General features: G+C 36.1%; 7 protein-coding genes and 1 non-coding gene across 11 annotated transcripts; 2 read left to right on the top strand and 6 right to left on the bottom strand.

Moving 5' to 3' along the window:
- Nucleotides 1–8549: 8549 nt before the first annotated feature.
- Nucleotides 8550–9053, bottom strand: LOC130939840 (uncharacterized). Its single transcript, XM_057867907.1, has one exon. It carries the CDS (start codon nt 9051–9053, stop codon nt 8550–8552), a length of 504 nt encoding a protein of 167 aa, XP_057723890.1.
- Nucleotides 9054–18982: 9929 nt separating this feature from the next.
- Nucleotides 18983–21667, top strand: LOC130939969 (F-box/FBD/LRR-repeat protein At1g13570-like). 2 transcript variants are annotated; one of them, XM_057868029.1, is made up of 4 exons: nt 18983–19142; nt 19663–20989; nt 21098–21271; nt 21380–21667. In XM_057868029.1, exons 2-4 carry the CDS (start codon nt 19679–19681, stop codon nt 21665–21667), a joined length of 1773 nt encoding a protein of 590 aa, XP_057724012.1. In that variant the 5' UTR covers nt 18983–19142; nt 19663–19678. The 2 variants fall into 2 exon arrangements, with proteins under 2 accessions (XP_057724012.1, XP_057724013.1); XM_057868030.1 differs by lacking the exon at nt 18983–19142 and adding an exon at nt 19208–19399.
- A 305-nt stretch (nt 21668–21972) lies between these two features.
- LOC130939970 (jacalin-related lectin 19) lies at nt 21973–23242 on the top strand. The gene is made up of 3 exons (XM_057868031.1): nt 21973–22086; nt 22399–22611; nt 22708–23242. Exons 1-3 carry the CDS (start codon nt 22084–22086, stop codon nt 23044–23046), a joined length of 555 nt encoding a protein of 184 aa, XP_057724014.1. The 5' UTR covers nt 21973–22083; the 3' UTR covers nt 23047–23242.
- A 650-nt stretch (nt 23243–23892) lies between these two features.
- LOC130942148 (ESCRT-related protein CHMP1B-like) lies at nt 23893–24909 on the bottom strand. Its single transcript, XM_057870843.1, has one exon. It carries the CDS (start codon nt 24765–24767, stop codon nt 24156–24158), a length of 612 nt encoding a protein of 203 aa, XP_057726826.1. The 5' UTR covers nt 24768–24909; the 3' UTR covers nt 23893–24155.
- Nucleotides 24910–31655: 6746 nt separating this feature from the next.
- LOC130941433 (60S ribosomal protein L28-1-like) lies at nt 31656–32874 on the bottom strand. Its single transcript, XM_057869937.1, has 3 exons — nt 32824–32874; nt 32411–32746; nt 31656–31971 (listed from the first exon to the last, which is right to left on the bottom strand). Exons 2-3 carry the CDS (start codon nt 32720–32722, stop codon nt 31831–31833), a joined length of 453 nt encoding a protein of 150 aa, XP_057725920.1. The 5' UTR covers nt 32723–32746; nt 32824–32874; the 3' UTR covers nt 31656–31830.
- LOC130942735 (small nucleolar RNA R24) lies at nt 32189–32277 on the bottom strand. The gene has a single exon (XR_009071294.1). It is a non-coding gene; the product is annotated as a small nucleolar RNA R24 (small nucleolar RNA).
- A 1795-nt stretch (nt 32875–34669) lies between the features above and the next one.
- Nucleotides 34670–38249, bottom strand: LOC130941431 (uncharacterized protein At1g51745-like). Of its 2 annotated transcripts, none has more exons than XM_057869932.1 (4): nt 38105–38249; nt 37667–37965; nt 36369–37381; nt 34670–36009 (listed from the first exon to the last, which is right to left on the bottom strand). In XM_057869932.1, the coding sequence occupies exons 2-4, from the start codon at nt 37861–37863 to the stop codon at nt 34985–34987; spliced, it is 2235 nt and encodes a 744-aa protein (XP_057725915.1). In that variant the 5' UTR covers nt 37864–37965; nt 38105–38249; the 3' UTR covers nt 34670–34984. The 2 variants fall into 2 exon arrangements, with proteins under 2 accessions (XP_057725915.1, XP_057725916.1); XM_057869933.1 differs by having other exon boundaries at nt 37667–37962; nt 38105–38244.
- Nucleotides 38250–38854: 605 nt separating this feature from the next.
- Nucleotides 38855–44608, bottom strand: LOC130941432 (uncharacterized). Of its 2 annotated transcripts, none has more exons than XM_057869934.1 (16): nt 44323–44608; nt 43205–43800; nt 42659–42788; nt 42369–42570; nt 41803–41889; nt 41655–41714; nt 41481–41567; nt 41306–41377; nt 40809–40864; nt 40412–40497; nt 40118–40208; nt 39848–40005; nt 39649–39740; nt 39467–39547; nt 39190–39263; nt 38855–39098 (listed from the first exon to the last, which is right to left on the bottom strand). In XM_057869934.1, the coding sequence occupies exons 2-16, from the start codon at nt 43764–43766 to the stop codon at nt 39023–39025; spliced, it is 1914 nt and encodes a 637-aa protein (XP_057725917.1). In that variant the 5' UTR covers nt 43767–43800; nt 44323–44608; the 3' UTR covers nt 38855–39022. The 2 variants fall into 2 exon arrangements, with proteins under 2 accessions (XP_057725917.1, XP_057725918.1); XM_057869935.1 differs by having other exon boundaries at nt 42659–42770; nt 44323–44607.
- Between the last annotated feature and the right edge of the window lie 10388 nt (nt 44609–54996).

Below are 54996 nucleotides of genomic sequence, written 5' to 3'. Positions count from 1 at the left end.
GTCTTCATGTGGAAGACCAGAATACTGACAGTTTTTGCTGTAATGATATGATGGATTCAGCTCATAGCTACTAACTCCAATGGAGGGTATATACTACTATAAAGCAGTGGGGTTAGCATAGACCCCAGAGTCCTCTTGTCTTGTCCATTCATACTTACTTCCATACTGGAATACAAGAGTGATGATATGTATGTTGATATTATTTATTTTATAGTAGTGGAATAACAAAAAATGGAATATATGAAAAATATTTTGAAAATACTTTGTGAAAATTTTTTCGAAAAATTTGAAATTGAAATTTGGATTTTATATTAAAAATTTCGAAAATGTAGTTTTAAAATTGGTTAGAAAATAATTTTTTTTTAAATTTTGAATTTTATGATGAAAGAGAAAAACACACAAAAGACACAAGACTTAAATTTTTAGATCTAATGCTCCTTATTTTCGAAAATTTTTGGAGGGAAAACACCAAGAACACCAAACTTAAAAATTTTAAGATCAAGACACAAGAAGAACTCAAGAACACTTGAAGATTCACAAGAACACCAAGAACACAAGAAAGAACACCAAACTTAAAATTTTAGAAAGCTTTAATGAAAGTTTCAAAAATTATGAAAGATTAACAAGAAACACCAACTTAAAGTTTGGCACAAGATTAAATCAAGAAAAATTATTTTGAAAAAGGTTCCAAAGCGTATACCCAATTATCAAGAATAAACCAATACTCTAGCCAATTGGGAATAAATATAACACTTGTTCTAAATATTTCAATTAATGCTTTAAAAGAACACAAGTGAAACAGAAAAGACACAAAGCAAGAAAAACTCAAGATCAAACAAGAAAAGTAAGCAAGAACAACTTGAAGATCAATGAAGACAAAGAACACAAGTCGAAAATTTTAAAGAAAAATATGAGATATGCAATTGACACCAAACTTAGAATAAGACACTAAACTCACGAAAATTAGCAATTAATTAAAAGAAAAATAATAAATTTTGAAAAGAGACTATCCTATCAAAATTTAATGACTCTGTAACAACAAAAATAAATTCCTAATCTAAGAAATAAAATAACCTTCAATTGTTCAAACTCAACAATCCCCGGCAACGGCGCCAAAAACTTGGTGCACGAATTTGTGATTCGCACAACTAACCAGCAAGTGCACTGGGTCGTCCAAGTATACTTACGTGAGTAAGGGTCGATCCCACGGAGATTATTGGCTTGAAGCAATCAATGTTTATTTTATTAATCTTAGTCAGGAGGCCAATAGGATTAAAGTGAAATTACCAGATTTGATTATAAAAATAAAAGAGAATAACAGTGTTACTTGTTGTGCAGTAATGAGAAACATGTTGGAGTTTTGGAGATGCTTTGTCCTTTGAATTTCTACTTTTCCTTGAAATCCTCTTCCCACACGCAAGGTTCCTTCCATGGCAAGCTCTATGTAGGGTGTCACCATTGTCAATGGCTACCTCCCATCCTCTCAGTGAAAACGTTCCTATGCTCTGTCACAGCACGGCTAATCATCTGTCGGTTCTCAATCAGGTTGGAATAGAATCCATTGATTCTTTTGCGTCTGTCCTACCCCAGCCTTCAGGAGTTTGAAGCTCGTCACAGTCATTCAATCCCGAAATCCTACTCGGAATACCACAGACAAGGTTTAGACTTTCCGGATTCTCATGAATGCCGCCATCAATCCGGCTTATACCACGAAGATTCTGATTAAGGAATCTAAGAGATATTCATTCAATCTGATGTAGAACGGAGGTGGTTGTCAGGCACACGTTCATGGATTGAGGAAGGTGATGAGTGTCACGGATCATCACCTTCTTCACAATTAAGCGCGAATAAACATCTTAGATAAGAACAAGCGTGTTTGAATGGAAAACAAAGGAATTGTATTAAATCATCGAGACGCTGCAGAGATCCTCACCCCCAACAATGGAGTTTAGAGACTCATGCCATCAAAAAGTATGTAATTCAGATCTGAAAATGTCATGAGGTCCAAAATAACTCTCTAAAAGTTGTTTCAATAGTAAACTAGTAACCTAGGTTTACAGAAAATGAGTAAGCTAAGATAATTGGTGCAGAAATCCACTTCTGGGGCCCACTTGGTGTGTGCTGGGGCTGAGACTAAAGCTATTCACGAGTAGAGGCCTTTCTTGGCGTTAAACTCCAGGTTATGACGTGTTTTGGGCGTTCAACTCCGGATCATGACGTTTTTCTGGCGTTTAACTCCAGACAGCAACATGTACTTGGCGTTCAACGCCAAGTTACGTCGTCTATCTTCGCGCAAAGTATGGACTATTATATATTGCTGGAAAGCCCTGGATGTCTACTTTCCAACGCCGTTGAGAGCGCGCCAATTGGACACCTGTAGCTCCAGAAAATCCATTTCGAGTGCAGGGAGGTCAGGATCCAACAGCATCAGCAGTCCTTTTTCAGCCTAAGTCAGATTTTTGCTCAGCTTCCTCAATTTCAGCCAGAAAATACCTGAAATCACAGAAAAATACACACACTCATAGTAAAGTCCAGAAATATGATTTTTGCCTAAAAACTAATAAAATTTAACTAAAAACTAATTAAAACATACTAAAATCTACATGAAATTATCCCCAAAAAGCGTATAAAATATCCGCTCATCAGATGGCAAAATGCATCCAACAGTACTAAAGAGGCAGCTTCTGAAGAAGCTTATGATCCTGAGAACCCTGCAATGACAGAGGTTAATAACATGGGTGAACCTTATGGAAACACCTATAATTCATCATGGAGAAATCATCCAAATTTCTCATGGAAGGATCAACAAAAGCCTCAACAAGGCTTTAACAATGGTGGACGCAATAGGCTGAGCAATAGCAAGCCTTTTCCATCATCTTCTCAGCAACAGACAGAGAATTCTGAACAAAACACTTCTAATTTAGCCAATCTAGTCTCTGATCTGTCAAAGGCCACTTTCAGTTTCATGAGTGAAACAAGATCCTCCATCAGAAATCTGGAGGCACAAGTGGGCCAGTTGAGTAAGAAAGTCATTGAAACTCCTCCCAGTATTCTCCCAAGCATAAGAAAGAATCCAAAAGGAGAGTGCAAGGCCATTGATGTAATCAATATGACCGAATGCACAAGGGAGGAGGAGGACGAAAATCCTAGTGAGGAAGACCTCCTGGGACGTCTCTCAAGCAAGAAGGAATTTCCTATTAAGGATCCAAAGGAATCTGAGGCTCATATAGAGACCATAGAGATTCCATTAAATCTCCTTCTGCCATTCATGAGCTCTGAAGACTATTCTTCCTCTAAAGAGGATGAAGATGTGTCTGGAGAGCAAGTTGCTCAATATTTAGGAGCTATCATGAAGCTGAATGCCAAGTTGTTTGGTAATGAGACTTGGGAAAGTGAACCTCCCTTGCTCATTAGTGAACTAGACACCTGGATTCAGCAAATTTTACCTCAAAAGAGACAAGATCCTGGCAAGTTCTTTATACCTTGTACCATAGGCACCATGACCTTTGAAAAAGCTCTATGTGATCTAGGGTCAGGGATAAATCTTATGCCACTCTCTGTAATAGAGAAGCTGGGGATCATTGAGGTACAACTTGCCTTGTTCTCATTACAATTGGCAGACAAGTCATTAAGACAAGCTTATGGAGTAGTAGAGGACGTGTTAGTAAAGGTTAAAGGCCTTTACATCCCTGCTGATTTCATAATCTTAGACACTAGGAAGGAAGAGGATGAGTGCATCATCCTTGGAAGACCTTTCCTAGCCACAGCAGGAGCTGTGATAGATGTCAACAGAGGTGAATTAGTCCTTCAATTGAATGGGGACTACCTTGTGTTTAAGGCACATGGCCATTCCTCTGTGACAAAAGAGAGTAAGCATGAAGAGCTTCTCTCAGTTCAGAGTCAAGAAGAGTCCCCACAGTCAAACTCTAAGTTTGGTGTTGGGAGGCCACAATCAAACACTAAGTTTGGTGTTAAGACCCCATATCCAAACTCTAAGTTTGGTGTTGGGACTATACAACATTGACCTGATCACCTTGTGGCTCCATGAGAGCCCACTGTCAAGCTATTGACATTAAAGAAGCGCTTGTTGGGAGGCAACCCAATTTTATTTATCTAATTTTTATTTTATTTTATTTTATTGTTATTTTGTGTTTTATGAGGTACATGATCATGTGAAGTCACGAAAAAATATAAAAATTAAAAACAGAATCAAAAACAGCAGAAGAAAAATCACACCCTGGAGGAAGGACAGACTGGCGTTCAACGCCAGTAAAGAGCATCTGGCTGGCGTTCAACGCCAGAACAGAGCATGAATCTGGCGCTGAACGCGAGTAACAAGCATGGAACTGGCATTCAACGCCAGAAACATGCTACATATGGGCGTTGAACGCCCAGAACATGCTACATATAGGCGTTGAACGCCCAGAACATGCTACATATAGGCGTTGAACGCCCAGAACATGCTTTACATGGGCGTTGAACGCCCAGAACGTGCATCACCTCGGCGTTTAAACGCCAGAATGGTATGCAAAGGCATTTTACATGCCTATTTGGTGCAGGGATGGAATTCCTTGACACCTCAGGATCTGTGGACCCCACAGAATCACCTCAGGATCTGTGAACCCCACAGGATCCCCACCTACCTCGCCCTTTCTCTCTCCATTCATGGTCATCCCTTCTGTTTTCCATTCACCACTCACATCCATCCACTCTTTCCCATACACCCCACCTACCTTCAAAATTCAAAATCTCTTTCCCACCCAATCCCACCCATATAGCCGAATACACACATCCCTCCATCTCCTCCATATCTTCTTCTTATTCTTCATCTTTTCTTTCTTCTCTTGCTCGAGGGTGAGCAATTTTCTAAGTTTGGTGTGGTAAAACATAGCTTTTTGTTTTTCCATAACCATTGGTGGCACCTAAGGCCAGAGAAACCTCAAAAAAAAAGAAGAGAGAGAGAGAAAAGGGAAGACAAAAGCTTCCACCTCTGAGTCATGGGAGATGGAAAGACTCATCTAAAAGGGTTTATATCTCAGTGGTAGAACATTTGACTGCAAATCAAGAGATCCCTAAGATACCTCAGGGGATAAATTGTCCTCCACACAATTATTGGGAGCAACTAAGGATAGGAACACCAAAATTACTAGGGATCATCCAACAGAAGCAAGGAAGAGACATAAAGGAGCTTGCAGAGCACCATTGGTTCTTCAAGAAGGCGCCACCCTCACTAAGGTGGACTCATTCCTTGTTCTTATTTCTTTGTTTTTCGATTTTTATGCTTCATGTTTATTTATGTTTTATGTCTCTACTTCATGATCATTAGTGTTTAGTAACTATGTCTTAAAGTTATGAATAATTCCATTAATCCTTCACCTTTCTTAAATGAAAAATGGCTTTAATTCAAAAGAACAAGAAGTACATGAGTTTCGAATTTATCCTTGAATTTAGTTTAATTATATTGATGTGGTGACAAACCTTTTTGTTTTCTGAATGAATGATTGAACAGTGCATATTTTTGATCTTGTTGTTTATGAATGTTAAAATTGTTGGCTCTTGAAAGAATGATGAACAAAGGGAAATGTTATTGATAATCTGAAAAATCATGAAATTGATTCTTGAAGCAAGAAAAAGCAGTGAATAGCAAAAGCTTGCGAAAAAAAATGGCAAAAAAAAATAGAAAGAAAAAGAAAAAGCAAGCAGAAAAAGCCAATAGCCCTTAAAACCAAAAGGCAAGGGTAAAAATGATCCAAGGCTTTGAGCATCAATGGATAGGAGGGCCCAAGGAAATAAAATCCAGGCCTAAGCGGCTCAATCAAGCTGTCCCTAACCATGTGCTTGTGTCATGAAGGTCCAAGTGTAAAGCTTGAGACTGAGTGGTTAAAGTCGTGATCCAAAGCTAAAGAGTGTGCTTAAGAGCTCTGGACACCTCTAACTGGGGACTCTAGCAAAGCTAAGTCACAATCTGAAAAGGTTCACCCAGTTATGTGTCTGTGGCATTTATGTATCCGGTGGTAATACTGGAAAACAAAGTGCTTAGGGCCACGGCTAAGACTCATAAGTAGCTGTGTTCAAGAATCAACATGCTTAACTAGGAAAGTCAATAACACTATCCAAAATTCTAAGTTCCTAGAGAAGCCAATCATTCTAAACTTCAAAGGAAAAAGTGAGATGCCAAAACTGTTCAGAAGCAAAAAGCTACAAGTCCCGCCCATCTAATTATAATTAATATTCATTGATATTCTGGAATTTATAGTATATTCTCTTCTTTTTATCCTAATTGATTTTCAGTTGCTTGGGGACAAGCAACAATTTAAGTTTGGTGTTGTGATGAGCGGATAATTTATACGCTTTTTGGCATTGTTTTTAGGTAGTTTTTAGTAAGTTCAAGCTACTTTTAGGGATGTTTTCATTAGTTTTTATGTTAAATTCACATTTCTGGACTTTACTATGAGTTTGTGTGTTTTTCTGTGATTTCAGGTAATTTCTGGCTGAAATTGAGGGACTTGAGCAAAACTCTGAAAAAGGCTGACAAAAGGACTGCTGATGCTGTTGGAATCTGACCTCCCTGCACTCGAAATGAATTTTCTGGAGCTACAGAACTCCAAATAGCGCGCTCTCAAAGGCGTTAGAAAGTAGACATCCAGAGCTTTCCAGAAATATATAATAGTCCATACTTTATTCGGGAATTGACGACGTAAAGTGGTGCTCAACGCCAAGTACATGCTGTTGTCTGGAGTTAAACGCCAGAAACACGTCATAACCCGGAGTTGAACGCCAGAAACACGTTATAACTCGGCGTTCAACTCCAATAAACGCCTCAGCTCATGGATAGATCAAGCTCAGTCCAAACATACACCAAGTGGGCCCCGGAAGTGGATTTATGCATCAATTACTTACTCATGTAAACCCTAGTAGCTAGTCTAGTATATATAGGACATTTAACTATTGTATTAGACGTCTCTTTTGACCACGTTTCATCTTTGGTCTCAGTTTTGTTTTATTCTTCATCTTAAGAGGCTATTGATCACGTTTGAGGGGACTGGCCATTCGGCCATGCCTGAACCTTTCACTTATGTATTTTCAATGGTGGAGTTTCTGCATACCATAGATTAAGGGTATGGAGCTTTGCTGTACCTCAAGTTTCAATACAATTACCATTACTTTCTATTCAATTCTCTTTTATTCTTATTCCAAGATATACATTGCACTTCAACTTGATGAATGTGATGATCCGTGACACTCATCATCATTCTCACCTATGAACGCGCGTGACTGACAACCACTTCCGTTCTACTCTAGGCCGGGCGCATATCTCTTAGATTCCCCAACAGAATCTTTGTGGTATAAGCTAGATAGATGGCGGCATTCATGGGGATCCGGAAAGTCTAACCTTGTCCGTGGTATTCCGAGTAGGATTCCGGTATTGAATGACTGTGACGAGCTTCAAACTCCTGAAGGCTGGGCGTTAGTGACAGACGCAAAAGAATCAAGGGATTCTATTCCAACCTGATTGAGAACCGACAGATGATTATCCGTGTTGTGACAGAGCATTTGGACCATTTTCACTGAGAGGATGGGATGTAGCCATCAACAAGGGTGATGCCTCCAAACGATTAGCCATGTAGTGACAACGCATAGGACCATTTTCCCGAGAGGATGAAAAGTAGCCATTGAAGACGGTGATGCCCTACATACAGCTTGCCATGGAAAAGAGTAAGAAGAATTGGATGAATGTAATAAGAAAGTAGAAATACAAGAGGAACACAGCATCTCCATACGCCTATCTGAAATTCCCACTTTTGATTTACATAAGTATTTCTATCCCTTTTTATTTTCTGTTTATTATTAATTTTCGAACTCATCATAAACCATTTAATCTGCCTAACTGAGATTTACAAGGTGACCATAGCTTGCTTCATACCAACAATCTCTGTGGGATCGACCCTTACTCACGTAAGGTATTACTTGGATGACCCAGTACACTTGCTGGTTAAGTTGAACGGAGTTATGATCACACCAGGGATTATTAAGATCCCAATTCAACACACCATGATCTCTTTGGGGTATTTTTGATTTTATACAAATACAAAGAGACCAACTTTGAGGATCACAATTTCGTCCACCACTACCATTCGCCAAAATCGAGCCACTATAGCCAAACCTCTTGCTGCAGCCCAACAAGAGCAGCATCTCCTTATCTAGAAACTTGTCTCACTCGATACCGAACGAGGAGAATATGAAAAGCAACTTGAAAAAATTCAAGCTGAAAAGTTCAAGCAGATTGAAATGCTTACACTCCTGGAAAACAAGAGAACAAAGATGCGCTCCGATTTGGCAAAACTATTGGCACCTTGAATCCCTTTTACTTATAACTTTATTTTTAATTTTACTTTGTAATGGTTCTTATTTCTTAAACTTTCCGTATATGTTAACTTTTTATGCTTGCCAACAATAGAAAAGTTTCAAGTATTTCCCATTAATCGAGTTAATCACTTTTCCTGACTCGATATCTTTAATCTGATAGACATTCCCGGAATATGTACCTATCACTTGAAAAGGACCTTCCCAACTATGGACCACTTACCCAGAAATATCGATTTCTTTTCCATAGGTAAAACAACTTTCAAAACTAATTCTCCTATCTTAAAATATTTTTCTTTGATTCGACGATTATAACTTCGAGCAATACTTTCTTTTTGTCGAATTACATTTTCAATTGCCAAAATTTGTTCTGAATCCAATTCATTCAACTCATCAAACATTGCATTCCAATAATCATCAACAGGAAAATCATTCTGTTTCGATACTCTTAAAGTATTTAAATTAATCTCTAATTGCAATACTGCATCATGGCCATATACTAATTTATAAGGTGACGTCCCTGTCGAACCTCTTGGTGAGTTTCGATAAGCCCATAATACTTGACTTAAAATCTCATGCCATGTTCGAGGCCTATTCTCGATATGTTTTTTAATCAAGCCTATCAATATCTTATGCGCTGCTTCTACTTGCCCATTAGCTTGTGCATAATAGAGAGTCGAAGTAACCATATTAATATTTCTTGAGGCCACAAAATTTTTAATTCGTTGGCCAGTAAACATAGTTCCTTGGTCAGTACTTAAAGTTTGAGGAATTCCAAATCGATGGATAATATTTTTCTCGATAAAGTCGATTATCTCATTTTGACTAACTTCTACTAATGGAATAGCCTCAATCCATTTTGTGAAATAATCAATAGCCACCAAAATAAACTTGTGTTATTTCGATGAAGGAGGATGAATCAACCCAATTAGATCCAAAGCCCAACCTCTAAATGGCCAAGGCTTTATTATCGAATGTAATTCGGCTGCTGGAATTTGTTGTATCGACCCATGTTTCTGACATTCTTGACATGCCTTTGCATAATCAATACAATCTTTTATCATAGATGGCCAGTATACATGATTACGATATAACACCCATCTCATTTTCTTTCCTGCCTGATGAGCACTACAAATTCCATTATGAACTTCACCCAAAGCAATATTCTGATCTTCTCGACTCAAACATCTCATCAAACTTCCATCAATCCCTTTTTTATATAATTCATCAGCCAATAAAACGAAATTCATTGCTCGTAATTTATTTTTCTATCGACTGTGGTATTGGGATCTTTCAAATACTGAGCAATAGTCTTTCTCCAATCAGAGTCCTCCCACTCATTCATACACAGCACTTCTCTTTCATTTGCTGGCACTAAAATTTGATGGATACTAGATAACTTCTTAATAGTTTCTGGGCCAATTCGATACCTCGAAGCAATTTGAGCCAACTCATTGGCAATTTTATTATGAATTCTAGGGATATGTACCAAAGATACCTTTCGAAAAGACGTTAACAACTCCCAAGCAGTTACTAAATATTTCTGTAACGTCTCATTATTACATTTAAACTCTTTTGACAACTGCTTTAAAACCAACTGTGAATCACCTAGAATTTGAACCTCTAAAGCTCCTTTGTCGATTAAAATTTCGAGACCTAAAATTAAAGCCTCATACTCAGTGACATTATTAGAGAAAGAATATTTTAATTCAAACAAAAATTCTGATGGAATATCCTCTGGTGAGATAATGAGGATTCCAACCCGTGCACCATCTTTGTGTTTAGATCAGTCGAAATACAATTTCCAATAGTTGACCTCTACATCAACTATATTTGTCCCCTGGTCATTCAGATCTTTCGAATTATCCACAAGAAAATCTGCAATGACCTGTCCTTTAACAGTCTTTACTGGGACATACTGCAAATCGAATTCCGTTAATGCCAACATCCATTTTCCCAAACGCCCCCTTAGCATAGGAAAACTAAGTATATACTTAATGACATCGGTCTGTGCTATCACCTTTACCGATTTAGCCACCATATAACATTTTAATTTCATACAAGCATGATATAATGACAAACATAATTTCTCGATTAGAGAATACCTCATCTCGATATCGGTTAAGACTCGACTAAGGTAGTAAACAGCCCTCTCATGTCCGTCTTCACTGTCCTGGGCTAACATACACCCTATAGTATCTTCAGATGCGGCAATGTACAATTTTAAAGGTTCAAATAGACGAACATTCGCCATAATTGAGGCTTTAGATAAATATGTTTTAATTGAATCGAACGCTAACTGATGCTCTGTGGTCCATTCGAATTTTGAACCATTCTTTAATTTTGTTAAAGGCGCAAACACCCTTGTTTGATCTGAAAGATTCGAAATGAACATTTGAAGATAATTAATCTTCCCAAAAAATGATTGTACTTCTTTTTTCGATTTAGGTGTAGACAAAACTAATATTGCATCTACTTTATTCTTATCGATAGCTATCCCCTTTTTATGAACAACAAAACCTAAAAAGTTTCCAGCCGATACCCCAAAAACACATTTCAAATGATTCATTTTTAATCCTTTCTTTCTCATAGTCAAAAATGCTTTTCTTAAGTGGTCTATATGTTGACTTACAGAAATTGATTTGACCATCACGTCATCGATATACACCTCCATAAATTTTTCAATAAACTCATGGAAAATGGCATTCATTGCCTGTTGATAAGTTGCTCCAGCATTTTTCAAACCAAAAGGCATAACCATCCACTCATACGTACCCAACGCTCCAGGACAACGGAAGGTAGTTTTAGCTACATCATATTCCGCAATAAAAATTTGGTTATATCCAGAATAACCGTCCATGAAACTAAGGATTTCATTTTCTGCTGCAGAATCTATTAACATATCCGCAATTGTCATGAAATATTCATCCTTTGAGGTAGCATTATTTAAATCTTGAAAATCGATACATACCCTCAATTTTCCATTTTTCTTCATCACTGGAACAATATTCGACACCCACTCCACATAACGATCAGTTCGAATAAATTTTGCTTTGATCAAGCATTCTATCTCTTCTTTAATTTTCACATTGATTTCAGGAGCAAAACGTCTTGGGGTTTGTTTCACAGGTCGAGCATTCGGTTTTAATGCTAATCGATGTTCTACTAATGAACGATCGAGACCAGGCATTTCATGATAATCCCATGCGAAGCAATCTTTAAACTCACGTAACAGATCGAAAAGCTCAGTTCGAAAAGGATCAACAAGATTTTTACAAACATATGTAATTCGAACATCATCATGAGTCCCCAAATTAATTTCTTCTAAAGGATATTGAGATTCAAACCCTTTATAATGGCCATATTCGATTGAATACTTTTCAAATCCCAAAGGCTCCAAATCATAAATACAATCGAAAGTAAAATCAATGGAATCAGAGATTAAAGGAACTTGATCATTGATTAATTCATTACTACATTTATTTTCCACACAATGAGCCTCTGCTATTAAATCGGCAGTCCAACTCACATCATTAACTTCATTACAAGTAATAGAAGAATCATAACTACATTCGACTAGAGGTGTCGAAACAAACATACTACAACTAGTAGATTTACTACTCCTATTTGATTCAACTTTATCAGAAGAATCATCTTTATTTTTCTAAAATTTGGAAATTATTTAAATAATTATGCAAAGTTACCAGGTAATCGGAAACTTCCTCAACCTGGTCCATGGTTTAGCCTTTCGAAGTCTTCAAGAAGAACAATCCCAATCCGTCGGCATGAAGGGTATATTCGGATAGCGCAACTTCACTAAAAGTTCTTTTGAAGTCAAGTAGCACCCTTCACAATTATAAGAATTCAGAGATCGATCAACATTTAAAGGCTTCAATTTACGATTATATATCCTAAAATCGACATGCATCTGTTCGACATAAAGACTCAAATCTGCTTTGACAATTTCAGGCTTGCCTTCTTTAGTCCATAGAAGCACACTCTAATGCACTGTAGATGATACAACACCTACTCCATGGATCCAATCTCTCCCAAGTAAGGCGTTATAACTAGCCTTTGATGGCACTACCACAAATATAGAGTGTCTCTCCAAAGACCCCACTTTCACCGTCAATGTGACCAACTCGTTTGCTGGCGTAGAATTTCCACTAAAATCAGTCACAATGATGTTTGTAGGGACCAACTCCTTGAAATGTTTCCCTACTTTCCCTAACATCCTTTCAGGCAAGAGACTTATTACTACCTCACCATCAATCAGTACCTTGTTTATTTTGAACCCATTCACAACAGCAACAATGTGAAGGGGACGCAAATGAGACATTTGTCTCTTAGTAGGGCAAGAGAAAAAACCTGGCTCATCTTCTATGCGAATAAAAGAGAAAGCCTCTTCATCCTCTTGATCATAATCCTCATCCGGATTACCTTCACATTCTCCAAAGTACTCAGTAGGAATTATCGAAATCATCCCTACCATGTCATCATCTCCTTCGTCGAAATATTCCTCATCGACATCGACGTCTTTATGTTTATCTATCCCAGAAGACTGAGCAACTGCCTTCCCTTTTTCCATCTTTGCTAGAAATTGAATCTCTTTGGGATAAGTTTCCCCATCAGAAGGAAAGACAATTCGAAAATGCACAAAGGGACTTACCCCCTTGCTTGCTTCTTTTCCTGCATCAATTTGAAGTTTCTTATTCTGATTGAAACTTCTTCTTCCACCTCTTCCACTTGGGTATCCTCTAGCTCGCCCTCGATAAGCGGCATATTGATTTCGAGACGGTGCTCGATGCCCCCATTGAGGATTACGTCGATACAAGTGATCACGCCTTTGAAAATCTTGACAGTTTCTAATCCACTGAACACCAATAGCATGAGATCAACTTAAAGGGTTGGTCACATCATGTTGAGAGATTTTAGAACTTGAGCCTTCCACACATCGAATTGGCTGTCTTTGACATGCGTGTTCCTCCCTGTGAGCCAACTCCTTTTTCATTCTTTCCTTTTTGAAAATTGCTGCTGCTTCAGCATCAAAAACAGCATTACACCGTGGACACAGAGATACATCCCAGTCTTTGATCTTTTACTGGACCAGAAGTCCAACAAACCGTCCCATATTCTAGGATACACAAATCTTACTTGTGACTCGAAATCATCAAGAGCCACATCAAAATCGTAAGACATTCCTACCATATTCACACAAAAACAGGGTTCCGCATAACTGGCATCAGTTTCGAAAGGATCTACATCAACTTTCATCTCCTTCTTGCCATCATCAAATTTCAAACATCCTTCCATGATTGCCTCTTGAATTAAATTCCTGAAACAGACACAACTGTTAGTCGAATGACTTGTTGCTTGATGAAATTTGCAATAAGGCTTTCCTTTCAAATCTTTTACGGAAAGCAAAGTTCTACCCTCAGGTAAAACCAACTGTTTATCTTTAAGCAACACATCGAAAATTTGATCAGATTTTGAGATATCAAAACTATATTTCTTTCCACTTTTAAGTTTTGAATCATTCGACTTTTCACTACCAGGGAGTTTTTTTAATAAAGAACAAACTTATGGAGGGCCTTTCTTAAGTTTGGCCAAATCGACTTCTGTTTCAAAATCGATTTCTTCCTCTGAGGATTTCATAGTTACATAAGCAACCTTCTCTTTTCGAGTAAACGGTTTACTTTTCGACCTCTGTTCAGTTCTATGTTTTTCTTTCTCCTTTTTCATAAGCTCAGTCTGCCGAACCTTTTCAGCTAGGTGAGCCAAGTCAGGAATATGCACATTAAGCAATTTCCTGTGCATATAAAATTCCAATCCCATGGTTGCTATTTTCACTATCTCATTTTCAGGTAATGTCACATAGCACCTACTTCTAGCATTTTTGAAATGTATTAAATAATCGTCGATGGTTTCACCATCTTCACGTTTCAAAGCTACTAAATCGGTAACTGCTACATTCATTTTCCCTCGATAAAACTGAGCATGAAAAGCAGTTTACAACTGATTCCATGTTGTAATCGAATTTGGTCTAAGATTCGAGAACCATGTAAATGCATTCTTCGTTCAATGACGAAGGAAAAATTTTCATTTTCAAATTTTCATCATTGGCTAGGTTCCCAATCTCGACCAAATAATGAGCAACATGTTCAGTTGTCGATTCTCCAACTTCTACAGCAAATTTTATGGTTATGTTTGGATTTTTCACTCCTCTTGGCACTTCGACTATTTGAACTACTTAGGGAAAAGCAGACATAAAATGTGGCTGATTCATAAAACCAATATTTAATCCAACCCGATTTAAAACCTCCTCTACAATTCGGGTGATCTGATAATGATCACCACGTAATCCATGTAAAACATTATCAGCATTCTCGTATCGATGAACCATGCGAGAATTTTCTCGATTTGGAATATGATTTTCATTTTGAAAAATATTTTCCATCCCCTCATTGGTTCCTCAAGCATTATACCTCTCGCCTTCATCATAATCGACGATTTGAGCAATCCTCTCAACTTGTCTAGCAAGATGCTTGAATCTCGATTCATGATCGGCCATCATGGGGTTCAAGATTGTAGTCATTTGTTGAGTCAATAAATTAACCAAATCATGGTGATTCTCCTCCACTTGTTGTCGATATACTGCCATTGAATTGGTAGCATTTGAAGTGGAGTCCACATGATACTCACGAGAATATTCAGAGTGTTGTTGTAGGTTTTGCATATTATTCACTCCATTGGTATTCCCAAAACGGATAAGTGGCATAAATCCACCCACCGGTGGGGTATAACCAGCAGGAAGACCATAAGGGAGCCAACTAGCGGTTAATGGAGGTTGATACGGTGGCGTAAGGCCGCGTGGACTTTCAATTCCAATTGCACCTTCCGAACGTGAAGACACGTCGGCTTGTTGCATGGATACTGGTATGCTATCATTGGTGGAAGAACTACCATTTACATTTGATAATTCATCAGCCATGTGAATGATCTTCCCACTTCGTAATCGCATATACTAAGAAATGACTAGAAAGCAGTTATTTTGACACACTTTGATTTAAAACTGTCCCACTGGGCGTGCCAATTTGTTCTGTCGATATTTAGCAAATCGATGGTGGTTCGATTCTAATGGTCTGGGAGCGAAACCAACTCCTCTATGCGAGTACCAGTTTTCTAGAAGTGCATCAAAACGTCTTCGATTAGACAAGTTTTGACAATAAAAATAGAATAAATTTGTAAAATTAATAAATGCAGTTTGAAAATTAAAGTTCTTAAATAAAAACTAAATAAATTATGAAAAGAAAGATTTGCTTGAAAATTAAAAGAAAAGCAATAACGATGATTTAAATTAAATTGAAAGACTAATCAAACAGAATGAAGTGCGGAAAGATTAAATAGACAAAGGAAATAAAGAACACTGGAAGAATAAACTTAATTGAAATGTTAAATTTTACAGAAAAGAAAATGAATTGAAGAAGAAAGTGGAAGGAACCCTACAGAAAGTGTAACTCGATTGCAAACTCAGGGAATCGCTGAGATGTAAGAATGCTTAGAGTATTTTTTCTGAGTGAAAGTTTCAACTCATATTCCTTAACACTTCATAGTATTTATAGACTATCTTACATAATGGTTAATTTGATGATAATTAATTACAATTAAATGAAAAATCATAAATTAAAATGCAATCACTCTTGGTAACCGTTCCCATTGTGTGATTGTGGATATTTCCAATATTTTCCTCGTGTGATAAAAGCCACAAATTTTTCTGCTTTCATCAACACTCGAACAGCTCTTCGAAAGCTCTTCCTATTCTTCGAATCGAGATTCTTACTCGATTTGACTTTTCCGATTGACAACACAATCAAACCCTAAGTTAGAGCTGATTACTTTCAACTTCATCCCGATTCTGTATCTTCTTCGAAAAGGTCATACACCTTGTTTCGATTCATCTTACTTGTATCAAAAATATTTTTTGATCAACAGTAACATTACTTTAATTATAAATTTACAAAATATAATTATAAATACGATCATTCGATCATTAACTTTAGTCTTTAGATTAGACCATTATCTAAATCGATTAAGTAATTAATTTGGCTTAATTTGGTCAAATTCGATAAAATTGTGTAAATAAATTCGATCAAATCTGATAAAATTCGATTAAACTAAAAATAAAATTATTTAACTATTATTACTATTATAACTGGCTAGGATTCAAGTTTTTTTTCTATTATTACTATTATAACTAATTAATCAAAATAATGTTACACGTTCAATTTTTTTATTATAATTAAGTCTAATTAAATTGATTTAATATAATAAAAATTATTTATGTTTAACATTATTTTAAATTCATATTATTTAATTTAGTTAAATTTGGTTCATAAAAATAATTTAAATGTATAATATCACTCTAATTATAAATCTACAAAGTATAATTATAATTACGGTCATTCAATCATTTTTGGGTTAGACTATTATTTAAATCGATTAAATAATTAATTTGGTGTAATTTGATCAAATTCGATAAAATTATATAAATAAACTTGATCAAAACTGATAAAATTCGATTAAACTAAAAAATAATTATTTAACTATTATTACCATTATAACTGGTTAGCATTCAAGTTTTTTTCTATTATTACTATTATAACTAATTAACCAAAATAATGTTACACGTTTAATTTTTTTATTAATCAAGTCCAATTAAATTGATTTAACATAATAAAAATTATTTATATTTAATATTATTTTAAATCTTATTATTTAACTCGGTTGAATTTGATTTATAACTCTAAGTATAAATCTACAAAGCATAATTATAAATATAGTCATCCGATCATTAATTATAGTCTTTGGTTAGACCATTATTTAAATCGATTAAGTAATTAATTTAGTCTAATTTAATCAAATTCGATAAAATTGTATAAATAAACTTGATCAGACCTGATAAAATTCGATTAAACTAAAAAATTATTTAATTATTATTACTATTATAACTGATTAGCATTTAAGTTTTTTTCTATTATTATATTTTAATTAATTAACCAGAATAATGCTGCATGTTAAATTTTTTTATTAATCAAATCTAACTAAATTGATTTAATATAATAAAAATTAATTATATTTAATATTATTTCAAATCTTATTATCTAACTTGATTAGATTTGGTTCATATAAAATTTATGATATGTAACATTACTCTAATTATAAATCTATAAAATATAATTATAAATACGGTCCTCCGATCATTAACTTTAGTCTTAAGGTTAGACAATTATTTAAATCGATTAAGTAATTAATTTGGTCTAATTTGATCAAATTCGATAAAATTGTATAAATAAACTTGATCAAACCATATAAAATTAGATTAAAATAAAAAAAATTATTATTTGCTATACATAATATTTTTTTGTTAAATATATTATAAAATAAAATTTAACTATATTTACAAATTTAAAAGGGAAATATTTTTTATTAATTGTAATATATTTTTAATTTCTATGATTATGATCTTTTTTTCTTTCTATAAATACTTAAAGAGTATAATAAATGAAGAATGTTAGAGAATCAATAAAATTTATTATTTTTATATATTAATAATTAGCTAATAATAATGTTTAAAAGTATAAGCTAAAAATATATTATTAAATTGTTAAACTAAAAAAATTAGACTGATAACTAAAAATATTGACAAAAAATAATAAATACTATTGGTCTTTAAACTTTTTTTATAATAAATATATACCAATTGATGAATTATTAAAATTTAAAATAATAAGTATTTAATTTAAAATAAAACTAAAAAAGATATTTATTATAAAAATAAAAAATAAAATAAAAATTTATATAATTATGCCCGAATCAATTGATTCTAGTTATTATTTTAACCAATAATCCAGCAACTTAATAATTAGATCAATTTAAATATCGGTTCAATTCTAATAACTATTCCATAAAATATTTGGCTATAGTTGCCATGCATAATTTTTAAAGCTAAATTGATATTTATCATATTATATATATATTTTGGTAAAAACTAGCGTATAATTATTTTTATATAAAATTGTTAGTTAAAAATAATTAGATAATTTGACATGTTTGACAAAATTATTATCTAATAATTCTCCGCTAACAATTTTATATGAAAATAATTGTATGTGGATTTCTGTTATATATTTTTATAAGACACGCGATTTTGACATCAATATTTTTTTAACAATTAACATACTTTTATTTATTTTGTTAATTATAAAATAATTTAAATATAGAATTAATTAATTAATAACAATAATAATTTTATACGAGTGTCAACTATATGAAATTGCGAATAATGTTATTAAATTGATACTACATGTTTTTAAAGTATTTAGTATGGATTTTGTTAACAAATTAAGAAAATTAAAAGTGGAAAGTTTTTAATTGAAACAAGGAAACATTAAAACTTTTCTATTTTTAGAAATCAAATTAATTTTTGTTTTGACTTTCCAATTTTGTGGCCCAATACAACAGTAGCCCACGGTTTTTTCATCCTTCTATTTCTAATTTCTATATAAAGCAAACCCCTTTTGTCCATGTCACTCTCTCTCTCTCTCTCTCTCTCTCTCTCTGAAACCCTTGCTCTCTCTTCAGCTTGTGCTTGTGGAGAAAGTTACGTCAAGTTCGGGGCTTTCTTTCCTCTCCCGCCAAATCCTTGCGTGCGTTCACGCGAGCACTGATTTCTTGGTGTCCTTCACTTGCATGCTGCATGCTTCGCTTTATTAAGCACGGTATGTTATCATATTCGTCAACAATGTCGTCAATTTCAAGTCATCTACGCTTGATTGATTAGTTTTAGTTTGATTCTTTAACTCCGCAATTCATGAACTTAGCTCGGTCAAAAATCATGCTGAAAAAGTGTTTTTCTTTCTTGCTGCTTCTTTTGTTGGAGAGAGGAGGGGTGGCTGTGCTGCATTGCAGAGAGTTGTTAATGCTAATTATTGAAGTTCTCGACTTTTTTCCGTTGTTGATATTCATAATTTGTAAGGTAGGGAATTGGTAAATAGTTTGTGTTTCAAGTAGCGTAGGACTGTAGCTAAATTGATTATAGCCAGGACTCTGTTTTTTGGATTATCTGTCGTATTGTTATGATAGTTGGATAATATTAATCAATTCTATAGATAGGAGGATAGAATGAGCCTCAACGTGGCCCTTTATGTGCACTTCTTTGAATCTTTGGTGTGTTAAATACAAATCTTTCAGACTATTATTATGGTATTCTTTTACTAATTATGGCTGTTTTTACTCCAGATATCTGCCCATTGAAATGGTTTCCGGAGGAATGCAAATGCAGACGCGCTTGGGGAGGAAAAGGAAGCTAAAGCAAGAGGATAGTTTTAACTTAGTTGAAGAGGGTTCTAGACATAATGAAATTCGAGGTGAAAAAGATTTGAACCAAATGGACCAGAGTGTTCAATCCATAGATCGTATCTCGCAACTGCCCGAACATGTCATCCATCACATCTTTGCCCAGCTTCGTAATGTAGATGATGCAGTTCGAACCAGTGTACTGTCCAAGAGATGGAGAGCACTGTGGTATTCTTATGCTGTTTTGGTTTTTGATGAAAGAAAGTTCATTGCAGGAATTCGACATGGAAATAGTTATAACAAGAAAAAGAGATTTAAAGATTATGTATCTAACAGTCTACAAACCCGCATTGAGGAAAATCCGGACATTCAGAAATTGGTGCTGCATATGACATCCTTTAACTTAAAAGCTGCTCCACAGGTAGACCATTGGTTAAGTATTGCCAGCGGAATGTGTATCAAAGAACTGGATCTCCATTTTGGCATAAAAAACAGCAGGCGCTATTCATTGCCAGAAACATTCTTTTTGTCCAAAACATTGACTGGGATAAGGTTGAGTGGCTGTAAACTGGATGCTTGCGATAACATAATGCTTCCATATCTTCGTAGGCTTTGTCTGCAAAAAATTGACTTAGCTGAGCACAACGTTCAAAATTTTATCTCTGGCTGTCGCTCAATTGAGGATTTAAGGTTCATAGAGTGCGCAGGTTTGAAAAATCTACAGGTTTCAAATCTTCTTCGACTCAATAGGGTTGACGTCCACCACTGCAAGCAACTGAATACAGTTGATCTCAGTGCTCCTAATCTAGACACATTTTGGTATCGTGGCAAGAAATCAACATCTTGTAAAGTTAATTTAGAGGGCTGTAAGTCTCTGAGAAGGTTGTCATTAGATCACCCTCAAGTGACACGTGAGTTTTGTAAAAATGAAATCTCCAAGTTTCCTTTGCTTGAAAATTTGGATTTGAGTTTACCCGATAAGATGAAATATGTTACAATTTCTAACCCGCAGCTCCGGAGAATTGTTTTGAAAGGAAGCAACAAGTTGAGTTTTGTTCTAATAGACACCCCTAATCTTCTGTCCTTTGAGTACAAAGGTGAAACAATGCCTTACGTTCGTATTGATCCTTTCTGCCTCAGAGATGCCAAACTTTCTCTAGAATCTCGAGACCAAGATATTGTACATGGTGACAGATTCTGGTTTTTAGCAAGAGCGTTTATTCGTAAGTTCGATAGTAAAGGATTTAAATTGGTTCTCCAATCCAGTAAGGTACTTTTCTTCAAATTTCATCTCATATTTGCTTTGCTGCTTTGATCCTATGCCATTTCCTTATCTTATTTTTTCATATACTTTTACTCACTTGGTTGCTTAATCCAGAATATTGCTATACATGAGGATTTGACCAACATCAGCCTTCCTCCATTGCCAGACCTCAGCATTAAAATTTTCAAATCTCCTTCAGCACGTCTTGAAGACATAGTATATGGGTCGTTGCGGACACATCCTGTCTTGGTAACTATTATATCACCCCGTGGCAGTGACTTCCTCAAGGTATTTCTTTTTTGGATTTTCAATACGTGTTCAGTGATTATGCAAGGCATTATTTTATTTCTGTCAAAATCTTACTTTGCTATTATTTCCAATGTGACATCATTGCAGTTAGTGTATACAATGATAAGGTTCAGAGGCGAGGATCCAATCTGTTGCAACTATAGCACTCCGAGCAATAAATGCTGGCGGCACTTCTTGAAAGATGTCAAGATTAAAAACCTGAATGGTGAGGAGTTTGAAGTTGGGGACGACAAATGTGCTCCTCATAGCTCCACCTGGTGTAACTGGTGTAAGTCATTGTATGCATCAAGGTCGTGCCAGATGATTAATCTTAGATTGTTCTGGAGTTTTCGATTACAGCATGTGGAGACAGCGGAAACCCTACAAAATTTGTAAATGGCTGACAGAAAATTGTTTAAACACTGCTATTTGGAATTTATTCGATTGGCACTATTCTTTTCTTAGCGTCTCCTTTTTAAAATTTATGTCATGAAGTTGCTGGTAATTTTGTTCCGAGGAAGATTTTCTATATTGAGCATGATTCATACCATCCTTCACACAGGATACTTAGACAAATATTGCCAGATGTTATGTATTCCATTTGGCGTGTCAATGGAGTATCATAGGGAATGGGGACACTGCTTTATCATAATTCAAAAGCGATATTCTCTTAGAATCAGATTCTGCATAAAATGCACCAACTTTGATTGCCTATATTAAACATCAGTTCCCATCACTGTTAATAGTTGTGCTGTCATAACATAACTTCTTTTGATCTCAGTTATACATCATCTCACAATCTAATTTCCCTTATGGTAAGTATGAACAACTCCCTGTTGTTTCTTACAATCTAATTTGTGTATCTTCTTACTCTTCAATGTTTGTTCAGTAGAACTACTCATGCAAAGGGACTAGTCCAGTTTTATATTGCCAAAGTTAAATAGGAACATCTTGTAAGAATATATCTATAGCAATTGGCAAGGCAAAGAAGTTTTGGTCTGAATAACAATGGTCATGCTGTTCATTTATGCTATTGTTAAAAGTTTTAGCACTGCTTGCATTGTTATGCTTCTTTTCAGTCAAGTTTCATCTGTTTTCATCATCATATAGTCTAAAAAATGTTGTAGGAAGGAACAGGTAAGAAGAAGAAAAGCATAACAGTGGGATCATGGGGAGGAAATGGAGGGAAAAGCTGGGATGATGGGCACTTCACAGGAGTGAGAGAAATCACATTAGTTTATGATCGCTGTATAGACTCGATCCGTGTGGTTTATGATAAGAATGGAAAGCCTTTCACTGCTGAAAAACATGGAGGAGTTGGAGGCAAAAGAACAGCTGAGGTAAGTTCAAAACAAATATACAAGGCTAAGTGCCATCTGATTCATGTAGCTAAGTCTTGGATTGACTTATACCATGTTTGGTTTGATGTCTCCCAGATTAAGCTGCAATATCCAGATGAGTACTTGATCAGTGTTAGTGGTCACTACTGTCCGGTTGTGCGTGGTGGCACCCCAGTTATTCGGTCCTTGACGTTCAAGAGCAACCGCAGAACGTTTGGACCATACGGAGTTGAAGAAGGCACCCCATTCACCTTCTCAGTAGATGGAGGGCAAGTTGTGGGGTTTAAGGGGCGAAGCGATTGGTATTTGGATTCGCTTACATTCACGTTGGCAAGTGCACCGTCGTCAAAGTCGCTGATGAACAAGGTTCAGAGAGGCTTGTACAGGCTTACAAGCACTGCTCCAAGATCTACGTCTCTGAAGGAGAACCAGTAAGAACATAGGGAATTTAGTACTCAGAGTGTGGATATCTTATGCAGTTATGTTTGTGAATTGTGATCTTAAACTTTCGTTTTTCTTTACTAGTTTATGTAAGGAATATCGTCTGGTTTGAGAATAAAATATAGTCTATGTGAAACGAGGATATTGTGATGTTAGCTAACAAGCCATAACAAAATAAAATTGTGTTTTGTATACGATTTTTATTCTTCTAAGTAATTTTGTTTTTCTAATGTAATTGATTAGTAAAGAACTTAACACCATCTATATCCACTTAGAAACACGAGTGAATATAAAATGTCTTGAATAAACAGTAGGTTAAAAGTGATGGTATTGTATTCTGGTTTTGTTGGCGGAATATAAACCACATGAGTAGCTTATTGCTTTAGTCTGACAGAATTGGATGCCAAAATATTCGTAAATGTAGAAAGATCTTCGCTTCATTTTCAAAAAGCTGATGCGCACTAACCATATACATAGATAGAAGTGCCTAGTTAAATAATATATATCCGATTCCTAGCAGAAAATGCGATCATTCCATGTGGAAAGTAGCATGTTAAACTGGAATGGAATGAACTGTAGCTTAATAGCTCAGAATAGGAGACGTCTAAAACCATTATTCATCATCATTCTATCTCACTCTGATACTATAAAATTATGGTTTTGTCTCACAGTTTAAGCTACAATGACCAAAATGAGTTATTGGTCAAGTTGAGTGGGTATTGTAGGTAATTGACTTTTGAGAGCAATTACAGAAGCTTTGGACCATATGGAATTGAAGGAGGCACAAATGCAACTATGAACTAAACGATCATGCATGAATCAATTTGATCTCTGAAAAGATTATCAATCAAACAAATAAACAAAGAAATTTAGAACATAAAGCTAAGTCTGCATAATAAAACAGCAACAAGATTTTAGGAACCAAATTCAGTAAAATATACACAAACCACTCCTCTCATTCATTCTCAATAAGGTTCAGTATCAGCAATCATGATCATCAACATCATTTAGTTCTAGTAAAAGTAACGATAATTAACAATGTAGCTTATGTAACACCGCATTCAAAAAACGATTCTCCCAACCGTTCTTGAAAAAATTATAAGTTAACCTCTAGCCTTGAGCTCGGCGAGGCGCCTGGAGAGGTCGTCCTCGTCAACCTTCTCGGTCTCCATGGCCGGCACGGCGTGTGCTGCCGGCTGAGGGAGTCCGACGGAGACCTGAAGGCCGTAATCGTCGGCGACCTGTTGCATGAGACTGTTGACCTCACCCTCCGGCGTGGAAAGCGAAGTGGATCCAGCCATGGAGCTTTCCATGAACTCAGCCTGGACCTCCATGTTGACGAACTGCTTCTCGAATTGATCCATTGTCTCCGACATCTTCTGGAGGTTTCCGGTGTTGAGCGATGACTCGAGGGACTTGACGATGTTCCCCATGGACTTGCTTATGGTGGACATCTTGGCCTGCGTGTCGAGGCGAGCGACGACGGCGTCTAGGCGCGATGCAAGGCGGAGGTAGTTCATCTGTTCGGTGCGCTTGCGAATGGCGTTCTCCGCGTAGATTCGAGCGCCGTCCATGTTCCCTTTCTCGATGGCCTTCTTGACCTTGAGCTTCTCCGATTTCTCTTCCTTCTCGCACTTTCGTGCCTGGCGCTGTAGCGATTTCGAGGTGAATTTGAGTTCCATGATCTGGTTCATCAGCTTCTCCGTGTTCCCCATGATGATCGATTCGATTCAACGGTTCCAAAAAAGGATACCTAGGGCTTTTCCAGAAACAACATTTGAAAATTTTGAAACAACGGAGAGAAAGAAGAAAACAAGATAGAGAATATGAATTTGGATGGGAAGTTGTATTGTGGGAAACAGGGAAAGTGTTTAGCTTTTAGCACACGATTTGGGCTTCCTCTTGGAAACTTGCTTTTTTTTGTAATATTCTTTTTAGACTCACACACGGCCCATTTATTTATTGAAAAATGCAAAAAATGCAGATCACATGGATGTAAGCCCCGTTCTGTTGGTGGTAGCACCCCCACCTTTGTGAATCACTGTAAAATCGGCGACGTGCTTCGGCGGCAGATTGAAGGCTCCACACGTGTCTCAGCCAATTTGCCAGCGCGAAGATTACTCGTTACCGAGCCTGCATCTCTGCAGATCATAGCCCGGGGACTTTCCTGAGCCTAGCGGGTTGCAATGGCCCAATCACAACACCACGTGATCCAGTTTAATCCTACTCGTGGCTTGCAAAAATATAAGTATGATAAAACTCTGATCCTTCAATGATGTAGGACTAATCATAAACCCTTTGATCTCATCAAACACCTTACAGAATTTCAAATTCCCAGTGTCAATACACCAATTCTGAATGCAAATACAAACCAATGTCATACAGCAAAAGGAGTGGAGAAAGTAATCATCATATATATATACTAGCAAGTAGCAACACCGTGAGTTCTTCGCTAAAATGGATTTTTTCCCTATCTTATTTATATATATTGCTAATAATGTTCGATTTATATCATTTGTGATTTCTTTTTGTGAATATAATCTTTGAATATATTCTGGATAATAAGCGGTACTGTACATTTGAATATTTTGTTAGAAGACTTGAACCACTTGACTTAGAATGGGTGGTAAACAAATTCTATTATGGTCTATGTTCATTTATGTGTAATCTGGTATGACTTTTTCAGTTTTTTTTCACTCCTGAACTCTGATAGAGATACAATCACTAGGTGCCAAATATCATTGCGTTAGTACTCTTATCCTCAATGGAATTTTAGTTAATTAGTTAGATTTAATATGGTTGTATTAACATGATGGATTGGAGAGATGGTTGTCTTCTTTTTTTCTTTTGTTTTATTTTTTCATTTTTTGCTGTTAAAAGAGAAGACTATAAAACCCCAAAGAGATGGTTGTCTTAACATAAAAAATACCATGTGATTCTACTTCAGTTAGTACAAAAATTATCAAAGAGAAACTGCTAACATTTATTAATAGACAAAGCATCAATTAGTCCGTGCAACGGCTCGAGTGTCCTCTGCTAGTAAGATATATTAGGAGTGGCATTTTGTTTACTTTAAGTTTAACTTACTTACTCTTTCTGATTTTCTGCACAGTCATCTGAGTCGAGGTATAACTCCTTTTAGTGCTGAAATATAACTCCTTCTTCCGTCTATTTGGAGTTTTTTGTCCTAAGAGCACAGATCGAGCTATACTTCACCATTGGGACCTGTAAAAAGACTTCAACACTCAAATAAGAAAAAATATAAGATGAGGTATATGTTATTCAATGATTCTGATTTATAGATAAATTTTAGGCCAAGTTATAGGATTAATAGGTAAATTTGGGCGGAACTATAGATAACGAATCACTTCCCATTACATTCTCTATTTTTTCTTTCTTTATAATATGACCTTCAGTTCACTAGCTTCTGTCTCACATCACATGGAACCCAACTTGATTACTTTCGGGTTGAAGCACAAGAAAATTGTTAGACACAAGGATGCTAATAATGTGACTGATCTACAACAAATTACAAATGTGTAAATCGTGATAATCTAAAAAGCTTAGCCCATAGCTACATCAAGCCAACGCATAAGTTATCTTGAACTTTGTAATCATTTCTGTAAATGAAGCACAAACTTCGGGAATGACTCAGTAACAAATGAGTCAAGCTGAGTTTATTTTTATCGATCACCGATCCTTACATCCTCCATACAAAATCTTTCTTCTTCCCTCTATTGATCTTTCTTTTATTCTTTTTTATCTCGATCGCTTTTACTCTAATAATCGTTTTTGTTCCTTATTTATTCTAATGGATACAACTCATTTGTCATTTATTAGATTAGAGAAAAGGACAATTTAGTCCCTGACCTTTTAACCCGCGGACATTTTTATTCCTGAGCATTGAAAAATACATTTAAATCCCTGACGTTCCTGAAAATAAGACCGATCAGTCCCTCCGTCCATGAGCCACCCTCAGAGCGGACGGAAAACGCTGAGCTGGCTCCCCCTATGCTTACCTGGCTCAACGGCGTTCCCACGTGGCACGTTAGTGGTATGTAGAATTTGAAAACGGGACACATAAGTCCCTCTCACTCAAAACGACGTCGTTCTGAGTGCTGCCCTAATACTAAAATTCGTTTGGGTCGTTCCTTCGTGGTGGCGGCTGGTGGTGAGGAGAAGACTTGTTCAGATTTCAATAATGGCGACGAAGGGGGCATCATCAACCTCAAGAAGAAGCGTTAGTGGAGTAAGAGAAGAAAATTTTGTTTCAAGCTCAATTCCATGTGGTGTTCATGCTGACAATCCAAACGACACCGTCGCCCCTAGGTGCTTTTGTGGAGTTTATGCAATAATGTATATGTCGAGGACCAGCAGCAACCCTAACAGAATCTTCTTGGGTTGTCCATTCTATAAGGTAAATTTAAAAATTCTGGCTTTGGTTTGATCTGAGATGGATGCGGGCAGTAGATGATTTTGATGATTTTGACAGGGAAAGGAACCTCATTGTAAATTTTTTGTTTGGGTCGAAGAGCATCTTGCCAGAATTAGAAGCAATTGTTGCATATGTGAGAGAAGACATTTCGTTGAGAAACATGTTGAAGTTGTAGAAGAGGTAGAGGAAAAGGAAGATGAATTGGATCATAGAATGGTTGTTTTGGAGGAGAAGATTATTGCTTTGGAGAAGAAGAAAAACCCATTAGCCTTGTGTATTTCTGTAATTATATTTGCTGTTGTTGTTGCCTTTTATGTAGCTATTGCTTGAGAGATGAACTATAACAATCATGATAGAGAATGGTATGTTGTAGGTTCATCTTGTGTATTGAAACATGCCATTTTGGCAAGTTATGGGTCCTGTAATCTAAATGGAACTCGAGTTATAATATCAGTATGTTGAACTTATGTTTTGAATATCTAAATAAACATGGAAACATTGAGGAATTAGAGGCAGTAGTTGCATACATAATTTAGAAAGAGGATGTTATATTGCTAAACAAGTTGTTCATAGCCATTGTTTACTAAATCTTCCCAAAATGAACAAGTCTCATAAACTGAATAGTTTGATGAAGTTTAACATGTCAAAAGTAAGCCTCAAACACAAAATACAAGGCATAAGCCAAACTGTGCAGAAATAGGTATAAACCTAAACTCCAAAATCAACATAACTATAAGCTACACAGTTCTTCACTTCTTTGGCACAATGGTAGGTGGATTAGGGATGAATTTGAATAATCTGGTTGTGGCCGTGCTTGCTGCCGCTAATGTCTCCTGGGTAGCTGCTACATTTGTTCCTGGTAGGACTTGAGGTGGTTGTGGGCCAGCAGAGTTTGGCTGACTTTGAGGGGGGTTGTGGACTGGGGCATAGCGGAGCTGGTGGCCTGAATATCTTCTGCTTGGGCTTCATCTTTGGTGGAGTTGCTTGACTTTTTTGGGCCGCTGTAGATAGAACTTGGAGTGGAGGTCAAAACGGTGTCCTCCTGGTTGCTGGTCCTGGCCTGACTTAAGGTGCTGCTGGTGTTGCTGCCACAGGATTGGAAGGACCTGGGATGACACCACTTGAGACTTGTGTTGAGAGATGGGTTGAAAAGCATTGTAATTAGTCAAACCAATTAGACAAAGTAGTCATTAATTAATTAATGATGCACATTGAACAGTTAGTAAGTTACAGCAGGTGTGGATTGCTGACTAGGTTTGTCATGATCATGACCAGATGGAGCATCCTGACTAGGTAGAGCATCCTGAGTAGGTGGAGCATCCTAAAATAGATAAGAAATCAAACAAATTACTCCTAAACATATAAAACAGATTAGTAAATAAACATTCAAGTAAACACATAAACTCCTAGCATAGTTAAGAAATCAAACAGATTACTCCTAAAGCAAATTACTTACACTATCATTTGGAGCTGACTGTGACAATGGGATGACTGCCAATGACTGAGATGTGGAACCTTTCTTAGGCTTCTTTGCCTTAGATTTCCAATTGGGATCAGATGGAGCGCCCTTGCATGTCTTGTAGTTATGTCCCGTTGAACCACACTTACTACAAGTGACTTTGAATGACCTCTTCAACTTATCTCCTTGTTGCATCATTGGCTCAGCTGGATCCTTCTGTCTATTATGCACTTCTGGCCTGCCAATTGGTTTCTTTATGATAGGAGGATCTGGCCTTGAGTACTCAGTCCTTGTCCAGAACTCCTCACTTGGCACAGGCTAAATACAATGAGCATATGTCTTGTGTATTGACTTCATGCATAACCATGGATGCACATAATCCTCTGGATGATCATGCCTCTTCCTTATTGCTGCTATGGCATAGATACATGGCATGCCTAACACAAAAGACAACATCATGAACCAGAATTGAATGCACCAGTAATAAAACATTAATCAGCCAGCAGCTTAAAATATTGAAAATAATATATTAAAACATCATTCAGCCAGCAACTTAATAAAATCGAAAACAATATACTAAAATATCATTCAGCCAGCAACTTAAAATATTGAAAATCATATACTAAAACATCAATGAGCCAGCAACTTAAACCATATATTCGACATGTATTAAAATAATGCGTTAGAGTAACTTAGAACTTACCAGTCAGCTGCCATTTGTTGCAGGAGCAGATCTGCCTGATGAGATCAACGTCCACCTTGGTAGCTTTACGAGTAACTTTGAAACGCTTGCGTGCGTCATCACCTGTCCAGTCTGCACGCCATTTATTGCTAGGCCTTATTAGACGCTTCATCCTCTTCTGCTGAACTAGTGCGAGTTTTCCAGTATAATCACTTAGTAGCTTTTTATGCTTAACCATTCTTCGCATCAGATAGCACCTTATTTCTTCACACATTGTGAGGATAGGCTTGCTTCTATAGTTGACTATCTTTGAGTTTAACACCTCACACATGTTATTTGTGAGGTTGTCCACTTTTAGCCCATGGGAGAAATACGCCTTCACCCAAGTAGCTGGCTCAAACTTGGAAAGATATTCCCATGTCCCCTGATTAATGCCTTTGAGCTTCTCCATTTGTTCTTTGAATTCGGGTATGGTGGTGCATCTAGCACAATCCCAAACAACCTCCCGAATATACAAATCCTTTAGGGCTCATCCTCCGTACTCTCATACCCATCATCTGAAGATGAACTCTGAATCTCTTCTAACACAGGACTCTTGCCTTTGTTTCCAGCATCCTCCACAATCTCAGGCTCATCAACAGGGTGGTCAAAGTACAAGTAAAACTCATTCGTCTTTGTATTCTTCATTATGTTCTCTTGCATGGCATTGACCCTGCATCCCCTGTCAAACTGTGCAGCCCCGACTCAATGTCATCACTTATTGGATCATACCAATAAACTGCCCTGTATGACTGGTACCCCAAGCCTTTAAAAAATGTGATCAAGTCCCCAAAATTTACAAAATCCAGGTCCATTTCGAAAATTTCTCTACCTTTCCATTTTGATAAACAAGGGAACCATTACTGTTTTTGACAAAACTACCTCCATGGTAGAAAACTAGCACCACAAACACATCTACCATCTGGAGAAAAAAAAAAATAGGAATCAACGATCAACTAACTAGACACTCATACATCAATCCCCTACAAAAAAATAGAAATAGAAATCAACCAAAAACTTTCCTTTGCCCTAACATTGAATCAAATTCACTGTTACAACGCACATACAGTTTTTACCATTACTATCACCATGCACGTACAACAGTTCATACTTTCATAACTACTGAACTACATAATCGACTCACTAAGCAATGCAACTGATTCTTACCTTCAGTGACGAAGACAGCAACTCAGATTAGATTCACACTGAATGCACACCGGAACCTTCTCAGTCTGGACGGTGATTTTTTTGAAGGGAGAAACAGAGTATTTCTGCGTTTGATTTTTGATCTTCCTTAGGGTTTTATGTAATTCTGTAAAAGCTATGTGGGTGTAATAGGGATTGTACACAGAAAAATGGACAACAATGTATATAAGGAGAAACACTCAGAACGGCATCGTTTTTCAAATCCTCCATCCCACTAACGTGCCACGTGGGAACGCCGTTGAGTCATGTAAGCATAGGGAGAGCCAGCTCAGCATTTTCCGTCCGCTCTGAGGGTGGCTCATGAACAGAGGAACTAATCGGTCTTATTTTCAAGAACGTCAGGGATTTAAATGTATTTTCCAATGCTCAGGGACGAAAATGTCCTCGGGTTAAAAGGTCAGAGACTAAATTGTCCTTTTTTCATTAGATTAATATTCAACCCTACTGACTACCGAGGGCCATAAACAAGCAAAACGCAAAATCCTTGGAAAGAAAAGTAATATCACGAATATAGTTTCATTCCGAAATATTGTTCAATTTAAATTCACATTTATTTTCTTAACCAACAAAAGTATAAATTCTAAGCTCTTTTATGCCTTGCGAATGAAACAACGAAACAATGATTATATCATATGTTGTTTTTTCGTAACTCAGTTTCTGCAGATTTACAAAAGTTCTCTTTTAAAAAATAAAAAATATCCTGCATTTAAAGAGGTTCAGCTTCAGAGTTTCCGTTTTAAATGTTTGTGAACACAACTAAAATCCATAAAGAACTTGTATCAAGACACAAAAGAATTATCCCAATTGATAGCTATAACATGGTAGCTCCAGTCTCATATTGAAAACACAATTGCGTTTGAAACAAAACTCCAAACATATCCAGACTCAAAAAATCTAGAACAAAAACTACAAATGGTGGCAAGAAAAAAAACGAAGTGAGATTTTTACACTCTCAATTCACTTCCTGCCATGGACCTTAACAGCCTGTCTGTTTCTCTTCTTGACACCAGACTTTGCAACCCTGAGGCTCCTATTGACAGCACTCAACCTTGCAAGAGCTGCCTTGGTCAGATCAGGCCTGTAGTAGTTAGCTGCAACCTGCACCAGTGATCACAAACATAGATAAAACATCAGCAATATTTATGGAATTACTCCAAAAAGAAAAGATATTCAATGGAGCTAACAAAAACAATAATTTGCAGTAGAAGTGTAGAACAACGAAAGGACACAGAGGATACCAGCAACACATTTTATAAAAGATAAATCAGCAAGACATGAATAGAATTGTGCTCATTTAAGACCTTTAAAATGGAAAAAAGCTCAGAAGCCAAGCGTAACAAGTACATCTCACTGAAGAAACCAATTAGGAATTCTTCTTACATGTTAGAGCCTCATCACTGCCGATGGAAACCGACTCATGTTCACGTAGGCACAAAACATAACCTAATAATTTTTTTTTGATACTATGAATTATGAAATTCTCACGAGTAATACCACACAATCAACAAGAAAGCAGACCCAAAGAAATTTTTCCTACCTGTTTTTTCACTGCTTTTGCCATTCTAGGGAACTCCTTCTTCATGATAGATTTATGAAGCAATGCAGCCGGCTTGTTTTGCTTCTTTGTCTTTGTTGTAGCAAGCAACACAGCCTGATCTTTTCCAGCAGGCTGAATAGTAACAGTTTTCTTGTTTGCCAAACCAGAGTACTTGAAGGAGTTAAGGTTGTAGAGATTGTTGGCTTCTCTGCTGAACTCAACGCTCTGAGTGCCCCTTCCAAACTCCTTAACCAAGAAACAGTTGTTCTTCTTCACGATCTCCCAAACCAGCTGTCCCGGTACGGTGGTCATTTTCTTCTCCTTCTAGTAACTCACCTGAAACGGGAAAATGTGAGATCCGAAGCTGAAATCAGAAACAGCAATGACAAGAATCACAAGGGAAAATGAAAAACCTGCTCGGCCTTTTGCGTTTGAGGGAGAGTGAAGAGAATGTGAGGGTTTTCTTCCATTCAGGTTTTATAGTACTAAAAATATGCCAAACCCTAATCGCATTCGGAAATGGACCGGGTCCTAATTGGGCTTACTAACGGGTTAGAAAAGGATTCATTGGTCCATTATATTCCGTTTCCAAACAAAAAAGGTGGTTGAACTACATTTTTCTTTCCATGACAAAAAAAAGTTCATTTTTTTAAGCAAACATGTAATAATAATTCATGACCCTTTAACACAAAGAAAAAAGAGTCATGACCCGAAAACAATAATGTTGTTGTATCAGAAAAAACATGATTATTTATTAATATCGTCTAAATGACAGTCGTTTACAAAATGTAAGTCGATTTAGGTCGGATTAAAAACTAATGTATAATCTAGAAAACACCACCCAAACCCCAAAAAAAACTAATATATAGGTCCGTGTAACATAGAGTAATAATGTTATTTTCACTGTAAAAAAATAATAATAATATTTTGAGAAATATGTATTTAATAAATATAAAATCCTAAATACTATTATTAAAATAAAATATTATTAATTTAAGTATCAGTAAGAAAATAACATGAATAACATAGCAAGTGAAAAGTATTTATAATATGAAAAAATATAGGTAGATAATGAAAATATGAAATAACGTGAACAATAGATATATCGAATGTTTATTTTATTAGATGTGCGAATCGTTATTCTAATATTAAGATTTAGGTGGATAATTTAAAAATGTAGTATGTTTTAATTTAATTAGTAGTTATTCATGTTATTTAAAAAATTATTGATTATCTAATATAACTCTTATAATATATACGAAATTTTTTTTTCTTCTACCATTTCTTATTTTTAACTGCATGAATAACTCAGCTAATATAGCATTATTTATTATTATTATTATTATTATTATTATTATTATTATTAGAAGAAGAGCAGTGTATGAGTCAGTACTTGTCAAGTAAACATCAGTAGATGAGAGAAACCACACACTTAAAAAAAGGAGAAAACTCACATGGTGAAAACTCAACTTTACGTAAAATTAATAATTAAAAATTATTAAATAATTTAATTAATTTGACTAAATTTTTATTTAACGATTTTTAATTATCAACTGATGGTAAAATTAAATTAATTGTACCTAAATTTCCACCAACATTCATATTGAAAGCATGTAGAGATGTACGAAGAGAGAGAGAAAATGATGGGTCTCGCTTCTTTTTTTTTTTTTTGGAAAAAATATAAAGCGTGCCTTTGTACGCTGTATTCTTCAATTTGTATGCGAGTGTGAATTTTTTTTTTAAACCAAAAAAAGGTAAGGGGGATACATCTGAAATTTTACCTAAACTACTGATTTGAAAGAGTAACTAATGTTAATGAACAAAGGTTATTGTAAACAAACCCTCTACTAAGTATCTATTTTTTTTCATACAATTATGCAATACTAAGGGATGGAAAAAGGTCCAGATAAAAACACATGAACCAACAATGATTTGTTAGGGCTGATTCAAGATTGTACACCCGATTCAATTCAACGTATCTATCAATATCAACTTTGGATTTTAATCATTCATTGTGTCAGAAAGAATGTGTTATGAGCTGAACAATATGTTAAGACTTTTATTCATACTTGAATTTTGGTGGAATATTTGACAGTGCTAAGTAAAGTAGGCAACTGCTCTTGGTGCTACCTCTCATTGTTATTACATTGTTTATTGTTCGGGGATGGCTCCATGCATGATTAATGTATAGTTAAGCAAAGTGTAGAATAGTATGACAAGTATTTTGCTCACTAAGAAATACCTTAATGCAAACAAAAATTGTAAAGAATATAACTACTCCAGCTCTTATAAATTGGTTTTTGTTACCATATAAAACAACACAACAAACCGGATTAAGCATACAGTCCGCGCATAAAGTTTACAGAGCAAAGGGAAGAAGCCTCAACAATCAACATGATTAAGCTCCTATACCCTACCATTTGCACATCCTACAAATTATTCCACCTGCATGGTAGAATATCTGGTATTGCAACCTGCTACATATAGATATAGTCATCATATTATGGTCTGCATAATTCAATAAGAAAAAGAAAAAAATCCACCAGAGAAACGGCTCCTTTCCAATAACCAAACTCAAGGGTCGGATGGTGGTAATGCACCATGGTGCGCAGACCGTGCCTGACTACTCACTGCTTCATTTATCCGACTGAATACTACCTTAAGAGGAATACATGATATGACAGGACCCTTGGCCTTATCTGCCATTGGTTTTCGCTGTCCTTCGGATTGCCGGTGGCCAGTAAGTGACGACAGTCTCCGGATCTTTTTATTTAACAGACTAGGTTTCTTCGTTTTGGAAGGTTTTCTATATCTGGACAAATTCTTGGAAGGTCTTCTTTTGGTCGTGGAGTTTGGCCTGACCATACAATAACCGTCACGATCCTCTGGGTCGTGTCGGATGCCACTCAACAGTGTATCGCAATGACCATTGTCCAAAACCTCAACTGTCAGAGGATGTCCTATGAATGCTTTGCCATTTAGTTTACTTGCAAGAGAAATCAAAGGGACATGCTGTGGCCGGTAGCTGGATTTAACTTCTAGCTTAACATCAAATAATGAAGCATCAGAAGAATGATCCCTTCCGGGAAAATCTGCTGTTTGATATTTGGAGTTTAAAGTAAAACGGCACTGGCGACGAGGAAGTGATCTCTGAGGCGTGAGCGATCCATCAGGCAATACTTTCATCTCTGTTGCCCCCATATTATGCTTTCCCAAGTCCTGAAATTCATCTACTTCGCCTTCTGCAACTTGTTTACATCTTTGAGTGGTCAAATTACATGAAGCACTAGTACCACCTAAGATACTCGCTTCAACTTTCGGACCAGCACCCTGAGAGACTCCATCAGAGTTTGGCATACCTGAGATACTTGCTTCATTATCCATGTTAACATGTTTTCTTGGAACTCCTTTTCTATTTTTACTTTTATTTCTTAAATTCCTCTTTCCTTTTGACTGCCACTTTGAACTACCTTTCTCTATTCTATGACTGCAATTTCTCAGTGATGGAGCTTCAGATTGACATACTTGAAAGGATTGTTGTGCCAACATACCATCTTGAGGCTTTCCAGATGAACAAGAAACAAGTGCGGGTGACAAATCTGGAAGAAGAAACTATATCAGTGCAAGCAGATATTCAGTCCAAGGCATTTGAAACCACAGAACATACCAAACAAAAGTATAAGCAAATACGAAATATGACTGAACTATAACCAAAGCCGTTGTAATAGTTAAAATGGGAAAAGAAAAAAAGATTTAAAGACGGTAAAACACAACAAATCTACAAATTACAACTGAGGCAGTTGAAAAAACATTATTAATATTTCTTTAACACACAATCCAAAGACTCAATTCATCATAAAAAACAAAAACCCTGAACCATTTGAAAAACACAGTATTAAGATGAAATTTGTAAACATTTCACGCTGCAGATAGAGAAATGGCTACCGAAATTAAATACCTGCAGTGTGTTTCTCATTCCCTACATCCCTAATGAATTTATGAGATGTGCCAGGAGCCTCCTTCTTCACCATATCACTGATTTCAGAAGCTTCAAGACCTTGGTCATGAATATTTAATGAAGAACCATTCTCACAAGCAGCCTCATTACTATTGGAATTATTAATAGCCTGTAGAGAGCTTTTCTTTAAGTCATTGGAATCTAATCTTGAATTCTTGCCATCAGTCACCGTACAAATCAGAGAACTGCTTGAAGTAGGAAGCTGATCACAAGTTACCGGAACTGACACCATGGCTGTACTCTCCAAAACTTTTGTCAGCTGCCGGCGTCGATTTTTCCTTTTCAATGACTCTTGAGCATTTGTTACCTGTGATCTCTTTCGCTTCAACGATGAATATTGACCCTTAACACCATTAAAAATAGTCCCATTTACCAGGTAGCTCCCTGTGTTTGAACTATTGTGTGCTGTACTATCTTGCTGAAGCATCTCAGGCATACTTGTACTGGGAACCTTTCTCTTTGACACAACACCAACGCCCAAGTCCTCAAGACCTCTCATTCGCTTGACTCCTTCCATTCCATCATCTTCTGAGTCATTAGGAGTTCTTCGTCTCCGGCCTGGCATAGACTGCATCTTGGTAGAATCATTTTGGTTTGGCTCTTCAAAAGATATGCCAGATTGAGACAACTCTGGAGCCGAATTAGAATTGTCATCATCGTCAGATATATCCTCATTGCCATCAGCAGAATGAGACACGACTAGCGAATCTCCACCTGACACCCCATTTTCATTGACAAACTTACCAGTTCTAGAGCAGAAAACTAACGGCTCCTTGCCAACACGAGCACTTTCTAGCTCAAGAGCATGAATAATAGCATCCTCCCTGCGAGCATACTTCACCGCCTTCTTATTCGAATTAGCAGCAGATGCCTTCGCCTTCTCGATGCACTCATCATACTCTCCACAACGAAATGCCTTCACCCGCTTCGACTTCTCAAGGTTATACCAGTCCCTAAATCAGAGAAAAAAAAAATCACAACTCGAACAATATACAAATTTAAGGAAGACAAGCAACATTTCTTGAAAAGCCAATGAAATTTACATCATTCCTACATCTAGTTCAGGTTTCAGTCACATACTTCCCTGCTAGCAAAATTCCAAATTTCCAATCGAAAAACATCAAACAAGGGCAGAGGAATACAACAGAGTAGTACCAAAAGGAAGCTGATTTAGTGAAGAAAACAAATAGAAAAGAAAAGAGGAATACAGAACTTAGAAGGATGAAGAAGAAACTCACACGCTTGCGTCTTGACGACCCAAGAGCTTAACTGGAGTACCTGATCTGGGAGAAACCAAGCAACTCTGAGATAATTCATGGAGACCCATTATCCGGCCGGGCCACCACGACCCGTTCCGGCGCCGGACCCACACCAACGCACCCTCCGACGCATCGATTCCGTTCGTATTGGCCTCCCCTGCTGAGAAGCTTCCCATTCCCACCTCAAAACAAAGTCATAAACTTTCCAATCCCCAATTATAAAGCTCCAATTTTTTTTTTTTAATAATTGAAATTAGTTGCGCCACCTTCTAAGCCTACTGAGAACAAAGAAACATAAATAAGAATAAAAATCAGAGGGGTCTGCTTGGAATAAAAAGGAGCTGGAAAAAAAAAATACAACCATGGAGGAAGAACAAGAGAAGCAGAACATGCAGAAAGAAAAGTTGGAGGACTCACCGGGAGGAAGATCTAGGAGGAAGAAAGGGGCGACCGAAACCGAAATATGGTGGCAGTGTCTTTTTTTTTTGGACACGGATGGTGGCAGTGTTAGTGATGTGAAGTTGTGAACTTTGCAGAAACAGAGTCACACTCGGTTTTTTTCACTTACATAAACAAAAACGAAAATTAATAATTTCAAAAACAAAAACTTAAAAACAATATTATTTTCCAAAACCAAGTTTTTTGGACACAAAAATTGGACGGGCTCGTCTTGATCTGGGCCAAAATCATGTGGGCCAATCCGATCTAAGCCCAAACAAAATTATATTTTTTGTTTTGATTACATTATATATAATTAATAATTAATTATTTAATATTATTTAAAATATACTAAATTATAATTTAGAATTAAATACTATTTAATTTAAACTAATAAATAAAGTGACAATTAGATCCTCGAAAATTAACCTCAAACTAATTAATTTTGAAGGAAAAAGAAAATATCAATTAAATCTTCCATAATAATAGATAGTGGTCATATATTCTTCAGTCAATACATAGTATGAAACGAAACAGAATTACAAATGTATTTCGTTATCTATAGTGATTTTATACAGTGGTTTTACAATTATTTAAATCAACAAGAATGAAATTAATAAAACGCATTATGAATGTCGTTTTGTAGAGTGGTTTTAATTCATCTTTTTAGTCCTAATTTCAACACCCAAATACTTGTTTACTGTTATGAGTTAAAAACAAACATGTAGCTGGATTGAATTAGCCTACACCAATTAATTAAATAATTTTTATCTTGAAAAACTTGTGAATTGTTACATTAAATATTTTACAAGACAACATGCTCTCTCATCAGCCTGCAAATTGGTTACTTCACTTGCTGTGCTGAAGCTTCATGGCGGTGGCATTCAATTGTTTCTTCTATACACAACCTTGATCAGTCATAGCTTGAGCAATGGTCAGAAAGGATGAGATGACTGCTCCATGTACCAAAGCCCTGACAAACAAAACCATTCATACAGATCTTCATAGAGGTTTCTATGCTAATCAATTCTGAAAAGGAAGGCATTTCTGGAGAAACCACTTACTCTGGATTTTCTTTTTGATAACCAAAATCAGCTGCTGCTTTCATGGACCTCTGATAAGTCTGCTTCATTGCTTCCTATCAAATCCACACAAAAAGAAAGTTATCATAAATCATTATGCAACTAGTGCTTACCAAAGTATGAAATAAAAAGTAAAACTAGTTCACAATTTCCACAATTGTCAAAATTTCATCTAGCATAAATTCTCGACATAACGAAATAAACGATGAGTGATTTGTATAGGTAATATATTTTCAGCAAAGGGAAATATTTAGAATACCTGCAATTTAGATTCGAAATCCTCTGGCGACCAGTGCATCAAACTGCATTCATGATTCAGTTCAAGCTCTCCAGCCACAACCTGTAAGCAAGGAGAGAGGTCATCAACATGTCAACATGCCAATCTAGAATCTACAATAATATGAGCAAAACATAGCACTCTGAATATAGCAAACATCATACCCCTCCAGTGCCAGCAGCCATTGCAGGAGCAATGAGAACACTAGCTTTCTTTAGGAAGTCAGCTGCCTCAGGAGTACAGGGCATGTTGGAACCTAGCATTCAAATAATATATGGAAGTCACCATTAGTATTTATGAGAGACAAAATATATACCCAAAGAGCAAAGACATATTTTGCACCCTTAAAGAAAAAAAAAATACCTTCTACTAGTAGACGACAACCTGCATTAACCAAATTAATGGCATCAGATTGTTCAATTTCATTCTGCGAAGCACAAGCAAACGCAACATCACACCTTTCATTCCAGGGTTTTGCTTCGTCATAATATTTGGACCGAGCATAGGTCTTTGAATAGTCTCTACATAAGCCAATGTTATGACTTATGAGCAAGCACCCAATATTATATATGCCTATGCGGGGGAAATTTTTTTTTTTAACAGAAAATACAACATAAATGACAGGAGACAAACCTCAAACTTCTTTGTTGAGCTTTGATGTCTCTCAATAATGCTATTTTCATGTAGTCAAATCCTTCTTCATCAACCAAATATCCCCTTGAATCTGAAAATGATTTTTTAGAAACATTGCATATGGGATCAAAAGATCAGGCAACATAAGGGAAATCAATCCCAACAATTTTGATGTGAGTACTTCTAATCTTAATCTCATGATGAATATGAAAGATGAAACCTGACATGAAAAATGCACAATAACATCATGCTGTAGGATTCCTATATTTGTAACTCATAGCAAATCAAAATTACCTGAGACTGTGATAGGAAGGGCACCATAAGCAATCAGTTTCTCCAAAACGTGCATTGCAATCTTTCCAGAACCACTCACAACACATCTAACAAAAATAGAAGAAAGAATAGTATCTCCGAATTCAAGAATCATGAACATGTAAAATGAATCTAATTAGCGAAAAATTTACTAGTATATAATTGGTTGAAATAGCAGACAAACAATTAGTAAATGAAATTGATATACATGCAAATGGGAACATTCTAGTTTATAATATAAAAGGGAGTATTAATTCAAAGTCTTCATTCTTTGCACCACTAGAATCTTAATAGCTAGAAATAACTGTTAGAAGGTAGCACAAATAATACATGAGCCAACAACAGCAATCTTTATAAAACATCTAAATTAAGTGGCAACCTTAATCCTTTGAGTTCTTTATTCATATCAGCAAGTATGAGCTGTGCAAAGAAAACCTGCAGTGGGTTGTAAGCTTGTTATATTTAAGAATTTGAAACAATACATCCATATAAGGCTTTTATGATAATATTCAAGGTCAATAATAGGCAATAATTCATGGTACCAAATGGTGAGTTGGCAAATAGAAGTTACAGGAATTGCTGATAATCAGTTCCTAATAAAAAGAAAAATCCATGCACTGGGAGAAAAACTTGGATGCTTGTGATGCATCCCATGGATATACTCGGCCAATAACACACTTTTATATAAAATGCTATTATATTATTGGTTGTGAGCACAATCCACAATGCACTCGAGACACACAAGTATTACTTGTGAACAGGAGCTTGGGACCTTTACAGAAAGGGCATCTAGAAATTTCAATAACTTTTCAAGATAATATGTACGAAAAACAGGTAAGGCTAGTTACATATTATACATAGTCAAGCAAATATTACCAGGCCATAACCAGTAGCTTCAGTTCGAAGACTGGCTCCAGACCAAAATATCCTTGGTCCTGTAAAACTTCCCTGCATAAGTAGCACATATGAAAAATACATATAAAGTTACTTAGCTTTGCTCTAGACCATGAAGGAAAACATCTATCGGCTCAAAGATTAATGTTTACATTACTTGAAAATGACCAGCCAGACGTCTATATTGTCCAAAAAGATATCCCATTTCTCTAGTACCAACGCCAATCTCCTCTGATGGAAGGTCCTAGCAAGCAACCATTACAACAAAAATAAGATGCAGAAGAGGCTTCAAAATTAAATAGTATAAAGGATCCTATATATTTTCAATTACCTTGTCAGGACCCAAGTACCGATACATCTCACTCATGAAACTTTGACAAAATCGCATGATCTGCCAACTTATTTAAGTTACACTAAGAAATTATACAAGTAGTTGAAAAAAAAAAAGGAAGGGGCGGGGGAATAAGTAGGAAAGTCACCTCATTATCACTTTTTCCTTTTGGATCAAAATCACTTCCACCTGCTGCTCCTCCCAATTTGTAAGGCGATAATGCATTCTTTAAAGTCTGCAACGAAGGGAGTAGCTATGTTGTTTACAAAGTGGCTCAACAGATAAGCAGCTCAGAGTCTAGACTTTGATCTCTTTTGATAATTGAACCTCAGCATTTTTCAATAACAAACCAATCAATAGTGCCTTAGATATACATCACCGCACAAACATCCATCATATTGGCTTATTTAGTACTTCATTATATAAATTTTATATATGCACATTTATGTGCCTACACGGGTGTGCTAAAAAAGGTATGTTTATAAAATCTAGGTCAAAACTTCTCTCCTTCTGCCAGTTCAATTTTATCTGATTGGTGAATAGACTATAGGCTTCGAACTTCTCAATTTTTATGTGCACCAGGTATTCAGATAGTATATGCTAAACAAAAATAAATAAATAATAAAAATTGCATTGAATGTAATATAGACTAAGTTCTGGATTTAGATCTATTAGCTGTAGGAGAAATTATCATAAATAACAAAATCAACGTACCTGTGAAAAACCAAGAAACTTGGTAATGCTTAAATTCATTGATGGATGAAAACGAATACCACCCCTACATGGACCCATTGACTGGTTGAATTGTACCCGAAAACCCCGATTAACATGCGTTTCACCCCTATCATCCACCCACGGTACTCGGAAAACAATCATACGTTCAGGTTCCACCAAGCGCTCCATGATCCTGATATAACTGAGATGCATAAATACTAAAGCATTAGATTTGTCATCTGCAGAGTATACCATTAAACATATAGTGACTTCATATGCACAAAACTCACTGAGAATTTTTCGCTATGACTCGCTCTAGAGCATGAACTGCTTCCTGAACTGCCTGAATGAACTCAGCCTCATGGGGATCCCTTTTTAGTGTAGCCTCGAGAATTGATCCAGCTGTTTTCGAAATAAGAGCTTCAATTATAGAATTGTTTGTAGAGGTGTCAGATAATACTGAAAGATAGTAATGCTTTTCGTTTTAATATATATAATGAGAGAATTCCTTAGAATCCTATATGATTAAATAAAAGGTACATAACCAACATAAACGTGTCTTAAAGAAAAGCTTATGTAACTTGAAATACATTATGTACACCAGTAAAATATAAATACTAAATTATCTACAAAAAAAAAGAATAATAAACTAACAAAAAATTAATCTAATTTAGTCTATCACTGACGTCTTAAGACACGACATAAGACATATTACAATGTATTATGCAAAGTGGGAAGTTTGCATCATTCACGAAAGGAAAATGAATTTAAGGAACGTCAAACAAGAAAAAATGGTTGTACAGCCAGTGATTATAATAGCATGTGAGATGGCCAACCTTTTACATAAATAGGCTTGTCAGTGGTAATTTTCTCCTTAGAGGCCATTTGAAGACGAAGAGCCTCCTTGTGAAGCAAACTATTATTGTGTTCCTCTAGAGCACTCATCTGCATATTACGACTGCCCTCATTCCCATAAGGGTTTCTTCTATGCTTCCTGCCATACTCCCTGCAGACAGAGCAAAAAATCCTAGCCGTACCATCTTTCATATCAACATAAGCCCATTTGTAGGTGTCTGCCCATTCCTCTCTCCATCTTTTAACAACTTTCTTCTTCCTCTTTCCAGGTTGGGTCTTCGACATATCTTGAGCATCACCAGGGAGCGGAGAAACCATCTCCATCTGCTTGGTCTCACCCTGCTCTTCAGTGGAAGATTCCCGTGGCGGGCCACCAATTAGAGTAGTGTTACCAAATGAAGGATCATCGTCTCCAGGTCCAATTTCTAGATCAATCTCTTCACCAATCTCCCTTACAACCAAGTGATGCCTCTGAGCTTGCTGAATCAAATTAATATCGTCCATTGCTGAATTCATACCGAATCCACTGCCGGGCAGCAACATTCAGCACGACATCCCTCTTAAAGTTCTTTTTGTTCTGGCAAGATGCATACATTACATATGCAATTAAATATTTAGTTGCAAACAAACAGAAAAAGGGAAAATTCAAAATTGTTCTATTCGATGTTCATTTAGCTGATTCAGCTTTATCAGAGACCATGCATATAAAAACTTAAAAACAGCAACAATCACAAAACAATATCTGTATAACTTCTCTTCTAACTAAAAGGTGCATACTCTACTAGCTCACTAGCTGAAATTCAGCATAAAAAACAATAATTACTTCGCAATGCAGCACTTAAGAACAGGGACCCCACTCAAGTACAGACCTTAAACAAAAAAAATACATGGTAGTAGCATCTAGAAGCTAGTTTCCACTACTCAAAAACCTTAATTCCCGAATTGGAATACCATCTCCAGCGCTCAGTATGTCAAATTAACGAAGCACGGGAACAAACTCTCCCCAAAATATCCATCAAGCTCAGATTTTGCAAATACCCAGAATTGAATTTCATGAGCAAGTTCAAATAGGTATGGAATTGGAACGAAAGCGACGAACCTGAACAGTAGCCGTTACGAGGGAATTTGGTGTGGCTGGTTTTCAGCTGAGAGTGTGGAGAAAATTGATGCGAGATCTTGGCCCTCAGACTCAGAGAGAGGTTGATCAGAGCGGAAATTGTTGCAGTGAATGGGAACAAAAAGGAGCCAACTTTAGTTTGGAGGTGTGAGTGAATGAATGAGTGCAGAGTGGTCAGTGAATGAGTGAAGGACGGAAGCGATTAAGTTTAATTTTCACTTAATAATTAATCAGAGAGTTAATTAAGATTAACGGAATGAAATGATGTTTAATTGTTTATCACTGTGATCAAGGACTGGGATAGAAATCCTGCTTACTCATTGATCTAAGTGACATAAGCACTTTAATAATACGTAAGAATTAATTTTAATCGCATATTTTTGTTTACCCACTTCTTAATTGATGTTTCTGTATTCCCCTCCTTTTGATTATGAAAAGAATAGCTTCCGATCTAATTATAGAAAATGAAAACAAACTTTGTACTTCTAATTTTAATGGAATGATCAAGATACTCTTATGAATTAGACACTCATTTAGCTAGTTTTAAATAAAGATATATAGTCGCTTTAAAACAAACAAATTATTCGTAATAAAAAAAATTATAAAATAAAAAAATAATTATAAATTAAAAAAATAAGAGAAAGAGAATATTTTTGCTTTAAAAATGATTTTGTACGTAAAAAAGGTTAAAAATGAACAAAAGTTTTTGTCTATACCTTAAATTTTAGAGTAAACAATCATCCCGATCTCTGTCCATTTTAAATTAGGACAAGGCAATCCTTCACTAAAAAAGTAACTCACACCGGTCTCTGTCCGTGTATAAAATAACTCATCGCGCCCACTCCCTTGTATCTCCGTCCATAGTTGATGGAAAAGTCTGATGTGGCATTTACCGGCGCTGATCTGGCAGTTAGTCCAGAGTTAAGTTCTAGCGTGGATTAGGGTTAATGGACAGGGATCGATTTCTCCCCCTGTCACATTCAAAAACGACGCCGTTTTTAGGTTAAGAAGGAGGAAACATTTACTTCATCTTCTGGTTCCCCAATCTCTCCACAAACTATTCAAATTCTAAACAATAATGAAACCCTAAGGGACCATGGTTGAAAGTGGAGAACGTTGCTCATCCTCCAACCTGCGAGCTGGAGGCGATAGTTGGAGTTATAGCATGAACTCTAATCAGAGTATTGTAGGTAGAAGGAAGAAGAGATGGGTCTCCCCAAAATGCTATTGCGGGTCTGATGCTATTCTGTTCATATCTGGGACCAAAAATAATCCGAATATGTTATTCTTACATTGCCCTAAGTTCAAGGTATGTTCATGGACAATTTTGTGTTGATTGTGTTCGATTCTATACTTACTTCAAGGTATGTTCATGGTTTTAATCTTTTTGAATTTGTCTAAATGTAGACTGCAGAAGCTTATTGCTCATTTTTTATATGGCTAGATGATTATGTTTCTTCCTTTAATAAACATGTTTCGAAGACAATATCAAAGTGGGTAGTGCCGCAGAACCAGCATCGATTTGAAAGCCTAAGTGATGCGGTGGATGACAAAGTGGAAGAGTTGGAAATTAGGTTGATTGGATTAGAAAATCAATTGGGAAAGAACAGGAAAAAAATGGGTGAAAGTAGATGCTTGAGATTAGGTTGTAGTATTTTGACATTTTTGAGTGGGGTTATGGTTGCCTGTTTATTTAGGACAGCTATGTATGCAACTTAATGAATAATTTTAGGGTATCTAAAAATTGTGTGGCAAGATGAAATTGTATATGTAAACATTGTGAAAATTATATGAAGATGAATTATTATTATGACTATTTAAAATTTTTTTCAAAAATTGTATCATGAGTGGTTCTTGGAGTAGTCTTCCCAGGTACTGAGTCATTTGATTGAAGCTGTGAGGTGTGAGGCATTAGGTTTGGTACTTGGGAAGGTTGAAATTTGAACCATAAGGTCCGCCCCGGTGCTGGTATGGGTGGAGGCACGAAACATGGAGCTGGTGGCCTAATAATCTTGTGCTTCTTCCCAAATGGTGTAGGGTTGTCATTGGAGTTTTCTCCTACAGCCTGCAACAAAATAGGTTTAACAGTTATATGAATGAAAACTTTAAGGGATTGAGATGTAATGATTTCTTGTAATTTTTGTTTTTTTAAAAAATAGAAAAAAATGACCTTCTCAGCTGGTGGTGCAGATTGTGAAACTGAAATTTCTTCTCTCTGATTTTGGGTCGATGCGCCAGTTCTGATTGGCTTTTTGGGTAGTTTTTTCTTAGTTTTTCTCGCTTTGCTCTATGACAAAAAATAATATATTATAGAAAACAAGCAGCAAAATTAGTGTAACATATAAACCTAAACCATAAACTCACCACAGAATCTGAGGGTGGCACTACTGTTGTGGCATTTGCATCGAGGTCAGTGGTTTTTTCATGACATTTTTGAACCTAATGATTGACACGAATAAAAAGCCACAGCTCAGACCTCATCTAAATCTAATAAGTACTTAACACAGCCATTGCACCTCAATTCTCAAAACACAGAGTAAAGAAGTTATTATTTAGGACAACTCAATTCTCAATCATATACTCATTGGCCTGTTTAGGCTTTAACTCAGGCTGAGTTAGTAGCCTCTTCACCAACTTTGATGTCACCTATTCTCTGTTAGCTAGATTACTCCCAAAATCTCTAGTATAGTTATGCTCATTAACTAATGTCTTCACCTAATAACACCCACAGCACTGTTCCAAGAGGTCAGAATCAACCAAGAACAGTTCTCTCCTGCACATGCAGCCATCACCCTCTTCTTTTCATTCTTTAGATACATCACATCCTTCCCTTCATACACAAAGTAGTCCTTTAGTGCATTCTTAAAATTTTTCATTGTGATGAATGTTTGTCCCACCTTAAATTCAACTTTTCCATACTCTGTCTCCTCATTGAAAGCATCAAATGCAGTCCTATTTTCATTATCATTAGACACTGGGCTGTTAAATACTTCACTCTCATATTCATAAGGCTTGTCATAATTTAAGTCTAACTCATTCCCAACAATATCAAAATTTGATGCCATTGTATTTTCAGCCAGTCCATGTCTAGCCTCCACACCAACCCCTGCTTCAGGCCCATTGATGCGTGAGCATCTTTCTTATCTTTTCCTAGTGAATTTGCATTCAATTTGTCGAGTTTAATCAAGAATTAATTATCTTTTAGCCACTATGGATGCTACTTTGAATCGTGTGCAATTCTATTTATTTTAGGTAGCATTCGACTGGATTTGATGGAGTTTCCGCAGAAAAAGAGAAGAAGGCGAATGATGTTGTCAACCCTAACCTCTCTGCACTCAAACCTAAATAACTCGAGCTACAAAAGTTTAGCTTTCCAACGATGTATAATAGTCCATACTTCTCTTCTACCAGTTCTGCCAAGGCTGCACCTAACTTGAGATTTCTCAAATTAGGCGCAAGACATCAATAAGCACGCACAAGGAGTAGGCTGCATCTCAAGTTAGGCACAACCTATTTTCAAGTAAGGCGTAGCACTCAACATTCCACACCAAGACACGCTTCCCACTTCAAGTAAGGCACAACCCATTCTCAAGTTAGGCGTGGATTATTAAGGAGTCAAGTGGTCCCCAACTCTCCAAGAAGTCAGCACGCAATCTCCTATTAATTCTGATTTAAACTTTATTTTATTTAAAAATAGGAAGATATATTATTTAGTTTTAGAAATTATAATTTAGATATAAAAGGGAAAAGAATCATCCTTCGCTCTTCTCTTCTCTTTTACCTCATTCTGCAATTTACAATTTTTACAAATCCTAGTTTTCTCTCTGAACCATGAGTAACTAAACTTCCACTGTTAAGGTTAGGAGCTCTATCTATTGTATCGATTGATACTATTATTTTTCTATTTTAATTCATGTACTAATTTATATTTCAAGAATTATTTTCGTTCTTTATTTTATGAATTTGGGTGGAACGGAAGTATGACCCTTGTTCTAATTGAGTTCTCGTATAACTTGGAAAAGCTCTTTACTTGAACAACAACTTGAAAATAATTTCTCCTAAACTTCTAATTATCTGGACTTAACGGGATACGTGACATATAATCCTCTTATATTTGGGTAATTAGGACTTTTGTGGCATATAAACTAGAATTGAACTTCACCCTCTAATTGGAATTAAGTGACCAAAGAATTGGCAGTTGATGAATTTTAGAGGAGACTAAAAAGGTCTAAGGAATTAGGGTTTAGTCACATATAGTTTGCCATGAATTAAATCTTGCATGATTAAAATAGTTAGTAAGAAAAGTCAATCCGGAAAATAGATATCTCTGAAGCCTTAACTGTTTCTCCATATATATTTGACAACTTGTTTACTGCTTGCTTTTCTGATTCCCTGAATTTACTGTTTATGCTTTTGAACTCTCAAAACACCATTTTCTGTTTGTCTAACTAAGTAAATCATTTAACCATTATTGCTTAATCCATCAATCCTCGTGAGATCGACCCTCATTCACTTGAGGTACTACTTGGTACGACCCGGTGCACTTGCCAGTTAGTTTGCGGTTATAAATTCCGTACCAAATATTTGGCACCGTTGCCGGGGATTGACTATGATTGACAACTACTGGTTGTTTGATTTCTTAGATTAGACATTTTTGTTTTAATTTCATTTAATTTATTTCTTTAAATTAAAAAAAAAATTGATTTATTTTATTAAATTTTTTTCTCTTAATTTCTGAAATTAAGTTTTGTGTCCCCTTAGTTGTTTTATTCTTCCTAATTATTTTACTTACTGAGTTTAAATTTTATACTCCTTTTTTCTTATTAGTTATTTTATTTTCTTTATTTTATTTTCTTTATTTTTGTTTTATTTTATATTATATTTTATTTTCCTTTATGTTCTTTCTTCTTTGCTTGTCTATTTACCACATAGTGCATTTAATTTTGTTTGGTACTTTGTGCTAAGAAAAAATAATGGAGAGAGATCACATGGGTTACTAATCACATCCAAGGAGTGATTCTTATTATTGTGGATGGAGGAACTACCCGAATTTTGATTGGCAAAGTTAAAACCAAAGAAACGTCAGTGCTTCATGTTCCAACTATCAAGAACCACCATCTCCCTATTCATACCAAGAACCATCCTCTTTTTACTCTTATCAAGAACCATCATCTACTTCTTATTCATATAAAAAACCATCAGCTCTTGAACTTCTCATGAAAGAATTCATACATGATATAAGGATGAGTGTCAAAAATGTAGAGAAATATGTGGAGTTGATTATCAAACCCCAGAAAGAGGAACAAGAAAATTCCTTCCCAAGAGATATAATGCAAGATCCCATGGAAGAAAGTGAGAAAATCAATCAAAGGAGTTCATAATGCAATGAATTAGAGAACTCTCCACCCTCACACATGGAAGAAGAGGAAGATGCAAAAGCAAAGGAGGAAGATGCACAAACAAAGGAGGTTGTAAGGGATGAAAACAATTATGGGAATCTACACTCCAATGAAGCAAAGAGTGGCACAGATGGTGAGTTTATTAAACCACCAATTCAAGAAATTGTTGATGAAGGGTACACTCCAACCATCACACAACACCCAAATTCTGAAATCAAAGAAGTGAAGACAACCAAGGAAAGCACTGAAAATGAGATTGTGACCAAGAAATAGAAGAAAATATCCATGAAAAATAGAAGGTCAGCAAAAAACAATCCAACCTCTACCCCAACAAGTAAGATGAATCAAGCTAACCACAATAAAAGAAAGCTTGTTAGGAGGAATTTATATCAGTGGCACTAATTTTCACCTCTCCCCCTTGGAGACATTTCTTTTAACCAACTGGAAGAAGAGGAAGAAAATTTAACAATCAAGTGTCAAGCTAGTGACGATAAAGAAGCGCTTGTCGGGAAGTAATCCGATGTTTTCGTATCCTTTAGTTTGATTTTTGTTGGTTTGATTTTGTTATTTATTTAGTTTTGGTTGAGTTTTTACTGTTTTTCCTTTATTTTATGTGTGTTTGGATCATGCAGAGTCATTAAATAAGAAACAGGTTCTTGAATACAGAATTTCAGACATCTAGGAGAATTTTGATTCAAATTTGGGTGACGCCTAACTTGAAAATCTCAAGTCAAACGCCACATGTTGCATACAAGGAGGTATTACTCTCGAGTGGGTTGGCACCTAACTTAAAATCTCTCAAGTTAGGTGCCTAACTTGAAATCTCTCAATTTAGGCGCCACAAGACGTGTGCAAGGAAGATTTTCTCTGCCTAGTCTACGCCTAACTTGAGTAGTTAGGCGCAAGGTGTAAGAACTTAAGGCAAGTTGGGCGCCACAAAAGATCAAGTAAGACGCCAGGGTCATTGATACACTCGGGAGACTTTAAGTTAGGCATTAGTACACTCAAGTTGGACGCAGGCCTTGCTTCCACGCATCAAGTTGGGCGCACCAAATCATTGATTTCTAAACCAAATCAATAGCATTGATCCCAACCTAAATAGATCCACTTCCCACTATTTCATTCACTATATATTCCCCTTCGTGATTCCACGTTCCCTTTTAACCTTTCTATATATTCCGTCCATAACACCCTTATATATATAATCCCCCCTCCCACTCCATATATATACGCCCCCCTTCCCCCCTTTTTTTCTATATTTATACATATATATACGTCCCCCCAGCCCCCGGGCCCCTTTATATATATATATATATATATATATATATATATATATATATATATATATATATTTTTGTGATAATATTTATTTTTATTCTTCCGTATGTCTTTTTATGTCTCTCTCTATTTTTAGTTTTTCTTTACTTGAGGACAAGCAAACTTTTAATTTTGGTGTTATCGTTTCGCTTGTGATTTTTCTGTTTAGTTTAATGATACCAAAGGGAGACGAATCATCTTCACAGAGGAGCACAGCCTGAAGAATGAGACGGCCACTAGGATAACTGAGGTGGTTGAGTTCCTTTCATTATATATTTCCTTCCGTTCTTATTATGTTATATTTCTATTTTTGCTATTTTACTTGAATGTCTGCATGATCTTTAGTAATTCTGAGTCCTATTATAGTTTAATTATGTTATTTTGAAATTTCATTTATTTGTCTTTTAATTGAAGAGTGTCTCATGTACCGCTCACTGAGTTTGAATTTAAAAAGAAAAAGAAAAAAGTGATATATTGCATGAGAAATTGAGTCATAACTAAGAGTAGTCTTATTTACTTAAATGTGGTGGTATTTTCTGTGATTCTGAATGCATTACATGAACAGTGCATATCTGAATTTAAATAAAAGGATGTTGATGTATAAGGAACAGGAAATTGGAGAACTATTATGAATTCTCTGAAGTTAGTAAAAGCTTAATCCTTGAAGCAAAAGAAACAGCAAAAGAAAAAATAAAAACAAGGTCCAAGACTCTGAGCATCAATGACTAAGGAGGTCAGACATGATTAAAACCTCAGAGTTATTTTCCTAGTCATATACTTGTGGTGTAAATGTGTCAAGTAATCCTTGAGACAGAACACTAAGAGTCGAGATCAAATGCAATCAACAGAGTATACCAAAGGCTTTGAGCACCATTGTCTGTGAGTAACTGAAAGAAAAATCAGAACTTAAAGAGGGTTCCCTAGTTAAGTGCTTGTGGTGTTTTTGTGTCAAGTGAAGTTTGAGACAAAACATTTAAAGTCACGGTTAGACTCGAGGTGCAAAGCACCAAAGAAAAGAGAATTAAAAGGAATTTGCTGTGTTCAAGGATTAAACTGAAGTACAAAAGATTAGAGAATTCATAATATTATCGGGATTCTAATTCCGAATAACAGTGACATCTTTCTAATTCAAAGGAGAATGGGATGCCAGAACTACTCAGGATTGCAGTTGTAAACCCCACTTCAAGAAGAGACATGAGCTTAATTGAACTCTCACTCATGCAAATTCACATCCTAAGCCTATGTTAGTTTTGGTTGCTTGAGGACAAGCAGCAATTCAAGTTTGGTGTTGTTATGCGTGAGCATCTTTCCTATCTTTTCCTAATGAATTTGTATTTAATTTGTCGAGTTTAATCAAGAATCAATTATCTTTTACCCACTATGGATGCTACTTTGAATCATGTGCAATTCTATTTATTTTAGGTAGCATTCGACTGGATTTGATGGAGTTTCCGCAGAAAAAGAGAAGAAGGCGAATGATGATGTCAACCCTGACCTCTCTGCACTCAAACCTAAATAACTCGAGTTACAGAAGTCCAATAGATGTGATTTCAGTGGCATTGAAAAACTAACTTTCAAAACTTTCTAACGATGTATAATAGTCCATACTTCTCTTTCACCAGTTCTGCCAAGGCTGCGCCTAACTTGAGATTTCTCAAGTTAGGCACAAGACATCAACAAGCACGCACAAGGAGTAGGCTGCATCTCAAGTTAGGCATAACCTATTTTTAAGTAAGGCGTAGCACTCAACATTCCACGCCAAGACACGCTGCCCACTTCAAGTAAGGCGCAGCCCGTTCTCAAGTTAGGCGTTGATTATTAAGGAGTCAAGTGGTCCCCAACTCTCCAAGAAGCCAGCATGCAATCTCCTATTAATTCTGATTTAAACTTTATTTTATTAAAAATAGAAAGAGATATTATTTAGTTTTAGAAATTATAATTTAGATATAAAAGGGAAAAGAATCAGCCCTTCGCTCTTCTCTTCTCTTTTACCTCATTTCGCAATTTACAGTTTTTACGAATCCTAGTTTTCTCTCTAAACCATGAGTAACTAAACTTCCACTATTAAGGTTAGGAGCTCTGTCTATTGTATGGATTGAAACTATTATTTTTATATTTTAATTCATGTACTGATTTATATTTCAAGAATTATTTTCGTTCTTTATTTTATGAATTTGGGTGGAACGGAAGTATGACCCTTGTTCTAATTGAGTTCTCGTATAACTTGGAAAAGCTCTTTACTTGAACAACAACTTGAAAATAATTTCTCCTAAACTTCTAATTATCTGGACTTAACGGGATACGTGACATATAATCCTCTTATATTTGGGTAATTAGGACTTTTGTGGCATATAAACTAGAATTGAACTTCACCCTCTAATTGGAATTAAGTGACCAAAGAATTGGCAGTTGATGAATTTTAGAGGAGACTAAAAAGGTCTAAGGAATTAGGGTTTAGTCACATATAGTTTGCCATGAATTAAATCTTGCATGATTAAAATAGTTAGTAAGAAAAGTCAATCCGAAAAATAGATATCTCTGAAGCCTTAACTGTTTCTCCATATATATTTGACAACTTGTTTACTGCTTGCTTTTCTGATTCCCTGAATTTACTGTTTATGCTTTTGAACTCTCAAAACACCATTTTCTGTTTGTCTAACTAAGTAAATCATTTAACCATTGTTGCTTAATCCATCAATTCTCGTGGGATCGACCCTCATTCACTTGAGGTACTACTTGGTATGACCCGGTGCACTTGCCGGTTAGTTTGTGGTTATAAATTCCGCACCACCCATCAACTACAGCACCTTCTGCCCCAGTTTTTCCATCCCTCAGAACGTGTGTCCTTCTCCTACCTGAATACCTCTTGGAAGCCCGTTTCTTGGCTGTCTTTGGAGAACAACATGGACCATCTTTACTTGGTCCAACCTTATCCCTATTATTTGGGCCACCCTTGCTTGATTCCCTATTTGGGCCAGACTTCACCTCACCATCTGGTCCATCCTTCACCTCACCAGCCGGACCAACTTCACCTTTCCAACTGGATCCTGACTAGCTCTCTTCCTTGGTGACACCATTTTTTTCTTCTTTTTCTTCAATATCTCCTTCCTTTTTTGTTCCTCACTATCGTCACTGCTATGAGTATCTTCATATTTCGGAGGAGGTGACTTATATGACTCATCCTCAGTTGTTTCATACCCATCACTTGAGGAAGACGAGTCACTCGGAATAACCTCCTCAACTTGCATCTCCTCATCTACAACTTCTGGCACACTAACCGGATGATCAAAGTAGATATAAATCTCGTTTGTCCCCTTATTTTTACTCTTGTTATTCCTTATGTCATTTATCTCAATATCATCCCTTATTGCATGTAACCCAAATTCTAAGTCAGGTGCCATGCTATCAAACCAAAACATAGTCTTGTACTCTCTATAACCCAACTCCTTCAGTAACGTTTCAAAATAAAAAAATTCACCAAATCAATGTTTAAAGGTGGCCACTTCTTCACTTTTCCATCAACATATTCTAATTTGCCCTGTGCATTCCTCTTAAAATTTCTTCCATGATGAAAAACAGGAACTACTTCAAACTCATCCATCTAAAAATTATTATTACTAATCAAAACCCAATTCATGACATTTTATCTCACTGTGCCAATGATCTAAACTACTAACAAACAACATTAATTATTTAACAAATTAATTAAAAATATTTTTAAAAACCTACAACCAGGCAATCCATTTCAACCTACTGAACACTGCAACACTAACATGCAACTTAGGAATAGGGATTGGATAGTGCTAATGTTTTAGATGTCCGAATTCGTTACTAACCTTAATGGCGACCCAAGCTGCCTCCACTGCACGACGTCAATGACTCCGTCAAGTGTGGAGTTAGAAGAGTCCTCCGAGTCCTTCCTGGCGGCCTTGTCAGCACC

This window comes from Arachis stenosperma, chromosome 7 (genome assembly GCF_014773155.1).
Source record: "Arachis stenosperma cultivar V10309 chromosome 7, arast.V10309.gnm1.PFL2, whole genome shotgun sequence".
Classification (NCBI taxonomy): domain Eukaryota; kingdom Viridiplantae; phylum Streptophyta; class Magnoliopsida; order Fabales; family Fabaceae; genus Arachis; species Arachis stenosperma.
The sequence above is the reverse complement of the archived record's forward strand: the minus strand, read 5'-3'. Positions and strand labels throughout refer to the sequence as shown.

Bases quoted from the DNA above. Each gene is read 5' to 3' on its own strand.
- LOC130939840 (XM_057867907.1), bottom strand. From the start codon at position 9,053: ATGGTTACTTCGACTCTCTATTATGCACAAGCTAATGGGCAAGTAGAA.
- LOC130941432 (XM_057869934.1), bottom strand. From the start codon at position 43,766: ATGTTGCTGCCCGGCAGTGGATTCGGTATGAATTCAGCAATGGACGAT. The intron at 42,789-43,204 runs GTTGGCCATCTC...CTATAATTGAAG, and splicing joins CAAGCCTATTTATGTAAAAG to CTCTTATTTCGAAAACAGCT. The intron at 41,378-41,480 runs GTAATGTAAACA...CTACTTATGCAG, and splicing joins GTCTGGCTGGTCATTTTCAA to GGAAGTTTTACAGGACCAAG.
- LOC130939969 (XM_057868029.1), top strand. From the start codon at position 19,679: ATGGTTTCCGGAGGAATGCAAATGCAGACGCGCTTGGGGAGGAAAAGG. The intron at 20,990-21,097 runs GTACTTTTCTTC...TGCTTAATCCAG, and splicing joins TGGTTCTCCAATCCAGTAAG to AATATTGCTATACATGAGGA. The intron at 21,272-21,379 runs GTATTTCTTTTT...ACATCATTGCAG, and splicing joins GTGGCAGTGACTTCCTCAAG to TTAGTGTATACAATGATAAG.
- LOC130942148 (XM_057870843.1), bottom strand. From the start codon at position 24,767: ATGGGGAACACGGAGAAGCTGATGAACCAGATCATGGAACTCAAATTC.
- LOC130941433 (XM_057869937.1), bottom strand. From the start codon at position 32,722: ATGACCACCGTACCGGGACAGCTGGTTTGGGAGATCGTGAAGAAGAAC. The intron at 31,972-32,410 runs GTAGGAAAAATT...TCACTGGTGCAG, and splicing joins CAAAAGCAGTGAAAAAACAG to GTTGCAGCTAACTACTACAG.
- LOC130941431 (XM_057869932.1), bottom strand. From the start codon at position 37,863: ATGGGAAGCTTCTCAGCAGGGGAGGCCAATACGAACGGAATCGATGCG. The intron at 37,382-37,666 runs GTGAGTTTCTTC...TCTCTGATTTAG, and splicing joins GGTCGTCAAGACGCAAGCGT to GGACTGGTATAACCTTGAGA. The intron at 36,010-36,368 runs GTATTTAATTTC...TTCTTCTTCCAG, and splicing joins GAATGAGAAACACACTGCAG to ATTTGTCACCCGCACTTGTT.
- LOC130939970 (XM_057868031.1), top strand. The intron at 22,612-22,707 runs GTAAGTTCAAAA...GATGTCTCCCAG, and splicing joins GAGGCAAAAGAACAGCTGAG to ATTAAGCTGCAATATCCAGA.